This window comes from Hordeum vulgare, chromosome 1H, assembly GCF_904849725.1.
Source record: "Hordeum vulgare subsp. vulgare chromosome 1H, MorexV3_pseudomolecules_assembly, whole genome shotgun sequence".
In the NCBI taxonomy this organism is placed as follows: Eukaryota; Viridiplantae; Streptophyta; class Magnoliopsida; order Poales; family Poaceae; genus Hordeum; species Hordeum vulgare.
In genome coordinates, this window is record NC_058518.1 from 143,606,251 (window position 1) to 143,678,339 (window position 72,089).

A 72,089-nucleotide genomic window follows, 5' to 3' on the forward strand; every position below is an offset into this window, starting at 1 on the left:
GACATCAACTTGTGGATTCCGGTGACCCTGGGGATCTATGCATAGGGGTTGATCACATGTTTTCATACTATGTTCTCCTACTGAAATCTTTGGGTGCTCCTTGAAGTTCTTTGTGTTGGATTGAATATGATAGATCTGAAATTATTTGATGCATGTCGCATAACTTACCCATGAATACCTGAGGTGACATTGGAGTATCTAGGTGACATTAGGGTTATTGATATGTATCATTGGTGTTATTCTAGTATGAACACTAGGGCTGTTTGTGACACTTATAGGAATAGCTCAAAAGATTGATCAGAAAGAATAACTTTCAGGTAGTTCTACTACGTACACCGATTTCATACTAGTGTTCTCCGCTAGATAGGAACTTTGGAGTGATTCTTTGTTGCACATTGAGCGATGATCATATGATTCTACTATGTTAGCATTGTTGAGAGATTGCACTAGTGAAAGTATGAACTCTAGGCCTTATTACTAGGCATTTAAAAAATGTTTTGCTCACTGGTCTGCACTTTATATGTTGAATTTTTTATGTTATAAGATTACAAAAACCTATATCTACTATCCATACTACACTTATATCACCATCTCTTCGCCGAACTAGTGCACCTATACTATTTGTCATTGTATTGGGTGTGTTGGGGACACAAGTGATTTTTTTTATTTGATTGCAGGGTTGTTTGAGAGAGACCATCTCCATCCTACACCTCCCACAAATTGATAAACCTTAGGTCATCCACTTGAGGGAAAATTGCTACTGGCTTGCAAAACTTTGCACTTGGAGGCCCAACATAGTCTATAAGAATAAAGTTGTGTAGTAGACATCAAGCTCTTTTGTAGTGTCGTTGCCGGGGAGGTGAGTGCTTGCAGATATATCTTTAGATATATTAGTTAAATATTTTAGTTTCTTGTTTATCACAAGTTTGATTTTATAAAACAAAACTACAAAAAAATAAAATTTAGGTTGGCTCATTTGCTTCTTCTCTATAATGTCTTTCGTGAAAACGATTGGTCACAAAATTGTGCTCAATTGCTAGAGGAAGAATTTATGAAAATTCTTAATGAGAAATCCTTGAATGAGGAGCATCATAGAGATATTGTTGGTATGAATTTTCTGAATATACATGATGCTAAGGATATGCAAAGCCACAAGCTTGGGGAAGCTATCTTTGATGAAGATGCTATTTTTAGTCCCCCAAGTTTTTATGTGCAAATTTATTATGATGAATTCATGCCTACTATCTATGATGATTATTGTGATAACATTTATGCAATGAAGAATAAGGATAACCATGAAAATTGATATCATGATTTTAATTTTTACATGGATTATATCAATCAAGTATCTCATGATAGTTATTTTTTTGAGTTTGCTCCCACTACTATGAATGATAAGAATTTAGCTTGTGCGGGTAGTAATAAAAATTAATGCTTGTGTATCATGAAAAGAATGATTTATGTGATTGTTATATTGTTGAATTGCTTCATGATTGTATCGAAAATTATTACGAGATATGAACATATGCTTGTAGGAATTGCAATAATATCAAATTTCCTCGCTATGTGTTCAAAGTTTTGAAGTTATTCTTATTTTGCCTTCCTATGCAAGATGATTCTTGCTACAATAAATTGTTTGCTTGCAAAATACCTATGCATAGGAAGTGGTTTAGACTTAAATGTGCTTTTCATGTGAGTCATGATGCTCTTTTGCATGTTTCAATTACTATTGTTTATGTGAGCATCATTGAAATCATCATGCCTTGCTAAAAGGCACTAAAGAAAAGCGCTTGTTCGGAGAAAACCCAACAGTTTTACCTACAGTTTGTGTGTGTTCACATGATTAAGTTACTATACTAAGCATGTTTTGTGTCTTTTATTTCAATAATGTGCCAAGTAAAGCCTTTGGGATAGTGTGGATACTTGTTTGTTTGACTGTGTGCAAAAGCAGAAACTTTTACGTCCACTAAAGAATTTCTCTGACTTTACTAGAGAGACAAAAAATTCTGAAATTTGTACACCATTTTGGAATGAAAATTCCCCGAGTATCCTAATTTTTCAGATTTTTTAGAGTCATGGAAGTAGGGTGTTCATTCAGATCATCACAGTCTGTTCTGTTTTTCACAGATTGTGCTTTGCATGCAGAGTTAGCTCGTTTAGTGCTTCCATGCTTATATTCAGTGATATAAACTATTAAAATGTTATAATACAACAGGTATCATGTGAGAACAATTATTAATCTTTTCTTGATATTACCTAAGTGAATGATCAATCTTTATTACACTAACCCAACTCACGAAGTTCCGTTAAGCTTTGTGTGATTGAAGTTTTCAAGTTTTGGGTAAGATACCAATATGAGGAGAAGAAGGAGCAGCAAGAACCTAATCTTGGGGATTACCAAGTGATAACCCACAAGTGTAGGGTATCCCAACAGTCTTCAAGGGTAAGTTAACCCAATTTATTGATTTGACACAAGGGGAGCCAAAGAATATTTAAAAGCTTTAACAGTTGAGTTGTCAATTCAACCGCACCTGAAAGATACTTGCTTGACAACCAAATATTAGTAGCAACGGTGATATCGAAGTGATGGTGGCAAGGGTAATAATAGTGGCAAAGCAACAAAATTAAAACGGCGAAAGTAAAGTAACTTGTGACCAACAAGATTAAAACACTGTAGGCTAAGGAGATGGATGGTTGGTCATGGATGAGAGATATCATGTATTTAACTTGGGGCAAGGCACATAGAAAAGTAATGATCATCTAGGCATATATCAAATATTAGGCATGTATCACGAGGTAATCGTGCGTGCTTGCAATAAGAACTTGCACAACATCTTTTGTACAACCATCCTGCTATCAACGAGGCCAAAAGGAATTTATGGAGATTAAGGTGCTCCTGTCAAAGAGCACCGAACAAAGCATTAACAATTAATGGATACATGGAATCCTCAAACTATAGTCTGTCCCCTTTGATGTCCCAAGCTGTCACCATTGGGATCGCTGGTTTCGGACTATAATAGGTGCATACTACTCATAGGTATGGTCTAGAACACAAATATATTCATGAAAACATAAGGTATTCAGATATGAAATTATGGCCCTCAGTCCCAAAGTGACAAGCATTAAGAGTAACAACTAGTAGAAATGATGATAAACACCATAGTAGATGATAGGCAACATGCCCCAACAATCCGACAAACTATTACATGATCTAACTCATCCAATCTCTCGCATCCCCTTCACCTACAGCTGGGAATTACTCACACATGATGGGAGAAGCCATGGAAGGATGATGGAGTGGTGATGGTGATGACGATGGCGACGATTTCCCCTCTCCGGAGGCCGAATCAGCCTCCAAACTAGCTCTCCTGAAGAAGAACCGAGGGTGGCGGCGGCTCCGCGTCGAGAACTTGCAAAACGACTTCTCTTCTGGAATTTCCTCATCATGGGTAAAAATAGGAGCCAATGTAGGGCACTAGAGGGGGTGGGCCCCACCCAGGCGACCTCCTGGTGTGGCCAGGGGGCAGGTCGCCTGGGGGCCGTGTGGCTCCCATCTGGCCCATCTTATGTCCCATGGTTCCTTCAGGTGCATGGATTTTCTCTATTTTTATGGGAATTTTCGGGGACGTCTAAATATCCATTTTCCTTCACACAAGAAAACCATACAGGCAGCTGTGCTGAAAACAGTGTCAGTCCGGGTTAGTCTCGTTCAAATCATGCAAGAATGAGGCTAAAACAATAGCAAAAGTGTTTTGAAAATTCGATACTTTTGAGACGTATCAACTCCCCCAAGCTTAGCATATTGCTTGTGCTCAAGCAATTCAGTTCAACGAACTGAACGCGACAAAGAAAACTTTGATAAACTCTTTTGCTTCATGAAATGTATATAAGCATGCACTACGAACAAGTCCAACAAGTATTGAAGTAATGCTACAAAGACAATGCACAGAGCAATCCTTCGATCATGTGAAGAGTTTCAAGCAACTAAGAATGAATAATATGTAACTGAAAATCATAACGAGATCACAATGCACATGACTTGGATATACTAGAGTGGTATCTCACTAGCCCCCATGAGCGAAGCAAAACATAAATGCAGACGCTCCTTCGGAGTATTAAAGGAGACTAGAAATAAATATTTTAGAATAAGCAATATCACAATCATGCAGAAGGCAATGCTTTGCTTTGGGACAATGCACAATACACTTAGAATGACAATTATGCTCTATATAGTTGGTGATTTTTATAAGAAGAGGACGACTCAATAGAAAAGTAAAATAGACAGGCCCTTCATAGAGGGAAGCATTGATTTGCAGAGGTGCCAGAGCTTGAGCTTTAAAACAAAGATAAATCAAAATTTTGAGTGGTATGTTTTCACTGTCAATGTAACAACTAAGAGATCTCAATATCTTCCATGCTAAATACATTATAGGCAGTTCCCAAGCAGAAAAGTAAAGTTTTAACCCCCCCTCCACCAATCGATCACACTCCACGGCGAGCCGAATACACAGGTACCGTCCATACAAACAACAATACTGAGGGAGTTTTGTTTCATTAAATTTGATTTGACTCTGAGCATGGAACTGGGCATCCCGGTTACCATCCCCTTTCTCGTGAATTATAGTGAATCAACACATGTCTTGAGAATAACCTACTTAGCATGGAAGATACTGATAGCCCCTAGTCGCTACATGAGCGATTCAGGCATACGAAACAAAATATTCATTTGAAAATTTAAAATACGGCACATGCATATTTACTTAGGACGGCACATAAATACCACATGTAGGTAGGTATGGTGGACTCATATGGCGCAACTGGTTTTAAGGATTTTGGATGCACAAGCAGTCAGTCCGCTTAGTACAGGCGAAGGCTAGCAAAAGACGGGGAAGCGACCAACTAGAGAGCAATAACGGTCATAATCATGCAGAGCGACAAAGCAACATTGAATCGGGCATGAAAGCGATATAACTATTCTGAAATAAAAAGTTCATCAAGGCTTCATAGACTTCTAGTCAGAAACATGTGTAAGCATGGGCCAAGTCAATCCAAAAACTCTCCGAAGGGAAATACCACTATAATATGCCAAACCATGAACAATGCAATGCATGCTAAACATTTAAATAACACATTATGCACTCCAGCTATTTGAGACTAGTCACAAAAAAAGCATGAACTACTGGGAGAGCATTGTAATCATAGAACTATGTCGCTACAAGCTAGTCTCTAGATCAAAAGTACATGCATATGTACAAAAGTAGAAACAAATAGAGTTCATACCGGCTTTCCTTGTTACATTCCTTCCGTCGATCTTCGTCATTATTGCATCGTCACTTGCATGATCGAACGTAGAAATATATAATCAAGTGCAATTGCAACCATGGGCGTGAGCTAAACTCTGAAAACAAAGCAAACTAAAGAGAGAAAAGAAATCTTTTTAGGTTTACCAAAGGTTAAACGAAAGCAAAAGAAAAGAGAAATCTTTTTGTTGTTTTTGCAAAGAAGGAACAAAGAAGAACATGCAAAAACTCTGAAAAGACTTACAAAGGATACTACGGATGATACAATTAAAGGGGAGAAGGATACGTACTCCCCCAAGCTTAGGCTTTTGGCCTAAGTTGAGCTCGGCTACTCTGGGCTCCAGGAGCTTCCTCCGGCTCCGAAGTGGTACTGGTGGCTCCAAGAATCATTCGAGGCATCGGGCGCGTACACTGATGCTCGGCTGGCCTCCCAAGGAGAAGGCTCTTCTTCCTCAGGAACAACCTCCTCCATGGGGTTGTGGAACTGCTGTTGGATCACGAACTCGTCCAGCTCAGTTAGGTGAAAGACCACCCGTTCCTGCTAGTGTAATCAAACAAAAGTGGTGCAGGTAGACGGATCTCGCGAGTAGTAAGCTCGCCAAATCTCATAATATAAACAATGTTACTAAACTCGGAAGTCCTAGTAACAAACTCATGCCTCTTCATAGCAGTAAGACCAAAGCTTATGAATGAAAAAAGAGTATCATCCGTGTGCACTGTGCGCCCGAGGTGCTCGAGGATAAGCGTGGCTTAAATGCCACCAAAGTGAGGCCCTTTGCCACTGTTAGCGACGAGGCGACAAGCAATCAAAGCACCAATATTATACGTGTTATTTCCTAAGAGGGCGGCTGCCAAGATAGTGAGATCCGGATCCGAAATGTTGCTCATGTTGTCACGAGCTAACACCCCTCGAGCAATATAATATGTGAAATACCTGATGTGGGGAACAAGATGCTGGAGATCTTCCCCGTGTGAATTTCTCGCGGGTCCTTACTGCAAAGGGAAGCAAATAGGGATTTCAGCTCGCATGGCTGAACGTTCATTTTTGCCGTCTTCCCGACATTCCGCACACCTATAATATCACAAGATTCTGCCAAAGACATGGTAAAGATATCCTCATATAATTTGAATTCAATCATGGAAGTTTTATCATTATATCTAAACTAGTTGAAAAAATAATAGGTGAGTTTTGGATATTGTTGGACACGTCGTGTTACGAGATGTGTCAAACCTGCAGCTACTCACAGGTTATCAAACTCATCCTTAATACCTGCCGCCATAAGGAAATCTGAACATGGGTATGCCATGGCACGTGCCATGTCCGTCCCGTGGAACAACTCCGGTGGCACGATATCATCATTGTAACTTGTCCTCACAGTAGAGGATGAAGCTGCAGCTCTAGTTAGTCTATCAGTAGGCCCGGGTCTCTTCTTCCCAAGACATCATTTTTCTTTTCCAAACAAGCTCATTTCTGAAATTTTTGGTTCAACACAAAAATGGAGGTTTAAGGAAAAATGAGTTGGAGCAAACTATTCTACTCACTCCCCTTATGCATAAGTTTGCATCAAAACTTCACAAATAAATTTCTAAACATGCATGCAAGCTCATATGAACAGCACCAAGAGATCCTAAATACTCACAAATAAGACCACCCATCAAAATTTTAATTGGAGGAGTGGAGGAGTCACATACCAGGGAGCAAATGCTCAAATTCTCAATGCAAATGATGGGCTGTAGAGAGAGATCGAAATTTGCCACCAAGAACAGCAAGAACTCGAGCTTTTGAAGAAAAATTGGGATTAATGGAGTGAGAGAGAGAGAAGGGAGGAAGAAGTACCTGGAAAGGGGCCCAGGTGGGCCGGGGTGACTTGTGGGCTCGGCTAGGGGGCAGGCCGCGTCAGCTCGCCGCCTGGACAAAGGGTGCCCCCCTGGCTGGCTCTAGGTGCCCCTCTGTCTCTTTTTCGATGGAAATTTTTATTTTATTATTTTTGGAATTTTTGTGACAACTTCACTTTTGAAAAAAAATTGAAATACCGAAAGCTGCAAAACTTCCGAAAAGCTCGGAACAATGGTTAAACATATGAAGTTTCAAAAACATTAAATATTGGTACATCAAGGAGGAAGAAAGATAAAGGAAATGAAAACATAACAAGCTTCTCTTTTTACTCATATAAAACATATTTGTTAGCAAGGTTGATCAAGTCTTACTACCAAACAGTTGTTATATTGAGCAAAAAGTTTCACTTCTTATAAAGCAATCATGGTACCTTTATTTCAATGGATATTGTCCCGACCATAAAGGTTTTGTATTTGTGTTGCACATGTAGAGGACAATCCCACTCTGCAACCTTCACAGTCTCAATATTCTCAATAGAATTAAGGCCATGCCTTTTATCAATCTTCTTCGAAAAATATACCGTGTGCTCCTTCTCATTAACATTGAAGGTCACCTTTCATTTATTGCAATCAATAATAGCACCTGCGGTGTTAATAAAAGGTCTACCAAGAATAATTGACATGCTCCCATCCTCAGGGCATGTCAAGCACAACAAAGTCGGTAAGGATCAAGCAATTAGCAACTTCAATGGGAACATCCTCACAAATACCTACAGGAACGACTGTTGACTTATCAGCCATTTGAAGAGAGATATCTGTAGGCATTAGTTTATCTAGACAAAGCCTTTTATAAAGAGAGAAAGGCATAACACTCACTGATGCACAAAGATCACATAAAGCAGTTCTGACATAATTATTTTTTATGGAACAAGGAATGGTGGGAATACCTAGATCACCAAGCTTCTCAGGAATCTTGCCACTGAAAGAGTAATTAGCAAGCATAGTAGATATTTCCTCATTCGAAAATTTTCTTTTATTAGTAACAATATATTTCATATACCTTGAGTACGGAGGCAACTTAATAGCATTAGTCAAAGGAATTTGAAGGTTTCATCCATTCACAAAATTTATTGTAATGCTCTTCTTCTTTGGTTTTGAAAGACTTACCTGGAAAGGGCATTGATTTTTGTACCCATGGTTCTCTCTCCTTCCCATGTTTTCTTGCAACAAAATATTCCCTAGTATATCTTTTGCGCTTGTCTCGTGCTTCTTCTTCTCATATCTCAGGAGGATCAATCTTCTCATTATCTCTATCAGGTTCAACACCATCTTCAGTTTGAGCATCGGAAATAGATATACTATTAGGATCAACAATATGTTCTTCATCAATTATGGGATCATTGGAGTTGTCAGCCTCCTTGTGTTTCTTCTTCTTCTTCACGGAGCTGACAATGTCTTCTTCCTGCAATTGAGAATCTTCCTCGACCCTCTTTGGATGCCCCTCCGGATAAAGGGGGTCCTGGGTATGTGTACCTCCTCGGGTCTTTATACCACATGCCTACGTATCAACTTGTTTGGCATTGTTAGCAAGGAAATATTTTTGTACATTAGAAATTTGTTCAAGCTGAGTTTGAACCATATGGAAATGCTTAACAAGACCTTTAACATCATTGACAGTTCTACTTAAAACATCAAGCAAACTTTTGATAGCAAGGGAATTATCATGCAATTGGTTTTGAATCCGCTCATTAAAGTGATTTTGCTTGACAATGAAATTATCAAGATCATCTAAGCATTGACCAGGAGGCTTACCATGAGGGACGTCACTTGCATTGAATTCTAAAAGAGAGTGTACCTCTACCATAAGTGGGCTCACATAATTCCTCAATAGGAGGTAGATTCTTCACATCTTCAGTTTTAATACCTCTCTCTTTCATAGACTTCTTGGCTTCTTGCATAACTTTTGGGCTCAAGAAAAGCATACCTCTTTTCTTGGGTGATGGAGGTGATTCAGGAACGGACCAATCATCATGATTCTTAGCTATCTTGCCCATTAATTCTTCGGCAGAGTCCGGTGTTCTTTCCCTAAAAACACAACTAGCACAACTATCCAGATAGGTTCTAGATTCATCGGTTAGACCAACATAAAATATATCAAGTAATTCATTCTTAGGGATTCCATGTACCGGTCTAGCCTTAAGCAAAGTGCAATACCTCCCCCAAGCTTTAGGGAGGTGCTCATCCTGCAACTGTTTAAAGTTATAAATTCTTTGTAAAGCAACATGTTGCTTATGAGTGGGAAAATATTTAGCAACAAAAGATTGAGCTAAATCTTGAGGACTCTTAATAGAACCACATGGTAGTGCATTATTCCATGCTTTAGCATCTTCCTTCAAAGAGAAAGGAAGTAGCTTAGTAACATAATAATTTCTCTTCTTGTCCTCTGTAGTGAATAAGCCACCCAACTCAGTGAGTTTGGTAAGGTGTGCAATAGCATCGTCATCTTCTCTGCCATAAAAAGGGCCAGCTTCTACTGTGGATATAAGTGAATGATCAACAGAGAAATCAAAATCAGCATCTTCAATGCAAATAGGAGATGAAGCAAATTTAGGATCAGGAGTAAATGTGTTCTTCTTAGAATGCTTTTCAAGCAGCTTGTTTACAGAACCAAGGTCAGAGTCAACACACTATGTAAGTTCCCTGCATAAATCATCATCAAGTTCAATGTAATCATCATCAAGAATTCTTTCCTTGAGACCACTCAAATCTGGGTAACCAAAAGATCTACCAATGGGGTAGCGTGTAACAGGAAGTTGAATTCCAGTCTGCTTAGCAGCCTTAGAAATCTGAGACTCAATAAAATAACCAAGTAAACCAGGCTAATTAATAGTAGTGGAAGCATCATAAAAAGTATCAGGCACAGTGACAAACTTGGTAGAAGCAGCATGTGATGGTGGTGAAGCAAACTTACTCATAACGGAAGGTGAATAAAGCGTAGCACTAGTGCTAAGAACTGTACCTTTTCTCGTAGAGGATGGTAAAATTGGAACCTTGGAGTCTCCTTTCTTACCCATAGTGAGTAAATCACAGCAAGCAAAATAACTCCAAGTAGACTTGTAAATAAAGCTATGCTCCCCGACAACGGCGCCAGAAAAAGGTCTTGATAACCCACAAGTGTAGGGGATCGCAACAGTCTTCGCGGGTAAGTTAACCCAATTTATTGATTTGACACAAGGGGAGCCAAAGAATATTTAAAAGCTTTAACAGTTGAGTTGTCAATTCAACCGCCCCTGAAAGATACTTGCTTGACAACCAAATATTAGTAGCAACGGTGATATGGAAGTGATGGTGGCAAGGGTAATAATAGTGGCAAAGCAACGAAATTAAAACGGCGAAAGTAAAGTAACTTGTGACCAGCAGGATTAAAACACTGTAGGCTAAGGAGATGGATGGTTGGTCATGGATGAGAGATATCATGTATTTAACTTGGGGCAAGGCACATAGAAAAGTAATGATCATCTAGGCATATATCAAACATTAGGCATGTATCACGAGGTAATCGTGCGTGCTTGCAATAAGAACTTGCACAACATCTTTTGTACAACCATCCTGCTATCAACGAGGCCAAAAGGAATTTCTGGAGATTAAGGTGGTCCTGTCAAAGAGCACCGAACAAAGCATTAACAATTAATGGATACATGGAATCCTCAAACTATAGCCTATCCCCTTTGGTGTCCCAAGTTGTCACCATTGGGATAGCCGGTTCCGGACTATAATAGGTGCATACTACTCATAGGTATGATCTAGAACACAAATATATTCATGCAAACATAAGGTATTCAGATCTGAAATCATGGCACTCGGGCCCAAAGTGACAAGCATTAAGAGTAACAAGTAGTAGAAAAGATGATAAACACCATAGTAGATGATAGACAACATGCCCCCAACAATCCGACGAACTATTACATGATCTAACTCTTCCAATCTCTCCCATCCCCTTCAGCTACAACAAGTAATTACTCACACATGACGTGAGAAGCCATGGAAGGATGATGGAGTGGTAATGGTGATGACGATGGCGATGATTTCCCCTCTTCGGAGGCCAAAACAGCCTCCAGATTAGCTCTCCCGAAGAAGAACCGAGGGTGGCTGCGGCTCCGTGTCGAGAACTTGCAGAACAACTTCTCTTCTGGAGTTTCTTCATGAGGGTAAAAATAGGAGCCAAAGTAGGGCACTAGAGGGAGTGGGTCCTACCCAGGCGACCTCCTGGCGCGACCAGGGGGCAGGCCGCTCCAGCAGGTCGCCTGGGGGCCATGTGGCTCCCCTCTGGCCCATCTTCTGGCCCATGGTTCCTTCCAATGTGTGGATTTTCTCTATTTTTAAGGGAATTTTCCGGGATGTCTAAATATCCATTTTCCCGCACACAAGAAAACCATACAGGCAGGTGTGCTGAAAACAGCGTCAATCCGGGTTAGTTTCTTTCAAATCATGCAAGAATGAGGCCAAAAAAATAGCAAAAGTGTTTGGAAAAGTCAATACGTTTGAGACGTATCACCAAGGCACCACAAGGTAATATCCAAGGAAGACTCAAGCATCTAAGGTTCGGGATGCCCTGGAAGGCACCCCCTCTTTCGTCTCCCACACTATCGGTATATCTCACTTGGAGCTACATATTTATTCATCACATGATATATGTTTTGTTTGGAGAATCATTTTATTTTATTTTTCTCTGTTATATGTTATTTATAGTCTTGTTTTTTCAATAAAAAGTTCCAAGAATTGCCCTTAGAATGCTTGAATTGCATGTCTGATGTGTGCGGTACAAAAACAGAAACTTTTTCTGTAGTATTTCAATTATCAGATTACTGAAATGTGGAACGTTTCTGAAATTTTTACGCAGTAATTTCATATAAATTATTTATCTTTTCCTAACCATTCAGATTTTTTAAAGTTACAGAAGTTCACTTTTTAAATAGATTGCTACAGATTGTTCTATTTGGACGGATCGCTGCCGTATTTTTGTCATCTACTTATCCTAGAGTTTTCATGGCTTATATTGGTAGATACAAATTGTGGAAATAATAGTATACAATAGCTAATGTTTGAAAATTATTATGCAACTTGTCTTGGAAGTACATTAAGTGTTTATTTACTTTTATGTGTACTAACCTATCTCACGAGTTGTTTTCAAGTTTTGTGTAGATGAAGTTTCTGAGACTTAGGTGAAACCGGGATATGTGAGGATTGACAGAGATACAAAAGCTCAAGGTTGGGGATACCGAAGGCACACAAAGTAAATATTACAAGAAGTTTGAAGCATCTAAGCTTGGTTATGCTACGCATCCCACCTCTCTTCGTCAACAAGTATCGGTTAGCCTATGGGTGACATTCTTATACGTTTTGCTACACTTTTATATCATTTTACACATATTTGGACTAACCTACTAACTCAGTGCACCTAGTGCTTGTTTCTGTCTGCTGATGTCTATTTTATAGGGGCTTTTACCCAATTTTCCAAAGCCCGTAAAAATCCAGAAAAAATATATAAAAAATCAGCGAAACAGAAGGTTTCAGATCCAGAAAAAATGGCCAAAGGGGGGCCAGGGGCCTCCCAGGCGGCCTGCTGGCGCGGCCAGGCCCTAGGTCGCGCGAGGAGGTCGCCTGGGTGTGTCCCACCTCCTCCGATGTCCTCCTTTGGCCTATATTTAAAGTCCCGAGAGGAAACCGTCATAGACTTTCTGGAATCGCGAATTTCTCCATCGTTCCACCGCCGCAGCGCTTCCGAGATCGGGAGCGTTAGGAGACCTCTTCCGAGAACCATGCTGGAGGGAGGATTAACCTCCGGGAGCTTCTCCACCGCCATGGATGCTTCCCGGACGTGCCGTGAGTAGTCCTCCTTGGACCATGAGTCCATGACCAGTAGATATGTGATGTCTTCTCTCCAATCTTGTGCTTCAATGGTTAGTGCTTGTGAGCTGCCCTACATGATCAAGGCATCTATGTAATTCTCTTGCTATTGTATGCTCGGTTTGTTGGGATCCCATGGATTATGAGATTATGTTCAGATTGTTATGAGTTATATATTTGATTTTCCTTTTATATTATGTTACTTAGTGATTCATGCATGCTCTCCGTTGCTTTTTCTTGCTTTGTCCAAGTACTAGATCGTAACTCCAAGAGGGAGCGTTATGCATGATTGTGGGTTCATGCCCCTCGATGTCTAGCTTGAGTGACAGAAACATGAGACTAGGGGATGTGCTTGTTGCCACCAGGGAGAAAACAACAGTGCTTGTGACCACGGTTGCAAGGATTGTTTACCTTACGCATAGTTCGTTAATGCAGTTGTCCGTAGCTTTGAGTTTACAATTTGGGTGGGGCTCGCAACTAAATACCGGAGAGATGTTCTGGATAGATATCTCAAGGTGGATGATTAGTAAGTAGATGCTGATGAATAAATGATCTACTTGTCTTGGCGTACTGCCCATTACTATTGAACCTCTAACTATCAAGGAGCATAATTGGCATTGCGGTGCGATCATAATTCTGTCAGTTACCCAACTGTGATTTGTTTACCCAAGCATAGTTCTTTATCGTCTTTTGGGAGAGAGACATCTCTAGTGAATGTCATGTGAATCCGGTCCATATCACCATCATTGTTTACACCTCCATCATTTACCGTTTTCATTTACTTTTCCGTTGCAATCACTATTACTTTCCCCCTTGTGTTTTTATCCTTTGCAAACTACAAGTCCGGAGAGATTGACAACCTCTCTTACTCGTTGGGAGCAAAGTTATTTGTTGTGTGTGCAGGTCCACGTCTTCTGCTAGCGCCAGGGTGGAAGACACCTACTTGTTGAGCCTAGGAGTCCTTCTGGTTCGATAAACCTTACAGTCTCCGTGTAAGGGACATCTGTTGTTGACTACATCTCCACCTTCCACTTGGGGTATCCAACGAGGGGCGAGAAGTATATCCATCAACTCGTCATCAAGCGAATTTCTGGCGCCGTTGCCGGGGACTCCAGTCTTCAAGATAGGGGAGTTGCACGCTATACTTTACCTTTTCTTTTTAGTCTTGTTAGTTTGCTTTCTACTTTTTGCTTTAGAGTCTTATACCAAAAAACACAAAAAAATTAGTTCCTTTGTTCTTTCTTATTGCTGCTGCTATGGGTTCCACTGAAAACACCAAGTTGTGTGACTTCACTAGTTAGGCTTATGGAAAATTGCACTCTTAGTTCGCTGCTTGGGGAAGGCCGCTTTACCACACCCGTGGTAGAGAAGTCTCCTCCACCTACTGAATTTATTCGATTCAAAATACCACTTGGGATAATTGAAATAACTAGGAATGACTGTTATGCAGGAGATGTAACAGTAAATCCTAGTATTCATTTGTTGAAACTTACAGAACTTTGTGAGTTGTTTAAGATTTCAGGTTTGACAAGAGATGGAGTCATGTGGAAATTATTTGCCTTGTTACTAAAAGGAAAAGCATTGGAATGGTATAGGCTACTAGATGATTCTCACCTACGGGATTGGGAAGAGACTCAGTCTCTCTATTACTCCAAGTTTTATCCTCTTCATGAAGTCCTTGTCGATCATGGTAACAATGCTATATGTGATACTTATATTGTTGAGTTCATTCATTATGCCACTGAAAATTATTATTAGAAGGGAACATATGCTTACAGATATTTCAATAATATCAAATTCCCTCTCTTTATGTTGAAGGTTATGAAGCTGCACTTGTTTTGCCTTCCTATGCTTATTGCTTTGTGCTTCAATGAATTATTCTATTGCAATATTCCTATGCATAGGAAGCATGTTAGACTTAAATGTGTTTTGTATTTTCTTCTTGATGCTCTCTTTTTTCTACAACTCTTATTCCTACGAGAGCATCATTGAAGTCTTAAGCCTATCTTTATGGCTATAAAGAAAGAGCTCTAGGGAGCCAACCCTTGTTACCTTGACTTTGAGTTTTTACTTTCAGTTTTAGTGGTCTTGATGCTTGCTACTACTGTAGCAAGATCATTGTATCTTTATTTTTAAGCTTTGTGCCAAGTTATAGCCTCCGATTGCAAGAAAGTTCGAAAATTATGACATGTTGTCCAGAAACAGATTCTGTCTGCTTGACGAAAAATTCGCCAAAAATCACCAGATCATCTTTTTGATCTAAATGTTTTTGACAACATTCTCTATATAATTTCTTTTCTGGCATATGTTCTGAGTTTTTTAATTTGATTTGCATAAGTGCCCCCGAATAAATTATTTACTACATGTTGTTCTGTTTTCACAAATTCTGCCATGTTTTGTGTTTCCATTGTTTTGCGAATCCCAAGATTGCTTTTTTATTTGCAAAAATATTTTGGCATTCATGAGAAGAAGTAGATTTTCATGAATTTTTTTATTTCTAGCATGTAATGAATTATTTTATTAAGGGTACTAACCACTCTAATTAGTTTATGATGAGTTTCGTATGAAGGGAGTTTTCAAGTATGCGATGGGAGAGATGATGAAAGAAGATACAGGAGTGCCAATCGCTCAAGCTTGGGGATGCCCCCATGCATCCCAAGAAATATTAAAGGAGACTCAAGAATCTAAGCTTGGGGATGCCCGTGTGCATCACCTTCTTTATCAACAATCATCAGGTCGTCCATCTCCATGCCATATTTTTATCACTTCATATGATATGTGCTATGCTTGGAGCGTCCCTCCATTTTCTCTTTAGTTTGTTTTAGGTTTTCTTGCTATTCATAACAAGCCAGAACCTAGCCTACCTTGTTTGGGAGAAAGACACGCTCCATTCCACTCTAGAACACAACATAGGTATTCATGCTTATTCTTTTTGTGTGTTCTTCATCTTTTCGTAGCTACTGTCATGCTTAGCTCTTAGTTTTCATGCTTATCTTTTTAAGAGCTATTATTTAGGTTGCTTCTAGAACTCTCTTGAGTTTTCATGCTTACCTGTTTTTAGAGAGTTGGCTCGTTGCACTGAGTAGTGCAATTGTTTTGAGGTATTGATTTGAGTAATGTTTGGACTATTGGTGCCAACAACTTGAAGCTATTAGTGATAGGTGTCGCATTTTGGGAAATCTGTGTGTTCTTAAAAAATTAAAAATTAGTTGAGAACTCTAGCTACTAAATTGCTCGCTAACCTTTGGAGGGGTTGGAATATATAGAGTACCCCACGTTACCATGAGTCGAGGATGCGCAAGGATAACCAAACCCCCAAACAGTCCTCCTCGGGGTACTTGTCTCTTTGTGAATTTCCTAACTAGATAGAGAGTTACCGATAATAAGTGTATGAGTTCTTCGGACTAATGTAAGTATTCGATTGTTGGCACTTCCACCATCCATATTTTGCTAGACTCTTTGGTACCCTGCATTGCCCTTTCTCACATTGAGAGTTGGTGCAAACTCCGTCGGTGCATCCAAATCCATGACATGATACGCTGTGTCATACATAAGCCTCATTGTATCTTTCCTCAAAATAGCCACCATACCTACCTATGAAGGCATTTCCATAGCCTTTCTGAGATACATTGCCATGCAACATCCACCATCTCATGACTTGATCTTCATGTCATACATGCTTTTGCTTGATCATAGAGCCACATGCTAGTTGGGCCTTGCCCTTATTACTGCTACATGTCGCGCTAGTATCATTGCATATCCTGCTACACTGGTAGAGGCATACATTTGCATACATCATGATAATTTTCACTTGTCTTTATGTTGAGTACTTCTTATAAGGTGTGATGATTTTTCTTTTTATTCATGTAAAACATAGAGTGTTGCCCTTAAGTGAGGAAAAGATCCCAAAGAGGACAAATGGGAGATAAAAAGAAAGAGCCAAAGAGGCCACAAAATAAAAAAAAGAGAAAAAGAAAAAGAAAAAAAAGAAAAAAAAAGAGAGAAGGGGGCAACACTACTATTCCTTTTGAAAGATCCACACTCGCACTCCATTACTATATTGGTACTACATAGACATAATCGTTCATGCATAACTATGTGGGGATCCTTACACTATAGAACTTGGTTTGCATATTCCAATGATGAGCCTCCACAAATGAGCTCTAGGTCTTCACGAGGAAACAAGTTGGATGCACTGTTGGGGAACGTCGCATGGGAAACAAAAATTTTCCTACGCGCACGAAGACCTATCATGGTGATGTCCATCTACGAGAGGGGATTTGGATCTATGTACCCTTGTAGATCGCACAGCAGGAAGCGTTAAGAAATGCGGTTGATGTAGTGGAACGTCCTCATGTCCCTTGATCCGCCCCGTGAACCGTCCCACGAACCGTCCCGTGATCCGTCCCACGATCCGCTCCGATCTTGTGCCGAATGGACGGCACCTCCGCGTTCAGCACACGTACAGCTCGACGATGATCTCGGCCTTCTTGATCCAGCGAGAGAGACGGAGAGGTAGATGAGTTCTCCGGCAGCATGACGACCCTCCGGAGGTTGGTGGTGATCTATCTCAGCAGGGCTCCGCCCGAGCTCCGCAGAAATACGATCTAGAGGAAAAACCGTGGAGGTATGTGGTCGGGCTGCCGTGGCAAAGTTGTCTCAAATCAGTCCTAATACCTCAGTATATATAGGAGGGAGGGGGTGGTCCTTGCCTTGAGGCTCAAGGGAGCCCCAAGGGGTTGTCCTAAGGGGGGGGGGAGGAGGAGTCCTCCTCCAATCCTAGTCCAACTAGGATTGGAAGGTGGAGTCCTTCCCTTTCTTCCCACTTCCCCCTTTTTTTCCTTTGATTTTTTTCTTCTCCTACGCATGGGGCCTCTTGGGCTGTCCCACCAGCCCATTAAGGGCTGTTTTGGCACCCCTAAGGCCTATGGGCTTCCCCCGGGTGGGCTGCCCCCCCGGTGAACATCCAGAACCCATTCGTCACTCCCGGTACATTCCCTGTAATGCCAAAAACTTTCCGGTAATCAAATGAGGTCATCCTATATATCAGTCTTCATTTCTGGACCATTCCGGAAACCCTCGTGATGTCTGTGATATCATCCGGGACTCCGAACAACATTCAGTAACCAACCATATAACTCAAATACGCATAAAACATCGCCGAACCTTAAGCATGCAGACCCTGCGGGTTCGAGAACTATGTAGACATGACCCGAGGGACTCCTCGGTCAATATCCAATAGCGGGACCTGGATGCCCATATTGGATCCTACATATTCTACGAAGATCTTACCAATTGAACCTCAGTGCAAGGATTCATATAATCCCGTATGTCATTCCCTTTGTCCTTCGGTATGTTACTTGCCCGAGATTCGATCGTCAGTATCCGTATACCTATTTCAATCTCGTTTTCTAGCATGTCTCTTTACTTGTTCCGTAATACAAGATCCCGTGACTTACACTAAGTCACATTGTTTGCAAGGCTTGTGTGTGATGTTGTATTACCGAGTGGGCCCCGAGATACCTCTCCGTCACACGGAGTGACAAATCCCAGTCTTGATCCATACTAAATCAATGGGCACCTTCGGAGATACCTGTAGAGAATCTTTATAGTCACCCAGTTACGTTGTGACGTTTGATACACACAAGGCATTCCTCCGGTGCCAGTGAGTTATATGATTTCATGGTCATAGGAATAAATACTTGACACGCAGAAAACAGTAGCAACAAAATGACACGATCAACATGCTATGTTCATTAGTTTGGGTCTAGTCCATCACATGATTCACCCAATGATGTGATCCAGTTATCAAGCAACAACACCTTGTACATAGTCAGAAGACCTTGACTATCCTTGATCAACTCGCTAGCCAACTAGAGGATTTCTAGGGACAGTGTTTTGTCTATGTATCCACACATGTATCTAAGACTTCATTCAATACAATTATAGCATGGATAATAAACGATTATCTTGATACAGGAATTATAATAATAACTTATTTATCATTGGCTCTAGGGCATAATTCCAACAGTCTCCCACTTGCACTAGAGTCAATAATCTAGTCCTCACATCGTCATGCGAATTACATTGTAATAAATCTAACACCCATACAATTGTGGTGTTGATCATGCTTTGCCCGTGGAAGAGGTTTAGTCAGTGGGTCTGCCACATTCAGATCCATGTGTACTTTGCAGATATTCACGTCGTCCTCCTCGACGTAGTCGCGGATAAGGTTGAACCATCGTTTGATGTGTCTAGTCTTCTTGTGAAACCGTGGTTCCTTTGCTAAGGCAATGGCACCCGTGTTGTCACAAAACAGGGTTATTGGATTCAGTGCACTCGGCACCACTCCAAGATCCGTCATGAACTGCTTCATCCAGACACCCTCCTTAGCTGCCTCCGAGGTAGCCACGTACTCCGCATCACATGTAGAATAAGCTACGACGCTTTTCTTGGAACTGCACCAGCTTATCGTACCCCCATTAAGAATAAATACATATCCGGTATGCGAGTTAGAGTCGTCCGGATCTGTGTCAAAGCTTGCATCGACGTAACCTTTTATGGCGAGCTCTTTGTCACCTCCATATACGAGAAACATCTCCTTAGTCCTTTTCAGGTACTTTAGGATATTCTTGACCGTTGTCCAGTGATCTACTCCTAGATTACTCTGGAACCTGCCTGCCATACTTATGGCCAGGCTAACGTCCGGTCTAGTGCACAACATTGCATACATGATAGAACCTACGGCTGAAGCATAGGGGACGGAACTCATTGTCTTTCTATCTTCCTCAGTTGATGGGCACTGAGTCTTACTGAATTTTATACCTTGTAATACTGGCAAGAACCCTTTCTTGGACTGATCCATTTTGAACTTCTTCAAAACTTTATCAAGGTATGTGCTTTGTTAAAGCCCTATCAGGCGTTTTAATCTATCCCTATAGATCTTAATGCCTAGAATGTAAGCAGCTTCTCCTGGGTCTTTCATAGAGAAACTTCTATTCAAGTAACCTTTTATGCTCTCCAAATGCTCCACATTGTTTCCAATCAGCAATATGTCATCCACATATAATATTAGAAACGCCACAGAGCTCCCACTCACTTTCTTGTAAATACATGATTCTCCAACCACCTGTATAAACCCAAATGCTTTGATCACCTCATCAAAGCGTTTATTCCAACTACGAGATGCTTGCACCAGTCCATAAATGGATCGCTGGAGCTTGCACACTTTGTTAGCATTTTTGGGATCGACAAAACCTTCGGGTTGCATCATATACAACTCTTCCTTAAGGAAACCGTTAAGGAACGCCGTTTTGACATCCATCTGCCAGATTTCACAATCGAAAAATGCAGCTATTGCTAACATGATTCTAACGGACTTAAGCATCGCTACAGGTGAGAATGTCTCATCGTAGTCAATTCCTTGAACTTGTGAAAAACCCTTTGCCACAAGTCGAGCTTTATAAACGGTCACATTACCGTCAGCGTCCGTCTTCTTCTTAAAGATCCATTTGTTCTGAATAGCCTTGCAGCCTTCAGGTAGTACTTCCAAAGTCCACACTTTGTTTTCATACATAGATCCTATCTCGGACATCATGGCCTCCAGCCATTTGTTGGAATCCGGGCCCACCATTGCTTCTTCATAATTCGCAGGCTCATTGCTGTCCAACAACATAATTGATAAGACGGGATTACCGTACCACTCTGGAGCAGTACGCGGTCTCGTTGACCTACCAGGTCCGACAGGAACTTGATCCGGAGTTTCATGATCATCATCATTAACTTCCTCCTCAACCGGCGTGGCAACGACAGGGGTTTCCCCTTGCCTTGCGCCACCATCCAGAGGGATGAGAGGTTCAACAACCTCATCAAGTTCTATCTTCCTCCCACTCAATTCTCTCTAGAGAAACTCCTACTCGAGAAAAGCTCCGTTCTTAGCAACAAACACTTTGCCCTCGGATTTGAGATACACTACAAGAAATTTGTCAACTAACGACCTTCAATATTGGTCACTGAATGGTCATTGATTTCGATTTGTGACCTTTTTATGACCAAAAACAGAAGGTCTAAAGCTGAGGGTCTTTAGTGAACTATAACGACCTTTTTTCTGGATTGGTCGTAGGATGTTATGACCAAACAAAAGGTCGTAGATTTAATGACCAAATGATTTGGTCACTAGCAATCTCCCCGCACCACGTCAGATCCACCGTGGCAGCCTGATGTGGAAGAATTATGACCAAATGAAAAGGTCGTAAATAAGATTCAACCCGGTCCATTCCGATCGTCTACATGGGCCGGGCCCAATAATTTGGCCTTTTATTTTCTGGGATAGAATCTTTTACTGAGTAGGTTTTTTATTAGTCCACTTTTATTTTGGGCCTTGGCCTACTCTTTTTTAGGCCCAAGCCTTCTTAGTCTATGTCTTGTTTGGGCCTCGGCCTTTTCACTATCCAAACTAACTTTAGTGCCCAAACAAAATGGTCCAAACAAAACTTAAATAATTGACAACTTCACAGGTGCACAACTTCACAAAATAGAGCGAGACATTGTTTCATCACCAGAATGACCAATCAAGTGTGCTAACTTCATCAGGTTCTTGAGAAGTTAGCCCACTTCACTGTTTCTAGGACAGGTTCTATGACAGGTTCAACTTCTATAATGCTTTAGCACCGAAGAGAGCCGTCAAGTGGGCTAACTTATATTCCTGTTCCTGAGACTTCTTGCGCAGCAGCTCAAGTTCCTTGTCGCGTGCAGCTTCATATTCTTCCGCCTTTAGCTTGATTGCTGCCATTTCTTCTTGCATCACTTCAGCTTGAAGCTCCGACCTCTCCAGCTTCTGCTGAAGATCACGAACATGAGCAGCAACAACAGCAGTTCCTATGCCAGAGTTGTTACTAGATGACTTGAGCCCAACATTCCTGAGGAATTTTCTTTGGTTGACTTCGGTCTTGAGCACTTCTTCAACAATCTCGGCATCAGACTTTGGTTCTTCACCTTCTGGTATCGACGCGTCCTTCATTTTTTCCATCTCAAGCTAGCATATGGAGGAAAATGATAGACGTTAGTAGCCGATCTATTTCACATTCTGCAAGAGAAACCAAACAAGAATGCCACCAAACCAGACCAAGAAATGGATTATTTGAAGTAATCGAACCAGCACACAAAATCTATATGTAGATATTTTACTCAAACTCAAACAGAAGTAGATGATAACTACTAAACTTAAAGCATTATTTGAATCTGGCGACAGCAAGTGTACACACTTATGTGATCTAGAGACATGCAATCAGAACAATATGGTGGTTCTATATAATATGGCTTCTTTGTTGAGAACTAACATTCAGATCAATTTTCATCATATCATAAAAATTCAAAAAATAGCTACAGGAAATTCTGATATCTTTGTTGAGAACTGTACAACAAATTCTGATATCTTTGTTGAGATACCAAACCTATCTTAGGCTCTAGCAAACAACATCAAATCATGGAACATAGTGTGTGTTCTTGCTGGCTATGAATCAAACATGGCTGAGGTCTATAGACAAAAGTTTGAACTAGCTGGACAAAAGCATGGAGTGACTTACTATACCAATCTTGACTGGCTCCGAAAACCCGTGCTTCTTGCTATTGTGGGTGGCCTTGAACAACTCAATCGCACACAGTTCCTAACCCTTACGCTCTTCTTTCTGAAATGTTTTTCAATAAAAATTGAAATGTTATTCAACAAGAATAAGAAATGATATTCAACGAGGATCAAACGGTAATGTCTTTAGAAAAAGGTACTCACAGTGGCAAAAATGTGTGCGGTGTAGTGCCTGGAACCAGTTCTCTGTTGGTACACGACCTTTTCTCGATTAATCTTGTTGGACACACAGGTTTCCTACAAAAACGCATGATGTTATTTGCCAAGTTGAAATAAAGTGGAATAGGCAGTAGTATAGTAGGACAATACGAGTCTGAGCATATTTGATTTGGAAATATTTCAGTTATCCTGCACTAGCACAAGTACATGAACAACTAGTACTATATAAGAGTCAGTGTATTACATATGGTGTTGATTTTGAAAGTTGATGCTCTCTATTGTTCCTACTCTGATTAGAAACATGGAAGAGGAAGAAGGCGACCATGGCCCATTCCCATCCTGATGTGCAGAAAATAAATCAGCAAACAGAGCATATACATACCTTGTGTCTTGGGGTAGACCACATCTACACCAGAGCTTGCCATTCACCGTCCGTCAAATCTGGCACCGGAGACTTGGTGCTCACTTTGTTTGCTGCTACGGTATCAAAATACTTCTTGATATTATGGCGTCGATTCTTTGAACTTTTTTGCAGAACACCTTTGCACGAGTACTTGATGGTCTCCGAGTCTGTGTTTATCTCAAAATTTGCCTACCAAGACAGCAAACAAGGAAGGAACAACATTAGTGATCATTAACTACATAATAGAAATTAGAGTAGCACATTAACTATAAAACAAGTAGCTTACAACAATTTTCCCAATGTAGTCCTCCACTAGAGTAGCATTATTTTTGTATTCCTTGAAGTGAGGAAGAACCGGCAGATGGCTTCTTGCAATGAGTCCACACTCAGAAGCAAACTTTGCTGCCTGTAGAGGCTTCTCTGGACGCTTCATCCCTTGGGCAATTTGGATAGTCACCTTTGTGCCAAGCGCCTTGGTGATTCTCTCTAGCACTTTGCCCTTTCTAAGTCCATGCTTGTTAGTCATTGCATCTGAAAATGAAATTGAACTCATAAATTAGAAGAGAAATCGACAAATGCAGGAATGGTTCTGCTAAACGGTAAGCATACATCATCACTTCCATTTGCAAAATGCACTAGTAAAAGAGAAGGAGAACTTGCCTGGTTGAAGCACAAGCTGATGTTCTTCTTCACTGACGACATCATTCCTGTCAATAGAAGGTGCACCACGCGTGAGGGGTACGCACACAGTGCCGCTTTCATCCATGAAGAGAGTGGTTTCTTCGTCCATCGGCGAAAACTCATCATGCATTTCCACCGAGCTCTCAAAGTCCATGCCCAGCGGACTTTCCTGATGGTCCGTCGCAGCCGCCATAGTTGCTTTCTGCCTTTTGACTCTATCAGGTTCATTAGGTTCCAGGATCCTCTTTGTTTGTCCTGGAGGTGGGGCCATCACCCTTCCTGGAGGCATTGCAACAAATGCTTTTGAGCTCTTCCTATTCTTGTTGGCTGTCTTCTTAACACCAGGCGTCTTCGTTCTAGATTCCTTCAGTGCCTTGTATAAATAGCACAGAAAAAAATTAGATCACAAGATAAATATGTGAGCACAACGAAACACAGAGCATACAAGAACCCGAACCCTCCAAGCAAGACAGAGTTTGCACCTTAGCAGTCTTGTGAACTATAACTTCATCCTCCTTAGGATTGTACTCTGGGTCATCACTGATAACTCTACTACCTTCTTGAACCCCATTAGTTGTACCTTGTTGTACATCATTTGTTTTCCTAATCATTGACGCTATTACATCAATGCCAAGGGATTGGAATATCCGATTGTTCCTCATCATATTTCTAGCCCTAACCTTCTCGTACTCGGTGAGAGGAGGCTCATCTTTGCAAGGTAAAGGAAACATAATTATTAGGTTAATTGTTGGAATGCATGGACGGACAGCCAAACATCTCTTATGATATTTTATTATCATTTAATCCTACTTATTCAGCTAAGGAAGAGTAACAGCACACAGGCACATCTAATTCAGATTACAGCAATACATTTGCATAATAAAATCTGACAGTATTTTACATCACCAGCCTCCAAGATATTTTACTTAGCATAGTACATTTCACTTAGCATATTAAGACACATTTTATAAATTTGATAGTATAACCACAAGGAGCAACTTGCATACCACTGGTTGGCCTCGGGTTTGACCTTGTCATCCTTGACATGGATGATCTTGAGGTGGTGCTTGCAAAATAGAATAAACAAGAATTAGATACAACAGGGATAAAGTAACATGATGCACATACACGTGTAGCAATGCACATACATTTAATGCATCAGTACTAAACTGACAGTTGAAGCAAGCAACTAAATTGAAGCACTTGGACTAGTATGCACATACAAGTGTAGCAATGCATGGAAACTCTAATTAACCATGTATGCTAGCAAGCAAGCAAGCCATAGTAGTCAAGCAACATGAACCCTAACCCTACGAACCACGTCAGCGGACATATTTACCCCATGAACCCTAACCCTAAGCCCATGAATGTACCGAACTATCCCCATTGATCCAGCCACATGAACCCTAGAAGAACACATGAGGGGGATCTATCAAACCCTAGAAGATCTATGAGAAGAACACACGAGGGGATCTATCAACGGGAGATGGGTCGAGGGGAGAGGTACTGTCGTCGATGTAGTCATAGCCGTCGACGTCGATGTAGATGTAGCCATCATCATCCTTGTAGATGTAGCCGTCGACGTTGTCGATGTAGTCGTCGTCGATGTAGATGTAGCCGTCGACGTCGTCGATGTAGTCGTCGTCGGGGAGAGGGGAGAGGGGCGGAGGGGTGGCGCGGAGCACGGGAGGGGCGGCACGGAGCAGGGGAGGGGCGGCAGAGTGGGGAGTGGGGAGTGGAATGGAGAGGGGAGTCGGAGAGGGAGTGGTGGGTCCCGCGTGGTAGTGGGAGAGGGAGTGAAGGGAAATTTTGGTGGGGTGGGAGGGAAAATTTGGTGGGGTGGGAGGGAAAATTTTCACTAGTTTTTTCGTGTTTGGAGGCAGACTTTTTCTTTTTCTTTTTTATAAACATTGTAGAAATAATGGTTAAAATCATACGACATCGATACTCAAATTTATATATCTTTTCTAGTTGGCAGGTCACATGTGATGATGCGACACGAAGGTTTCCCATTTTTTTGATTTTTCTTGAATTTTTCATGGCCATTTCAAAATGCGGTCGAAACGGCGGGCATGACCATTCCTACCTAGTGGTTGAATCTTGGAAACCTTTTGGTGTTTCTATGATTAAATAGATACTTGTGTACCTAGAAATGATTTTTGGAAAAAATAAAGAGCAAACTATAAGGCAGACGCAGTTCAAATTTGACCCGCTTCTAGCTGATTTGACATAGATTTGTCTTTTTCACGAGAGATCGATAAAAGCTTTTGACACCCAACCATTTTGTCAATTGTACATTAAATATGGCCTAGTATGTTAGAAAAATGACTTGGACCAATTTTGAAACAAATATATGGTAGGTCCTTCACAAAAAAACTCATTTCGGGCACTTGAAAAATGAAAAATGAATTTTTCATACAAGGAAGATGAAAACTTCCTTAATCAACATTGTTTGTCATTCCAACATGCACCATTATGCAAAATATGAGACCATTTCAACAAACTATGCCATGAATATGGCCATGAGATTGATCATGTAGCTTGAAAGCCATGAATCTTCACACATGATAGCTCATTTGTGTGAACACTTTTTAAAAATAATTGTCGTATTACAAGTTTATTATTTTACATGGTAACTTTATCACATATGATGACATAATGCAAAGGTTTCCCATTTTTTTGATTGTTTTTGAATTTTCCATGGCCGTTTCAAAATGCGGTCGAAACGGCGGGCATGACCGTTCCTACCTAGTGGTTGAATCTTGGATTCCTTTTGGTGTTTCTATGATTAAGTAGATACTTGTGTACCTAGAAATGATTTTTGGAAAAATAAAGAGCAAACTATAAGGCAGTCGTAGTTCAAATTTGACCCGCTTCTTGCTGATTCGACATAGATTTGTCTTTTTCACGAGAGATGGAACAATGCTTTTGACACCCAACCATTTTGTCAATTGTACATTAAATATGGCCTAGTATGTTAGAAAAATGATTTGGACCAATTTTGAAACAAATATATGGCAGGTCCTTCACAAAAAAACTCATTTCGGGCACTTGAAAAATGAAAACTAAAATTTTCATACAAGGAAGATGAAAACTTCCTTAATCAACATTGTTTGTCATTCCAACATGCACCATTATGCAAAATATGAGACAATTTCAACAAACTATGCCATGAAAATGGCCATGAGATTGATCATGTGGCTTGAAAGCCATGAATCTTCACACATGATAGCTCATCTGTGTGAACACTTTTTAAAAATAATTGTTGTATTACAAGTTTATTATTTTACATGGTAACTTTATCACATATGATGACATAATGCAAAGGTTTCCCAGTTATGAAAAAAACAACAACATGCAACATCTCAATTCAGTTCTCTGATGTAGATAGCAACAACTCTCTGATGTAGTTCTGAAAATAGCTCTGAAAACAACATCTCAATTCAGTTCTAAAAACTTCAGGAACAACAACAGTTCTGAAAACAACAACAACATGCAACATCTCAATTCAATTCTCTGATGTAGATAGGAACAACTCTCTGATGTAGTTCTGAAAATAGCTCTGAAAACAACATCTCAATTCAGTTCAAAAAAAACTTCAGGAACATCACAACCAACAGTTTGCAATATTTTGCGTTACAACACAACGGTTTGAATCAGGATCACATCGCAACCAACAGTTCTCACCAAAACTAAGAAAATGGCACCAAAACTACATCATTTTGCCTCTCCACCCATTTCTGAATACAACATTTTGCCTCTCCAACCATCATGATCACCAAAACTACATCATTTTGCCTCTCCAACCATCATGATCATCACCACCTGCCTCTCCATCACTACAACCATCAGTATCATGCATTTTGCTACCTGGAGAGAATTGTAGTACAAAAACTACATCAGGATCACAACAACAAAAACTATAGAGAAGGTTGATCACCAATCAAAACAAGGAACATGCAGTAATAGTTTTAGATCACCAAGGAGACAATATTTACCTTCATGTTTATTCGCTACTCATCGTCGTCGATGCCAAAACTAGGAACTCTATGCCCACTTCTGTTTTCCTCATCGTCACTACAATATTGCAGCATAGTATGATCATACCTGTTTTCCTCATCCTCTCTCTCATGTCCATCCGCTACCACCTTTCTTCTTTTCTTGATGCCTTCAACTGTTGCAGAATCAATGAGCACACGTTCCCGGTCCCTACGCACTCTGCTTTGCACCGGAACTTCCATACAGTCATCACCAGCTTGCACCGGAACTTCCGTACAGTCATCATCCTGATATGTTAGGCCACTACCACTAGGGCCCTTTTCCACTTCAGTTCCAGTTTCATTCACACTCCACAAGTGTGTGTGCTCAAAGTTTTGCACAACTCACCATTTTCCGTGCAAAAGAGTGTCTGGCAGGTAAAACACCATTGTTACTTGTGCTGTTAGAATAAAGGGATCACTCTTATACCAACACCTTGAAGTGTTGATGCTTTTGAAGTGGCCATCATACTTGACACAAGAGCGTCTCTTCTTCTTGTTACCAAGATCAAACCAGTCACAGCGAAATAAGACAACCGAGCGATGGATGCCTCTACTAGAGTTGTACTGCAACTCTATGATGCTTCTCAGCTCACCATAGAAGTCAATGTTCTCACTATCATGTGACCCCTCAGTGACGATTCCACTATTTTGTGTCTTCCTTTTTTCCTCGCAATCAACGGTGTGGTACCAGACACCATCAACAATGCATGCTGAATACACTCGCACTCGCTTATCCGGTAAGCATGCCAAAGCAAATAGATCATCATTGACTTTCTTCTCCTCATGCAAGTTTCCAACATGATTCTTAAACCATTTAGCAAATCCCTTGGCAACCCTTGTATCAACATTGATCTGGCTTTCTTCTTGATTTAACTCTTCCTTGCATTTCCTGCAATGCCAACAAAACATGTGAATTAAAATATTAGGCTGGTGCCAACAACCCAAGCAAAAGTAAATAAATAACGAGTGCACAAGATATAACGTACTCGATATATGGTATAACCTCGGCGCAATTGCTGAGCACATACCAAACCATCTTGTCATACTCATCACCAGCCTCCAAGTATCGCGAGGCTCCAAGAAAGTTCACACCATGGTTGAAAACCGAGACATCACCAATATGTGAATCATACCGCTCTCTATTTCTGCCCGGCCGGTTCCATCTTGTTTCCACATCGCCAAAGTATCTAGAGCAAAAAGTCAAGCACTCGTCAACGACATATGCTTCAGCAATCGAACCTTCAGGTCTTGCCGTGTTTCGCACATAACGCTTACAAGTAAGCAGCCTTCTTTCGATTGGGTACATCCAACCGTATTGCACAGGGCCTCTAAGCATTGCCTCTTTTGGTAAGTGCACCGTCAAATGGACCATCACGGTGAAGAAAGCTGGAGGGAAAATCTTCTCAAGCTTGCAAAGAATATTTGGGATTTCTTTTTCAAGTCTTTCCAGAACAGTTAACTTGAGTGTTTTGCGGCACAGTTCTCTAAAGAAATTTCCCAGCTCAGCAACCGCTTCATATATATCATTGTCCATGATTCCACGGAGGCCAGCCGGTAAAATCCTTTGGAGGAGGATGTGATAATCATGGGTTTTCAGTACTGAAAGCTTGAATCCATCAGAAGTAACACACTTTGCTAGGTTAGAAGCATAACCATCTGGAAATCTCACCGCTCTTATGAATTCACAGAATGCTAGCTTTTGTTCTTTACTCATTGTATACCATGCTCGTGGCATTTCAAACGGATCTTCAGCTTCATCATGTTGTAGATGCAAATCTTCTCTTATGCCCATGTCCTCCAAATCAAGCCTAGAACTAACCATGTCCTTTGTCTTCCCTTCAATGTTCAGAAACGTCCCTAGCAGATTCTCAGATATGTTTTTCTCAATGTGCATTACATCGAGATTATGCCTTAATTTCAGACCAGCCCAGCATGGCAGGTCCAACAAACAAGACCTCCGGTCCCAACATTGACCTTCCGCGCGCTTTCTTTTCTTTGCAAGCTTTCCTGGTCTCACATCCTTCACCTTCTCAAGTTGCTGCTCCAGCTCTTCCTTAGTGAATTTAGCTGGCTTATCACGGGTTTCATTCTCACCATTAAAATCTTTGCTTCTTCTCCAGCGCTGGTTTCGGGGAAGAAAGAGGCGGTGCCCAATATAGCAGATCTTGCTCCTTATTCTCTTTGAGCAAGGGTCTTTGTCACAATGGACACATGCCTGATAACCCGCTGTGATCCTCCCAGACAGAGTGTGCAGTGCCGGGAAATCATGGATGGACCATATGACTGCAACATGTAGATTGAACTTTTCTTCAGGACTAGAGGCATCGTATGTACATACACCAGTCCAGAGGTGGAGCAGTTCTTCTACGAGGGGCTCCATAAAGACATCAAAATCCTTTCCTAGAGACTCTGGACCCGGGATAAGCAGTGACATCATGAATTTGGACTGATCCATGCATGCCCATGGTGGCAGGTTGTACGGCACCACAAAAACGGGCCACATGCCATAAGACGTGTTCATGCTCCCAAACGGATGAAAGCCATCTGTGGCAATGCCGAGTTTTATATTCCTTGGATCTGCAGAAAAATCTCCATGTTCACTGTCAAATTCTTTCCATGCCTCTCCGTCCGCTGGATGGCTCAGCTCATTGTCCACAGGTTGCCGCAGAAGCTTGTGCCATTGTACCTCCAACGATGATTTCTTCGAGATAAACATCCGCTGCAGCCTTGGTATCAACGGAAAGTGCCTCAGTACCTTCTCTGGTATTGACTTCTTCCCATTAGCATCTTTCCACCTTGAGGCATTGCATTTTGGACAGTTGTCATGCTTCGCAAGATCCTTCCGAAACAAGACACAGTTATTTGGGCACACATGTATTGAAACATAACCTAGCCCCAGCCTGCGGATTATGCTCAATGCTTCATCATAAGACCTGGGAACATAGCTATCAGGGAATTGCAAGGTCAAAAGGCGGAGTATTGCGTTGAATGCAACATTGCTAATCCGGTAGAAAGACTTGATGTGGAGTAACTTCACGGTGAAGGTAAATCTTGAAAATTTACCCCCTTCATGAGCTGCGCGCTTCGCCTCCTCCAACACCTCAGCAAACATCGACTTCTGCCCATCAGCACGATCTTCAGCATCGTACAGCTCCTTCAATAGGTCAGGAATCCTAACATCTTCATGCCCATCCTCTTCATCCAAACGAGCATTCTCTCGCTAAATATTTTCCATAAAATTAATGCCACCATCACCACCATCCATCATATGAGGGGCCTGTGTATCAGCTTCAATATGTTGAGGTTGTCCGGCTAAAGGTTCTCCATGATATATCCATCTATCATATGTGCTGGCCATTCCATTAAGAAGAAGATGATCTTCCACTACTCCTCGAGCTTTTCTCGAACGGTTGAGGCAATTACAGCATGGGCAAACAATGACAGCATCCTTGGAAAATTTTGCCCGAACAAATTGCATGAATTCATCAACTCCTTTCATATGTTCTTTAAAAAACCTTCTAACTCCTTTTCTAATCCAGCTTCTGTCCAGCAGCAGCAGTGAGTCCCCCATGCTCGGCGGTGAGTCCCTCATGCTCGGCGGTGGCGAGTCCCCCATGTGTGGGCGAGGTCGCTGTCCGAGGCGAGCGGCACCACCACCACTACCAGTGGGCGAGGTGGCTGAGACGAGCGGCACCACCACTGGCCGGGCGAGGTCGTCGTGGCCGAGGCGTGGCCGTGGTGTCGACACCACCACCACTGCCGATGGGTGAGGTGGCCGTGGCGTCAGCACCACCACCGCTGGTTGCTACTGCAACAAAAGACCTTCCAACGGTGCCAGAAATAGGTGTGTTGATGGCACCAGGAATCCTTCTGCTATGGCTATGCCTTAAGGGACTTCCTAGGCAAATATGCAAAGGATTTTCCCTGTGGCCTTGGAGCCTTGCGTTGGTGTTCCCTCGAAGCGGAAAGGGTGATGTAGCACAGTGGTGGTAAGTATTTCCCTCAGTTTGAGAACCAAGGTATCGATCGAGTGAAGGAGTATCACAAGCGCCCGCACAAACACAAAAATCTTGCTCCCAAGCTATGAAGGGGTTGTCAATCCCTTATAGATTGTTTGCCAAGTGAGAACTGAAAGCAAAAAAGTAACAAAGCAAAGTAAAAGCGAAAGTGGAAACAATAGATGTGAATAGACCCGGGGGCCATAGTGTTTACTAGTGGCTTCTCTCATGAAAGCAAGTAGACGGTGGGTGAACAAATTACTGTCGAGCATTTGATAGAACCGCGCAAAGTCGTGACGTCATCTATGGCGATGATTATATCTATAGGCATCACGTCCAAAACAAGTAGACCGATACTTTCTGCATCTACTACTATTACTCCACACGTCGACCGCTATCCAACATGCATCTAGTGTATTATATCCAAAAGAACAGAGTAACGCCTTAAGCAAGATGACATGATGTAGATGGACAATCTCATATCTACGACAGAGCCCACCTTGTAACCCTTGATGGCAACTACACGATGTGTGCCTTGCTGCCCCTACTGTCACTGGGAAAGGTCACCACACGGTAAGAACCCAAAACCAAGCACTTCTCCCATTGCAAGAATCATAGATCTAGTTGGCCAGAAAAAACCCAAGACTCGGAGAGACTTACAAGGATATCAAATCATGCATATAAGAAATCAACAAAGACTCAAATATATATCATAGATAATCTGATCACAAATCGACAATTCATCGGATCTCAACAAACACACCGCAAAAGAAGATTACATCGGATAGATCTCCATGAAGATCATGGAGAACTTTGTATTGAAGTTCCAAGAGTGAGAAGAAGCCATCTAGCTACTAACTACGAACCTGTAGGTCTGAGGTGAACTACTCACGAGTCATTGGAGGGGCGATGATGATGATGAAGAAGCCCTCGAACTCCAAAGTCCCCTCCGGCAGGGCACCGGGAAGGGTCTCCAGATGAGATCTCACGGAAACGGAAGCTTGCGGCGGCGGAAAAGTATTTTCATGGGTCCCTGGATTTTTTTCTGATTTTTAGGGAATATATAGGCGCAAGATCTAGGTCAGGGGGGCCCCAGGGAGGCCACAAGCCTGCCCACCGCTGCCCCCTGGTGGCGGAGTGGGGGCTTGTGGGCTCCCTATAGCCCTCCTGGCTTGGCCCACAACCCCCTGATCTTCTTTCGTTCGGGTAAAAAACATTTGAGGGATTTTATTCTGTTTGGACTCTGTTCCAAAATCAGATCTGAAAAGAGCCAAAAACACAGAAAAATAGGAACTCACACTTGGCACTGAATTAATAAGTTAGTCCCAAAAAAGATATAAAAGGTACATAAAACATCCAAACATGACAAGATAACAACATGAAACCATAAAAAATTATAGATACGTTTGAGATGTATCACTGGTCACCGCCCCCGTCGATCGCCGCCGCCCCGTCCTCGTCGGTCGCCGCCGCCCCCGAGATCTAGATTTTCTCGTCGGAAATTGGCCAAGTGTCGGCCGTCCCCGTCGGTCCCACTTGTCAATGATACGAGAGACCCGCGATTTAATATAATATACCACCAAATACCGATACCTGAGCAACAGTCCCTCTCTAGCCCAGCGGTAGCAATCACTTAGCGAAAGCGCTCGGTCGTGGGTTCGAGTCCCACGGGAATTAAGCGAGGCTCGCGCATGTTTTTTTGCCCCCTCACCTGCCTGTCAAATGGGTCCTACCTCAATGACAAGTAAGCGAGGCTGCTGAGGTGGCTGCGTAACCAGCCTAGTGTATTCGAACTATTTAGTAACGAGCATTCATATTGGTCATTATCATCTAGAAATAAGGCAGTGCGAGGTGCTGTCCGCTTTATGACCTTTTCCAGTAAGCAAGTGATGATCTTTCTGATGAAAATGGTCGTTGGTTTTTGGGGCTAGGACCCCTCCAGACAGCTTACGACCAAATGATGTCAAATGGTCATAGATTTATGACCATTCCTTCCAGGATCATTAACAAAAGGTCGTTAGTTGACATATTTCTTGTAGTGATGGAAGGTATACCCAACTGTCTCTTTTGGGTAACCTATGAAGACGCACTTTTCCGCTTTAGGTTCCAGGTTTTCAGGCTGAAGCTTTTTGACATAAGCATCACATCCCCAAACTTTAAGAACCGAGAACTTTGGTCTTTTGCCATACCACAGCTGATATGGTGTCGTCTCAATGGATTTCGATGGTGCCCTATTTAAAGTGAATGAAGCTGTTTCTAATGCATAACCCCAAAACGATAACGACAAATCGGTAAGAGACATCATAGATTGCACCATCTCTAATAAAGTACGATTACGACGTTCGGACACACCATTACGGTGTGGTGTTCCAGGCGGTGTCAACTGTGAAACAATTCCACATTGTCTAAAGTGAGCAACAACTCGAAACTCAGATATTCACCCCCACGATCAGACCGTAGGAACTTCATCTTCTTGTTACGATGATTTTCAACTTCACTCTGAAATTGCTTGAACTTTTCAAATGTTTCAGACTTGTGCTTCATCAAGTAGACATAACCATATCTACTCAAATCGTCAGTGAAGGTGAGAAAATAACGATATCCGCCGCGTGCCTCCACACTCATCAGACCACACACATCGGTATGTATGATTTCCAACAAGTCACTTGCACGCTCCATTGTTTCGTAGAACGGAGTTTTAGTCATCTTGCCCATGAGGCATGGTTCGCACGTGTCAAGTGAATCAAAGTCAAGTGACTCCAGAAGTCCATCGGTATGGAGTTTCTTCATGCGCTTTACACCAATATGACCTAAGCGGCAGTGCCATAAAACATGACGCTATCATTGTTAACTCTAACTCTTTTGCTCTCAATGTTATGTATATGTGTATTATCACTATCAAGATTCAATATGAACAATCCTCTCACGTTGGGTGCATGACCATAAAAGATATTACTCATAGAAATAGAACAACCATTATTCTCTGACGTAAACGAGTAACCGTCTCGCAATAAACAAGATCCAGATATAATGTTCATGCTTAACGCAGGCACTAAATAACATTTATTTAAGTTCATAACTAATCCTCATGGTAACTGAAGTGAAACTGTGCCGACGGCTATTGCATCAACCTTGGAACCATTTCCCACGCGCATCGTCACTTCATCCTTCGCCAGCCTTTGCTTATTCCGCAGTTCCTTTTTTCGAGTTGCAAATATGAGCAACAGAAGTGGTATCGAATACCTAAGCACTACTAAGAGAGCTGGTTAACTACAGATCAATAACATGTATATCGAATATACCTGATTTTTCTTTGGTCGCCTTCTTATCAGCCAGATACTTGGGGCAGTTGTGCTTCTAGTGACCCATACGCTTGCAATAATAGCACTCCGTTTCAGGCTTAGGTCCAGCTTTGGGTTTCTTCGTCGGATTGGCAACAGGCTTGCCGCTTTTCTTTGAATTACCCTTCTTTCCTTTGCCGTTTCTCTTGAAACTAGTGGTCTTATTCACCATCAACACTTGATGCTCTTTACGGAGTTCTGACTCTGCGACTTTCAGCATCGCGAATAACTCGTCGGGTGACTTGTTCATCCCTTGCATGTTATAGTTCAACACAAAGCCCTTATAGCTTGGTGGCAGTGATTGAATAATTCTGTCTGTGATAGCCTCTTGCGGGAGTTCAATCCCTATCTCAGCTAGACGGTTTGAGTACCCAGACATTTTGAGTACATGTTCACTGACAAACGAATTCTCCTCCATCTTGCAAGCATAGAATTTATCGGAGGTCTCATACCTCTAGATCCGGGCGTTCTTCTGAAAGATAAAATTCAACTCCTCGAACATCTCATATGCTCCATGATGCTCAAAGCGACGTTGAAGTCCCGCTTCTAAGCCATAGAATACTGCATATTTAACTACTGAGTAGTCCTCCTTGCGTGCTAACCAAGCGTTCTTAGCAACTTGGTCAGCCGCGGCGGGTGGTTCATCTCCTAGCACAACATTAAGGACATAATCCTTCTTCCCAGCTTGCAGGAGCAACTTAAGATTACGAGTCCAGTCTAAAAGTTGCTTCCATCATCTTTCAACTTAGCTTTCTCTAGGAACGTATTAAAATTCAGGGTGACTCTCGCGTGAGCCACTGATCTACAACACAAATATTTTCAAAGTGGACTTAGACTATGTTCAAGATAATTAGAGTTTAACTAATCAAATTACTTGCTAAACTCCCACTCAAAAAGAACATCTCTCTAGTCATAAGAGTGGTTCATGATCCAATTCCACTAGCTTAATTCCGATCATCACGTGAGTTGAGGATAGTTTTAGTGGTAAGCATCCCTATGCTAATCATATCAACTATATGATTCATGATTGACCTTTTGGTCTCATGTGTTCCGAGGCCATGTCTGCACATGCTAGGCTCGTCAAGCTTAACCCGAGTGTTCCGCGTGTGCAACTGTTTTGCGCCCATTGTATGTGAACGTTGAGTCTATCACACCCGATCATCACGTGGTGTCTCGAAACGACGAACTGTAGCAACGGTGCACAGTCGGGGAGAACACAATTTCGTCTTGAAATTTTAGTGAGAGGTCACCTCATAATGCTAGCGTCGTTCTAAGAAAAATAAGGAGCATGAAAGGATTAACATCACATGCAATTCATAAGTGACATGATATGGCCATCACCAAGTGATCCTTGATCTCCATCACCAAAGCACCGGTATGATCTTCTTGTCACCGGCGCCACACCATGATCCCCATCATCATGATCTCCATCATCGTGCCGCCATCGGGGTTGTCGTGCATACTATGCTATTCCTACTAAAGTTACGTCCTAGCAATATAGTAAACACATCTAGAAACACAAACATTAGTTTAAAGACAACGCTATGGCTCCTGCCGGTTGCCGTACCATCGACGTGCAAGTCAATATTAACTATTACAACATGATCATCTCATACATCCAATATATCACATCACATCGTCGGCCATATCACATCACAAGCATACCCTGCAAAAACAAGTTAGACGTCCTCTAATTCTTGTTGCATGTTTTACGTGGTGACTATGGGTATCAAGTAGGATCGCATCTTACTTACGCAAACACCACAACGGAGATGTATGAATTTCTATTTAACCTCTCTCCAAGGACCTCCTCGGTCAAATCCGATTCAACTAAAGTTGGAGAAACCGACACTCGCCGGTCATCTTTGCACAACGGGGTTGCTCGTAGCGATGAAACCAGTCTCTCGTAAGCGTACGAGTAATGTCGGTCCGAGCCGCTTCGATCCAACAATACCGCGGAATCAAGAAAAGACTAAGGAGGGCAGCAAATCACACATCACCGCTGACAAAAACTTTTGTGTTCTACTCGAGATGACATCTACGTTTGAACCTAGCTCATGATGCCACTGTTGGGGAATGTCACATGGGAAACAAAAAATTTCCTACGCGCACGAAGACCTATCATGGTGATGTCCATCTACGAGAGGGGATTTGGATCTATGTACCCTTGTAGATCGCACAGCAGGAAGCGTTAAGAAACGCGGTTGATGTAGTGGAACGTCCTCACGTCCCTCGATCCGCCCCGCGAACCGTCCCATGAACCGTCCCGCGATCCGTCCCACGACCCGCTCCGATCTAGTGCCGAACGGACGGCACCTCCGCATTCAGCACACGTACAGCTCGACGATGATCTCGGCCTTCTTGATCTAGCGAGAGAGACGGAGAGGTAGATGAGTTCTCCAGCAGCGTGACGGTGCTCCAGAGGTTGGTGGTGATCTATCTCAGAAGGGCTCCGCCCGAGCTCCGTAGAAATACGATCTAGAGGGAAAACCGTGGAGGTATGTGGTCTGGCTGCCATGGCAAAGTTGTCTCAAATCAGCCCTAATACCTCAGTATATATAGGAGGGAGGGGGAGGGCCTTGCCTTGAGGCTCAAGGGAGCCCCAAGGGGTCGGCCGAAGGGGGGAGGAGGAGTCCTCCTCCAATCCTAGTCCAACTAGGATTGGAAGGTGGAGTCCTTCCCTTGCTTCCCACTTCCCCCCTTTTTTTCTTTTCCTTTGTTTTTTTCTTCTCCTGCGCATAGGGCCTCTTGGGCTGTCCCACCAGCCCACTAAGGGCTGGTATGGAACCCCTAAGGCCTATGGGCTTCCCCCAGGTGGGCTGCCCCCCCGGTGAACATCCGGAACCCATTCGTCACTCCTGGTACATTCCCGGTAATGCCAAAAACTTTCCAGTAATCAAATGAGGTCATTCTATATATCAATCTTCGTTTCTGGACCATTCCGGAAACCCTCGTGACATCCGTGATCTCATCCGGGACTCCGAACAACATTCTGTAACCAACCATATAACTCAAATACGCATAAAACATCGCCGAACCTTAAGCATGCAGACCCTGCGGGTTCGAGAACTTTGTAGACATGACCCGAGGGACTCCTCAGTCAATATCCAATAGCGGGACCTAGATGCCCATATTGGGTCCTACATATTCTACGAAGATCTTATCGATTGAACCTTAGTGGCAAGGATTCATATAATCCCATATGTCATTCCCTTTGTCCTTCGGTATGTTACTTGCCCGAGATTCGATCGTTAGTATCCGTATACCTATTTCAATATTGTTTTCCGGCAAGTCTCTTTACTTGTTCCGTAATACAAGATCCCTTGACTTTGACTAAGTCACATTGCTTGCAAGGCTTGTGTGTGATGTTGTATTACGGAGTGGGCCCCGAGATACCTCTCCGTCACACGGAGTGACAAATCCCAGTCTTGAGCCTTACTAACTCAACGGGCACCTTCGGAGATACCTGTAGAGCATCTTTATAGTCACCTAGTTACGTTGTGACGTTTGATACACAGAAGGCATTCCTCCGGTGCCAGTGAGTTATATGATCTCATGGTCATAGGAATAAATACTTGACACGTAGAAAACAGTAGCAACAAAATGACACGATCAACATGCTACGTTCATTAGTTTGGGTCTAGTCCATCACATGATTCACCAAATGATGTGATCCAGTTATCAAGCAACAACACCTTGTACATAGTCAGAAGACCTTGACTATCCTTGATCATCTGGCTAGCCAACTAGAGGCTTGCTAGGGATAGTGTTTTGTCTATGTATCCAGTTCATTCAATACAATTATAGCATGGATAATAAACGATTATCTTGATACAGGAATTATAATAATAACTTATTTATCATTGCCTCTAGGGCATAATTCCAACATGCACCCCCACTAGTTCCATTGGAGAGCTTACCTTAGCTCATTTGTGCGTCCGTTACATGGCAATCCCTACTCCTCACATGATATCTATCATTTGGCTTTCTCTCGCCTATGGTTGTGCTCATTGATGTGAGCCTTTCACACCTTTTTTTCTTCCTTCCCCATCATTATTCTATTTGCCATCCTAAGTGCCAACATATCTTGCTTACGCTCATCCATTGCATGACTGCTCAAAGTTGAAAGGGAGAGGACCATTTTGACTTGTGCCTCACTAGTGGTCTAGGGTTGAGTCAAAATAAGATTCCGAAAGAGACCAAGTGTGAAATTTTAGTGGCTTGAGTTCTCAATTAAAAAAATTATGATCTCAACCCATATCCCACTTTTTGCACATAAACACCATTTGGATACATTCGAGTCATGGACAGCAAGAGCTCTTGCACCTTTATGTTCTTACTTTGCTAAACTCAATACTAAATATAGACTCTTGCTTCTTATTGTCTTGACTTGAATTGCATATTTCACTTGCTTTTCTTTGAAGTTCTTATATGTGTGTTAGCATGTCAACACAGAAATTATTGTGTTATCATTTTTCTACTCGAGGACGAGCATAAATTAAGCTTGGGGATGTTGATACATCCCAAACGTATCTATAATTTATGCTTGTTCCATGATATTTTGGGTGACATTGTTATATGTTTTGCTACAATTTTATATCATTTTACACATATTTGGACTAACCTAGAAACTCTATGCACCCAGTGCCAGTTTCTGTCTGTTGATGTCTATTTTGCAGGGGCTTTTACCCAATTTTCCAAAGCCCGAAAAATTCCAGAAAAAAATTATAAAAAATCAGTGAAACAGAAGCTTCCGGATCACCGAAGGAGGGCCAGAGGGGGGCAAGGGGCCTCCTAGGCGGACTGCTGGCACGGTCAGGCCCTAGGCCGTGCCAAGAGCTCGCCTGGGTGGGTCCCACCTCCTCGGGTGCCCTCCTTTGGCATATATATAGAGTCTCAAGAGGAAACCCTTGCTGACTTTCTGGAATCGCAAATTTCTCCATCGTTCCACCGCCGCAGCGCTTCCGAGATCGGGAGCGTCAGGAGACCTCTTCCCGGCACCCTACTAGAGGGAGTATTGACCTCCGGGAGCTTCTCCACCGCCATGGACGCTTCCCGGACATGTCGTGAGGAGTCCTCCTTGGACCATGAGTCCATGACCAGTAGCTATGTGATGTCTTCTCTCCAATCTTGTCCTTCAATGGTTAGTCCTTGTGAGCTGCCCTACATGATCAAGGCATCTATGTAATTCTCTTGTTGTTGCTATGCTCGGTTTGTTGGGATCCGATGGATTGTGAGATTATGTTCAGATTGTTATGAGTTATATATTAGATTATCCTTTATAATATGTTCCTTAGTGATTCATGCATGTTCTCCGTTGATTTTTATTGCTTTGGCCAAGTAGTAGATCGTAACTCCAAGAGGGAGCATTATGCATGATTGTGGGTTCATGCCCCTCGATGTCTAGCTTGAGTGACAGAAACATGAGACTAGGGGATGTTCTTGTTGCCACCAGGGAGAAAACAACGGTGCTTGTGACCACGGTTGCAAGGATTGTTTACCTTACACATAGTTCTTTAATGCAGTTGTCCGTTGCTTTCAGTTTACACTTTGGGTGGGGCTCGCAAGTTAATACCGGAAAGATGTTATGGGAAGATATATCAAGGTGGATGATTAGTAAGTAGATGTTGATGAATAAACGGTCTACTTGTCTTGGCGTACTGCCCATTACTATTGAACCTCTAACTATCAAGGAGCATAATTAGCATTGCGGTGCGATCATAATTCTGTCAATTGCCTAACTGTGATTTGTTTACCCAAGCATAGTTGTTTATCGTCTTTTGGGAGAGAGACATCACTAGTGAACGTCATGTGACTCCGGTCCATATCACCATCACTGTTGACACCTCCATCATTTACCATTTTCATTTACTTTTCCATTGCAATCACTATTACTTTCTCGCTTGTGTTTTGATCCTTTGCAAACTACAAGGCCGGAGAGATTGACAACCTCTCTGTACTCATTGGGAGAAAAGTTATTTGTTGTGTGTGCAGGTCCACGTCTTCTGCTAGCGCTAGGGTGGAAGACACCTACTTGTTGAGCCTAGGAGCCCTTCTGGTTCGATAAACCTTACAGTCTCCGTGTAGGGGAAATCTGATGCTGACTACATCTCCACCTCCCATTTGGGGTAACCAACAAGGGGCGATAAGTATATCCATCAACTCGTCATCACCCATGCCAGCCCCGGAGCCCCTGTCGGCTCCGATGCCCCACCACCCCACAGCCCCTGCGAAGCCCCGGTGGCCCACCGCGCCCGTATTATTTTCCTTTTTTATGATGTTTAGTTGATTAATTAGTTTAGTTTAGTGTTCTAATAATTTGTTCATTTGTTTAGTTTAGTTTTCTATTATTTAGTTCATTGGTTTAGTTTAGTTTTCTATTATTGAGTTCATTAGTTCTGTTATTTAGTTAATTAGTTTATGAGAAGAGGAGAAGAAAGAGGAAAATGAAAAGAAGGAAGAAGAAGAAGAAGAAGAAGAAGAAGAAGAAGAAGAAAAGAAGGGAAGACGAGAAGAAGAAGAAGAGGAGGAGGAGAAGAGGAGAAGAGGAGGATAAGAAGAAGAAGAAGAAGAAGAAGAAGAAGAAGAAGAAGAAGAAGAAGAAGAAGAAGAAGAAGAAGAAGAAGAAGAAGAAGAGGAGAAGAAATAGGATAAATGAAAAGAAGGAAGAATAATAATAAGAAGAAGAACAACAAAAGAAGAAGAGAAGAAGAAGAAGAGGAGGAGGAGAAGATGAGAAGAAAGACGATAAATGAGAAGAATGAAGAATAATAAGAAGAAGAACGAGAAAAGAAGAATAGAATAAGAAAAGAATAAGGAGAAGGAGAAGGAGAAGAAGGAGAAGGAGGAGGAGGAGGAGAAGAAGCTGACATGATGCCCCGACACCCCGACACGATGCCCCGACACGATGCCCTGACACGATGCCCCGACACCGTTACACCCCGACACGATGCCCCGACACCCCGACATGACGCCTCGACACGACATCCCGACACTCCGACACGAGATTCAACGGAGCTGTTAATACGCCGCCCCCGATGCCACTGACCCCCAATCCCCGACCCCCGACACGTCTTCGGCCTCTTGTTGACCGAAAAGGTGATCTTCGGCCTTCCAGAGGCTGCGGGCCGTGGACCTCACCAAGATAATGCTCGGAGAGGAGAGGACAGGCAGAGAAGAGAGGTCTGCGAAACCAGAAGAGTTGGCATGCTGATCCTTCGACTGTCTGTCACCATACCTGAGGGCGCCGGGGATGAGTGAGTTAAGGGCTTCGTCGACGTCGATGGAACCCTAAATGACATCTATATAGGTCATATATTTGTGTTAGGTCATGTATTTTTCGATTTTATTAGTGAACACAGAATATTTGTGTTAATCTGGATCCAAGGGCCAGATCGTAGCTAGGACACCAACTACTCATCATCATCGACGTCTAGGTAGAACCCACCTAATGGCTCATGGGTGTCTTCTGCAACATTTATTAAGCAAACATGAGTACAAAAGTACTCAGCAAGGCTTTAAATCAGATCTATCTACTCATGCACAAGTATCAACAAAAGGGGTTGTGGGGTTTCATGCAGCAAGCCAGCTTTGACTCTTGGCTGATCTATACTACGTGTGCAATTATTTGAACAAGTTTTGATAAGTCGTACACGAGTCCACTACCACCACAACAATACACTATCATGGATTCTTTCTCGTGTCCCTACGAGAATGCCATTCATGATACTCACACTTATATTGATACTTTTACGAGTAGCCATTAAAGTTATCTGTGAACAATATATGTTTCCAAGTAGTCCATATCCGTGGACACGGCTATTCGAATAGATCATAACCCTGCAGGGGTGTACTTCTTCACACACGCTATCGCCACTTATTGCCTAGGGTGGGAGTGGGCCACGACCGTTAACCATGCTAATACCTAGTCCAGGTTTATCGCCTATTTGAGACAGAACCCGCACGGAAGTCCGGCCGAAGTTTCCGCTACGGCCGCAAACGATGTGCGTAAGGTTCCCAAGCCCACCATCCTGGTGCTACTTGGTACACTGTCCCACTGCCTACCGTTTCAAAGCCCACCTCTAAGGTTAGCACCGTGCACGGCCTCCAGCATGACTACAAACACGAGAAACTACTTGCAACTCCTGGACCCTATACTTGGCGATTAATAACTCGAGAGGGTCCATTCGTTTTGGGGCCAAGGTATGGTAGCAGCTAGTCTTGGATTACATACACGGAACTCAGTTCCTAAGAACGGTTCCAATGAGACAACCCGCCATGTACTCCTACATAGCCTCTCATCGATGCCTTTACCAAATCAGGTTCAACACTTAACCATTGTCACCATAACACATTTATTCTCTCCGATCCATCACTGAGATGGAACAGGCCTGACACAACTATAAGCATAGAAAACATAGCAGGTAAGCACTTCAAGGCTCAAGCATCTACCAAGTATTCTAGGTTGCAAGGTTTAGTTATTTATTGTGACAAGGACAGGTCATGCAAAGGAAATAGGTTCAACTACCGAGGCAAAATCATTTATCACGATGTGTCCTAATTCAATAAATGAGAGCAGGAGCGAGAACATGGGATTTTATCAGTATGATCAAAATGGGTGCTTGCCTTGTTGCTCAGCAGGGGAATATATCCCTTGAGTCGGGTAATCGAAGGTATCCGGTGGAGTAGGGCCTATCGAAGTAAACAACAACACTCAATACAATTCAAGTGCGGTAATATGATGCATGATCATGGCATGAAAATGAAATGTGACAAGGGCTAATGTAGCTACCATTTATTTAATTGAAGCTGATTTGAATCTTAGTTCAAATATTACTTCAAATAAGGTATTTTTCAAATACCCTTTTAATTGATTTGACCTGATGCTTAGGTATAACTTCTTTTATCATGCATGAAAGTAGCACCATTGATTCCTTGGATTTTTCGGATCAATTTTCCTATATAAATTAATTTGATCTGAGTTACAGATTAATTTCTACGAGTTTTTGAAGTTTTGAACTAATTTTGTAATTGTTTTAATTACAGAATTATACTTATTGCATCAACTTGACATCATCACTGCATCAGCTGGGCCGACTAGTCGTTGCAAGTCAAACCTGACGAGTGGGACTCACTGGTTAGTGTCTCTCACTTAATTCGAATTCAGAATTAAGTTAATTAACTAATTAGCAGTGGTTGGCCCACATGTGAGTGACTTTTTGAGGTTTAATAAATTAATAATTTTTATTTTTGTTAAACTTATTTATTTAGGGTTTGGCCCCACGTGTCACTGACTCATGGGGATTGATTCCACCGGCGATGAGGTCGATCTCACCGGCGGCGAGCCTTCGGCGACCACACGGACGACGGAGTGCATCGGAAACGCGTCTCCGGCGACCAAATGGACGGCGGAGTGACTCATTCGAACAACCACTCACTGGCGCGTCGAAAGGTACCAGCCCCACGGGCTGGGGTGGCCGGAATGGACACCAACGAAGAGCTCGACGTCTGCCAGTGCTCGGGCCTTGTCGAGGTCATCACTCGAGGGCTCAAAACGTGCGGGGGTTTGCTCCTAACACATCTACACGACGAGTCAGAGCTGTTGGTGGCCTCAGAAGGACCGTCTCTTCACCAGAGCGTCACCGGCGGCGAGCTCCCACGGTGGATCTCGCCGGGCTCTAATGGAAATAGGCCCTAGAGCATGGGAATGAAGGAAGAAAAGAGGGGAATGGAACCCTGAGCTCACAACGAGTGCAGTGGCGACGAGAGTGGGCTTGGGGACGGCCCGGAGGTGACGAAAGAACAGCTGCGACATTCTTGACCGGAGGTTTAAGACGATGGCTTGTCGGCGTTCCAGAGGCTCTTGACGGCTTCTCTTCGCTCGTACAACAGCATGACGTCGAGCCGGATCAGTTCCGAGGCTTAGCTGCAAGATTTCGTGGCCAGAGCAGGTTGTCGACGGCGAGCTCGCCTCGGCAGCAATGGTGGCAGAGGGGAGAGGGTGACGAAGCGAGTGAGAGGAGGAGGAGAGAATGGGAACGGCTCCCTGGAAGTCTATCTGCGGTGCCAGCACATTAGAGGAGGCGCACGAGCACACAACTGCGTGCTGCGACGAGGGAGGTGGCGGCACCTCCTCCTCTACCTACTTGTAGAGGTGGAAGACGACACAAGAAGGGAGTGGGTTGGGCCTGGCGTTAGGTAACACTTTCTTCCCCACTTTCCTTTTATTCTTTTCTGTTTTGTATTCCAACATTAGTTTTATTTAATTTTGGCTCCAAACTATTCCCTAAAATATTGAATACACTTGTGGGGGTTGATTTGGAATATTACCAAGCTACACAAAATAATTCAACATTTTATAATAACTTAAATAGTTATCGCTATTTATTTTAGCTATTTTCAGTGACTTTCATGAATTGGTTTAAATGCCAAAATTGTTTGGAAAATATTAATCATCCCTGAAATATTGTTTCCAATATTTATCAGAAAGGATGAGCTTTTATGAAGGCCGTTTTGGATTCATTGAAAACACACACTATTTGGATTGTTTTAATTAAGGTGAGGTGCTAGGGTTTCTTTAATTCCCTATTTCATTTTTAATGCAAGAAAACATGAAGCACAATCAACTAAACACCAAGTAATAATTTTGGGATGTGACAAATGACATCAGCAAAGCATGATAAAGTTTCGACCAGTGAGTCATGTTAATCGCGATATCGACACCTAGGGCGGGGGATGAAGAGAACCGCTTTCCTGCTCACTATAGTGAGGCGGACCAAATGGCGAGGTTCTCATTCACCAGTGGTGGTCGACAAAAACCTTGATGTTGACAGGGGCGCCCTATTAGCGATGCAAATCATGGTCTTGCACATATTATGTCCTGATCATCGTAGGTGAAGGTGTCATCACTCCGGAACAGTGTCGAGGGTGTCGCCATCTTCTGGACCTCGATGTACTTGTTCATTATGGAGGTACTTCTATTGGTGTTGTATGGTCGTAGCGTTGTCATCCTTGTCCTTCAAGTACATGGGTGGTCACTTGGAAAGGTAGCTGCCTTCCAAGTTACCCACGAGGATTTTAGGTAATCCCGTGGTCACGTATAAGGGTGCTAGCGACCATTTGCAAGTATTAAAAAACAGACGAGGGGTGTCAAGGGAATAAGTGTGGAAGTGCTAAGGCATAAACCTTGCTTGGTTTTGCAAGTACTTCTAAAAGGTCTAGAAAATAATTTTGTCCTAACTAATGTCCGTGATAACTAAGGGCTTCCTACAGTCAGTATGGCTCTAATACCAGCTCTGTGGGGACCCCGACTTATGAGTCGAGATCGCCGAATGAACGTGCTCAGTGATCCCAGAGATCAATGCTCACAGAACACAGAGAAACTGATTAACAAGACACTACTGGAATCCAAGAATTTCCATCTGCTGCTTCTTTGCCATCTGTTGGCTGATGGCAAAGACCCTCTTTGCCATCAGCTACCAAAAACCACATGGCAAAGAGCAGACTGATGGCAACGATACTATTTGCCATCAGTCTGTTTTTTGCTGTGAGCCAGCTAACGACAAAGATTCAAGTGGTAGACAGTAAAGAACTCACCGCTCTTTGTCGTCTGCCAACTGACGGCAAAGAACATGCACACTGACGGCAAAGAGCATGGGGCGGCCCACCCCACACCCCCTCTCTCCCCATAACGGATCAATCCCTTGTTGTCTGCCTTATACCTCTTTGCCATCGGGGGGCAGACGACAAAGAGGATGGTACCCTAATGGCCGTCGCCCCCACCCCCACACGCTCTCTCCCCTAATGGTCGACACCCCCACCCCCACACCCCCTCTCTCCCCTAACGGATCTCTCTCTCACCCCCGAAACCCCCACCGCCGCCGGACCTCGCCCTCCCTTCCTCCCCATGTGCGAACCGCTCTTGGAGCTCGCCCCTTCTCCACCACTGCGCCCTCCTGCTCACCAGGACCTCCTCCTCCCTGCGCCCCTCCTCCACCACAACGCCCTCCTCCTCCTCCGGACCTCCTCCTCCCTATGACCCCCTCCTCCTCTACCACCACCTCCTCCCCGCGAACCCCTCCTCCACCACCGTGCCCCACTGCTCCACCACCGCCCTCCTCCACCATCACCCTGGTCCCCTCATCCCCACGCCCCCTCCTCCCCATGACCCCTCCTTCACCAACGCGTAGCCCCTCCTCCAACACTACCCCTTCCTCCCAGCGCAAAGCCTCCTCCCCGCGCCCCTACACCTCTACGATCGTCCTCCCTGCGCCGTCCTCATCGCCCGGCCGCCCCCTCCCGCGAGTCCCTATTTTTTCGCCTTTTTCATTTAATTTGTTAATTAGGTTAGTTAGTTATTTTTGAATTACCTACTGTTAATTAGGTTAGTTAGGTTAGTTGTTAGTGGTAATGCCCATTTAAATTTTGGAAGTTGTTCATGTTAGTTGTTAGTTGGTAGGTTAGTTAATTAGTAGATTTAGTGGTAGTTTAGTTAGTTGGTAGATTCTGTTTAGTTAGTTGGTAGTTTAGTTAGTTGGTAGATTTAGTTAGTTAATTAGTAGATTTAGTAGGTAGTTTAATGGTAGATTCTGTTTTGTTAATTAGTGGTAGCTAGATTCTTTTTAGTTACTTAGTGGTAGATTCTATTTTTGTTATTTTTTTGGCTGTTTAGTGCTTTATAATTTAGCGATAAGTTTAGTGCTAGGTTAAGTAGATAAGGGAAGAAGAATAAGAAGGAGAGGAGGAGGAGGAGGAGGAGGAGAAAAAGAAATGGCAGAATAAAAAGAGGAGAGAGGTGAAGAATAAAGAAGAGGAAAAAGGAAAAGAAGGAAGAAGAAGAAGAAGAAGAAGAGGAAAAAGGAAAAGAAGGAAGAAGAAGAAGAAGAAGAAGAAGAAGACCAGAAGAAGAAGAAGAAGAAGAAGAAGAAGAAGAAGAAGAAGAATAAGTAGAAGAAGAAGAAGAAAAGGAAGGAAGGAAGAAGAAGAAGAAGAAAAGGAAAAAGAGGGAAAAAGAAGATGATGATGAAGAAAACGAAACCCTCACACCACGACACCCGACACGATGCCCCGAAACCCCGACACGACACCCCGACACGACATCTTGACGACACCCCGGCACGAAATATTTTTTTATGGAACCCTAGATGACATCTATATAGGTAATATATTTGTGTTAGGTCATATATTTTTCGATTTTATTAATGAACACAAAATATTTGTGTTGATCGGGTGGATTTACATGTGACAGTTGTCTCGTCGTTGTGAGGTCTGCTATTCGAAGACCTCCCCATGCGTTCTACGAGCTCCGCCCCTGCATTTGTGGGTGAGTAGAAATGTCATCTCCTCCTCACCTCTTCATTTGCTATGTGTCGATCTTCGGATGAAACTCACTAGATATAGGTAATTAAATTAATTTATCAGTATGCGTAGCCAGTATGCGTCTCCCGTTCGAAAGGGTTACAGTTATAAATATGCATGCATTTGCATATATTTATAACCGTGATTCTTCCGAATTGTCGAACGTTATCCAGGGACAGCCCGAGTATGGGTAGATTGGGTCTGTTTTCCCATATGCTTTGTTCCGGATCTGATGCATACTTTCGTCAGTGCCTCCCTGTTATTCTCCTGATACACATCCTCTATGTTTCTTGCGGAGACGTGTATCGGGAGAACAGCGGGGAGGCATAGCCGAAATTTTGCGTTTGATCCGGAGCAGAGCATGGGAAAATAAACCCAATCCACACATACTCGGGTGAGATTAGGACCTATCTTTACCTATTAGCGTGTAGGTTGCATGGACATAATAAAACTGGCGAACTTGATTAACTGATGAATATATATGTTGAATTATATATAAATATATTTCTTGTGTGTTTAGTAGCTAGGCAAGATGAGTGATCGTGCATGGATGTACACCGGTCACCCTAGTCAGAAAGAGGTGACGAAAGAATGGTTTCTAAAAACCAAGGAGTCTGTGAACGCCACATTTGCAAATGGCCAGGAAACAAACTGGTGACCTTGTCCTGGATGCGACAACTATAAAAAGAGGACAAAGGCTGTAATGATTAAACACCTGCAGAGGAGGGGTTTTAAGACTAATAATACGGTGTGGACATTTCATGGTGAGTCTATACAACGCACCAGAGCTGAGTTGGTTCGTCGTCGCACCGACGAGCATGGTACCGGGATCGAAGACGTGGTGCAAGACTTTGATGATGCTCGGGATTCGGAAGATGAGATGGAGGAATCTGCAAAGGCCTTCCATGAAATGTTGGAGTCTTCAAAATATCCTTTCCACGAGCACACTGAGCTTTGTCAGCTGGATGCCATTGCACAAGTAATTGCTCTGAAGGCTCAGTTCAACTTGGGAAGAGAATGCTACGACGCGATGATGACACTATTTGGACGCTTTCTACCCAAAGGCCAAGTCATGCGTGCAAACCTGTACCAGTAAAATACTTCGTGTACTTAAGATGCCCTATGAGAAGATATATGCCTATGAGAATGGATGTGCCTTATTTAGGAAGGAGTATGCACACTTGGACCATTGTCCCATTTGCAAGTCTTGCACGTATCATTTGGTAGACAACGGTATGGGTGAGAAGAGGCAGACCAAAATTGTAGTTAATGTTCTTCGGTATATGCCAATCATACCAAGGCTTCAACTTTTTTCATGGTCGAAGAGACAGCGAGACAAATGACATGGCACAAATTGGGCAAAAGAACCGAACTAGATGCGGATGGGAATAAGATGGCGGTACACACATCAGATGGGGAAGCGTGGAACTAGATCCGGGGAAGAATATGAATGTGTACATGCAGCCACTTAAGGATGTATTGTAAGAAGCTTGGGATAATGGGGTCAAGACATACGATGCCACTAGAAAAGAAAACTTCAAAATGCATGTGTTGTACATGTACTCTATGCATGACTTACCGGCGTATGCACTATTCCCTGGATGGTGTGTGCATGGAAGGTTCCCGTGCCCCACATGCAAGGCAACTCTTCAGTTGCATTGGTTGCAGGAGGGTCAGAAGTATTCTTGCTTTTACTTGATAGAAAGTTCCTAGATCGTGACCATCAGTTCAGAAAAGACAAGAAGAACTTTACCAAAGGTAAAGTTGTCAAAAACTGGGCACCACCTGTGTTGACAGGCCAACAGATCCTGAATCAGTTAAACACCCTCAAGCGTGATCCAGAGTGTCCAGGGTATTTCAAGTGGTGTAAGTCAAAACCTGCCTGAACTCACAAGCCATGCTTGTGGGATCTGCCTTACTTCAAAGACCTCCTTCCACACAATATCGACATGATGCACACTGAAAATAATATAGGAGAGGCTATTTTTGGTACATTGTTCGACATAGATGGGAAGACAAAGGATAATACTAAGGCTAGAGTCAATCAAGAGACACTATGTCATACACCATTACAAAACATGCGAGAAGGCAAAGGAAAGCAGAAGTGGTCGAAGCCAAAGGCCTGGTTCAATCTTGGAAGGCCAGCTATGAGGGAAATTATCTTGTGGGTCAAAATGCACTTGTTGTTCTCCGACGGGTATGCAAAGAATCTAAAAAGGGGAGCGAGTCTTGAAAAATTAAAAATCTTTGGTCTCAAGAGTCATGATTGGCACATATGGCTTGAGCGGATAATGTCAGTGATGTTACGTGGCTTTATTCGTGAGGATGAGTGGCTAGTACTGGCGGAGCTGAGCTATTTCTTTAGTGTTCTTTGGGTGAAAGAATTGTCGCCTGGCGTGGTAGATGACATGGAGGAGTTTGCACCGGAGTTTCTCTGCAAGGTAGAGAAGATCTTTCCGCTAGGCTTCTTTAATCCAATGCAACATTTGATTTTACATCTACCGACCAAGGCAAGATTGGGTGGGCCATGCAAAATCGTTGGTGCTATGCAACTAAGAGAATGCAGAAGATGCTTCGAGCTAAATGAAAAAATAAGCATAGAATTGAAGCATCGATGGCTGCGGCATTCATTACTAAGGAGGTCGCAAACTTTGTGACAACACACTACGAAGCCAAAAATCATCATTTGCATAATCGGAAGCCTCGGTACAATGATGCAGACCCTAAAAAGGGTGGATCCAACCTCAGCCTATTCAAAGGGAAGCTCGCAATAGCCGGTGCTTCGAAACCAATAACGTTGGATGTCGAAGAATGGCGGAACTTTTCGTTGTATATCTTCAACAACCTAAAAAAAGTGCGGCCGTACATTGAGTAAGTTCTCGGCACATTTTTCCGAACTTCTAATTCTTTTGTACTGCTCTTATTCCGGATATTTCATACAGCCGATACGTCGCCAAACTCTTGGATGGAGCGGTGATCCAAAATGATTACGTCAAAGAGTATAAGCTTCTGGCAAAGCATGGAGGCGGCTATCCCGGTTTCATCTCTTGGTTCAAACAAACGGTAATTATCAATAATGGACCATTTCATTTCTTGGTCTAACTTGAGGCTAATGCAACAATCGTTCCGTATTAAACTTGTAGGCTAATTTAGAGCCTATGGACGCCGAATTGAGACAAGACGCTAATGGTTTTGACTATATGGTCCATTCATTTGAGAAATACAACATCAACAGGTATCTCTTTCGTACCTTTGGCAAAGAGCTATGTATGGCCGACCAGAAATCTACAAATTGTTGTGTCTCTGCTATCGACGAAGGTGGTATCGAGTATTATGGAAGAGTTGAAGCAATTTATGAACTTCAGTTCTATGGTGAAAACCCACCGAACTTTGTAGTCTTCAAATGTTATTGGTTCCAGCCAAAGGATACTAGAAGGACTCCTGAACATATAGGATTAGTCGAAATCAATCCAAACACCCATTTAGATGTTCCCGATGTCTATATTATGGCTCAATAGGTGACCCAAGTTTTCTATCTACCATGGGCATGCCAAACTGATAAGAATCTGGAAGGTTGGTATGTTGTTTACGAAGTGCTGCCACGTGTTATACCACCTCCCCCAAATGAACAGGATATGAACCTCACATTAACCGAGACACATATGATGCAGAATTCTTCCAAGAAACACGTCTTTCCAAGAAATGTTTCAAGAACCGCCATGCTTCACCCCAAAACATGGAAGTAGACAACGACAATGAATCCGACTTCACCCCTGAGCCGGAACCAGCAGAGCTGGAACTAGAAGAGGTTACTGATGCAGATGACATGTCAATGCTTGATGAATTACTGAAAGGCCTTCCACAAAATCATGACATTGAACCCTTTGAGCACCTCATTCATGAGGACATGCGTGATAGTGATGATGATGATGCATTTATTGATGATGATTATTAGTTTGTATGCATCCCAACATAAATTATATATGTACATATTATTATTCATGTCAGTTATTCAATTTTTTTATGTTGTACTAATTTATTTTAATCTTTATCATGGCAGGTCAGCAGGTGTTGAAAGATGGTGAGCGCGGTTCCAGATCGCTCGACAGGTTCTTCTTTGGTGGCCCGCACGAGGGGTGGTACTTCCATTCCACCCCTATATCTCTGTAGAGCCTTGGCAGATAGTCTAACGACACCACCCGCGAGTGCTTCTTCGTCAGCGGCATTGCCCACTTGGAGAGGTGCTCGTCAGGTAGGGAAGAAGGGGAAGGGTATAGGGAGAGGTGGTGGCCGCGGAAGATGTAGGCTGACTGCTGCGTCGTCCTCGCCACCACCACCAGCTCATTCACCTAAGCACAAGACGACTATGGTGGATTCATTTGCGGAGGAGGCTATGGGGACTCTTGTCCAGGAGCCTCGGGTGGACGGGCATTTGGCCCATGAGACTCCGGTCCAAGATCAGCCTCGGGTCGAGGTACTTTTGGCCCACGAGACTCCGGTTCCTGAGGCTACATCCCAGGAAACTCCTTCCACAGAGGCTTCGACCGACGTGGAGATGTCCATATGGGGTGCCTGGCCGGATCAGACCGAGGTGCCAGATTGGACCGAGGTTTTGGGTGGCTATTCTGTTGATGGCGGGGATGAGTCTACGGATAGTAAGGGCGGCATGCAGGTGGACGGTGCCACCGTGTACAAGCGTGGCAGTACACATTTCCCGGTCGTGTCGGCTACCCGCGAGTAGAGGATAGTGATTAAGCCTGAAGGGGATAGGTAAGTACATTTACTCTTTTTTTAACTTTTGCCTTCAAGTTTCTTCAAATATCTAATGCGTTGACCTTATCATACTGCAGGGGATAGAAACACCTTGTTGGAGTCCGCAAACCGAACACCGTTCTTGGTGTGCTTTGCCGGACAAATTTCCCGGGGTCTGGCACGTTGCCTAGTGAGGGTCAGGTTCCTACACTAGGATATACCTAGGAGCACTACGAGGCTGCGCAGGCCCCGCCGGAGGAGATTATAGGTGGTGTCTTGTGCCACACGAGGGCCGAGATGGTGATCAATAGCTTTTGGGTAAATTATCCTTTTACACAATCTAAAATTAACAATATAGCTCATTATTGTACTAATCGGTTTTTTCTCGTTTGATTGCAGACCTTCTATAGGTGTGAGGAGGGATATGAGGAGGCGGCGGCCAAGGTTCTCGAGGCTGAGTGTAGGCGGTTATTAGAGAACTTACGCCACGAGGCTCGGCTGCAGGCTATTCGAGACTACTACGCCATGCGTGGTATTAAGAAGCAGAAGGAGTGCCGCGGAAAGTATCTGAAGAAGGAGCAGTACATGAAGGTAATTACCTATTCTTAAGGCCTTGTACGCAGTTTTCTTGATTTGATTCATAGGCGTAGCACTCAAAATTCTTTCTAATAACTTATAGGTGCCCCTGAGATGGTGTGAGGATAAGATGGATTTTTGGGAGGCGTTGGTGGATGAGTGGTGCACAGGCAACTGGAGAGCCGTCCACGACACTGCGAAGGATCGGCGTAGCCAAATGGTTGGTGTGCCACACCATCCAGGAAGCGCCAACTTACTTCTGTACGAAGGAAACTAGGTATGTGGATTTCTTCATGATTCATGCAATTCATTGTTCATGCTAGCTTGAGCCCCTTACTAATACTTTGTTCCTCTCTTTTAGGCGCATCACAATAAGACGGAGATGCCAGAGTTGTACGAGCCTTATGGCATGGCCCATACTGCATCCTACAAGAAGGCGAAGGCATTCTCTGAGTCTGGCCTGGATTATCCAAAGAACTTCACGAACATCTCATCCCACACAAGCTCATGAAATACAGGGACGTTGGGAAGGCTTGGAAAAGGGGGGGACTTTAACCCGAGCCAAAAACCTTTGGATCCAGAGTTGGTGATGATATCTGGTGGCGGGAGGCCCCATGGCTCGATAGCCATTGTAGATGGGATAATACGTTGTCCACACACTCTCCCAGAGATCAAGGCGTGCCAGTCGAGCTCATGTCCTCAGATAACGCCTCGTACATTGCCAGTCGATCTTGCCATCGAGGTTAGTTGAACGGACTCAGAAAACTTTCATCCATTCCATTGCGTGTGTGGCCATCGATCATTACTGTGGTAACGAGGAATGGTGTTGCAGGTTGCTCTTCAAAAAGAGAGAGCGGCAAACAAGGCTACTCTTGGGAAAGACAGATTGGCAAACCAGGCTACTCTTGAGAAAGAGAGAGTGGCAAGCCAGGCTGCTCTTTAGGCTGCTCTTGAGGAGAGGGACCGGACCATGGCTCGGTTCATTAAGGAGGAGAGGGACCGGAATGAGGCGGGTCACCTGGCCATGTACGAGCTTTTTGTGCTAACTTTATTTTTCACATTAGCCAAATCATGTGTGTAATGTCTGTTTCATTACTAACTAATACGACCAACTCTTCAAAACCAAATGTGCAGTCTATGTGCGAGAAGACTAGTCAAGCCCCTCCGCCGATGCCCGTCTTCTCTGTGATTGGCATGGTGAGTTTCATTTCAATGGTCATTATAAATTATTATTAACAATTGAGTGTCATCATTCTAACTGAGAATTGCGAAATATCTTTTCTATAGAATAACTCCCGAGCGGCATCGCACGACCCTTCTCCGGGGCAACCGTCTCCAAACGAAGCCACCGCTAGGAACCATCGTGCTTCTCCTCCTTGATGACCACGACGGTAAGTTTTGTCTAGTTCATTTATGACATAATTAGCTAGTTTAGCTCGAAAAAGACATACTTAGCTAATTTAGCTCCAAAATGACATACTTAGCTTACTTAGGTAAAAACATCATAAGAACCTTGGTTAGCTCATAACTTAGCTAATTTAGCTCCAAAACGACATAATAAGCTCAAAATGGCATAAGAATCTTGGTTAGCTCATGAATATTTTATACTTAGCTTCTTTAGCTCCAAAATGACATAATTAGCCCATTTAGCTCCAAAAAGACTTACTTAGCTAATTTAGCTCCAAGAAGAGGAGAAGATGAGAAGAAATAGGAAAAATAAAAAGAAGGAATAAGAAGAAGAAGAGAAGAAGAAGAGAAGAAGAACAAGAAGAAGAAGGAGAAGAAGCACGACGAGGAGAAGGAGAAGGAGAAGGAGGAGAAGAAGGAGAAGGAGACCTACTTATACTCCTTCTCCTTATTCTCCTTCTTCTTCTCCTTCTTCTTTTCTTCTTCTTCTTCTCCTCCTCTTTCTTATCCTCTTTCATATTCTCCTTACCTTATTTTCCCCAACAATGACATAATTAACGCATTTAGATGCAAAAAGACATACTTAGGTAATTTAGCTCCAAGAAGAGGACAAGAGGAGAAGAAAGAGGAAAATGAAAAGAAGGAAGAAGAACAAGAAGAAGAAGAATAGAAGAAGAATAGAAGAAGAAGAATTATAAGGAGGATAAGAAGGACAAGGAACCCTCCTTCTTCTCCTTCTTCTTCTCCTTCTTCTGCTATCCTCCTTCTTCTCCTTCTTCTTCTCCTTCTTCTTCTCTTCTTCATTTCTTATTCTTCTCCTCCTCCTCCTCCTAATTTTTCTTTTTCTTTTTCTTCTCCTTATTCTTCTCTTCTTTCTTCTTCTCTTTCTTCTTCTACGTAGCTTATTTTCCCCAGCAAAGACATATTTAGCTAATTATCCTCCAAAATGACATAATTAGCTTAGTTAGGTTAAAACAACATAAGGACCTTGGTTAGCTCATAACTTAGCTAATTTAGATCCAAAATGACATAATAAGCTCAAAATGGAATAAGAACCTTGGTTAGCTCATGAATATTATATACTTAGCTTGTTTAGCTCCAAAATGACATAATTAGCCCATTTAGCTCCAAAAACACATACTTAGCTAATTTTGCTCCAAGAAGAGGATAAGAGGAGAAGAAATAGGAAAAATGAAAATAAGGAAAAAGAGAAGAAGAATAGAAGAAGAAGGAGAAGGAGAAGGAGAAGGAGGAGAAGGAGGAGTCCTACTTTTCCTCCGTCTCCTGCTTTTCCTTATTCTTGTGCTTCTTCTTCTTCTTTTCTTCTTCTTCTTCTCCTGCCACTCTTTCTTCTCCTCTTTCAAATTCTCCTTACGTTATTTTTCCCAAAAATGACGTAATTATCCCATTTAGCTCCAAAAAGACATACTTAGATAATTTAGCTCCAAGAAGAGGACAAGAGGAGAAGAAAGAGGGAAAATGAAAAGAAGCAAGAAGAAGAAGAAGAGAAGAAGAAGGAGAAGGAGTAGCAGAAGGAGAAGGAGCCCTGCTTCTTCTCCTTCTTCTTCTCCTTCTTCTTCTTTCCTCCTTCTTCTCCTTCTTCTTCTTTTATTCTTATTCTCCTCCTCATCCTTCCCCTTCTCCTTCTCCTCCTCCTCCTCCTCCACCTTCTTCTCTTCTTTCTTCTTCTCTTTCTTCTTCTACGTAGCTTGTTTTCCCCCAACAAAGACATACTTATCTAATTATTCTCCAAAATGACATAATTACCTTAGTTAGGTAAAAACATCATAAGAACCTTGGTTAGCTCATAACTTAGCTAATTTAGCTCCAAAATGACATAATAAGCTCAAAATGGCATAAGAACCTTGGTTAGCTCATGAATATTATATACTTAGCTTGTTTAGCTCCAAAATGATATAATTAGCCCATCTAGCTGCAAAAAGACATACTTAGCTAATTTATCTCCAAGAAGAGTATAAGAGGAGAAGAAATAGGAAAAATGAAAAGAAGGACGAAGAGAAGAAGAAGCGAAGAAGAAGGAGAAGAAGAAGGAAAAGAAGGCGAAGGAGGAGGAGTCCTCCTTCTCCTTCTTTTCCTTCTTCTTCTCCTTCTTCTTGTTTTCTTCTTCTTCTTCTCCTCCTCTTTCTTCTCCTCTTTCATATTCTCCTTACCTTATTTTCCCCAACAATGACATAATTATCTTATTTAGCTCCAAAAAGATATACTTAGCTAATTTAGCTCCAAGAAGAGGACAAGAGGAGAATAAAGAGGAAAAATGAAAAGAAGGAAGAAGAAGAAGAATAGAAGAAGAAGAGAAGAAGAGAAGAATAAGTAGAAGGAGGATAAGAAGGAGAAGGAGTCCTCCTTCTTCTCCTTCCTCTGCTCCTTCTTCTTCTCTCCTCCTTCTCCTTCTTCTTTGCTTCTTCTATTCTTATTCTTCTCCTCCACATCCTTCTCCTTCTCCTTATCCTCCTCCTCCTCCTTCTTCTTATTCTTCTCCTTCTTCTTCTCTTCTTTCCTCTTCTCTTTCTTCTTCTACGTAGCTTATTTCCCCAACAAATACATACTTAGCTAATTATCCTCCAAAATTACATAATTACCTTAGTTAGGTAAAAACATCATAAGAACCTTGGTTTGCTCATAACTTAGCTAATTTAGCTCCAAAATGATATAATAATCTAAAAATTGCGTAAGAACCTTGGTTAGCTCATGAATATTATGTACTTAGCTTGTTTAGCTCCAAAATGATATAATTAACCCATTTAGCTCCAAAAAGACATACTGAGCTAATTTAGCTCCAAGAAGAGGAGAAGAGGAGACGAAATAGGAAAAATGAAAAGAAGGAAGAAGAAGAGAAGAAGAATAGAAGAAGAAGGAGAACAAGAAGGAGAAGGAGGAGAAGAAGGAGAAGGAGACCTCCTTCTCCTTCTTCTCCTTCTTCTTCTCCTTATTCTTATTTTCTTCCTCTTCTTCTCCTCCTCTTTCTTCTCCTCTTTCATATTCTCCTTACCTTATTTTCCCCAAAAATGACATAATTAGCCCATTTAGCTCCAAAAATACATACTTAGCTAATTTAGCTCCAAGAAGAGGACAAGAGGAGAAGAAAGAGGAAAAGTGAAAAGAAGGAAGAAGAAGAAGAAGAGAAGAAGTAGAGAAGAAGAAGGAGAAAGAGGAGAAGAAGGAGAAGGAGCACTCCTTTTTCTCCTTCTTCTTCTCTCCTCCTTCTTCTCCTTCTTCTTCTCCTTATTCTTATCTTCTTCTTTTCTTCTTCTGCTCGTCCTCATCCTTCTCCCTCTTCTTCTCCTGCTCCTCCTCCTGCTCCTCCTCCTCCTTCTCCTTCTTCTTCTTCTTCTTCTTTTTCTTCTCTTTCTTCTTCTCTTCTTTCTTCTTCTCTTTCTTCTTCTACGTAGCTTATTTTCCCCAACAAAGACATACTTAGTTAATTATCCTCCAAAATAATATAATTAGCTTAGTTAGGTAAAAACATCATAAGAACCTTGGTTAGCTCATATCTTAGCTAATTTAGCTCCAAAATGACATAATAAGTTCAAAATGCTATAAGAACCTTGGTTAGCTCATGAATATTATAGACTTAGGTTGTTTTCCTCCAAAATGACATAATTAGCCCATTTAGCTCCAAAGAGACATACTTAGATAATATAGCTCCAAGAAGAGGAGAAGAGGAGAAGAAATAGGAAAAATGAAAAGTAGGAAGAAGAAGAAGAAGAGAAGAAGAGAAGAAGGAGCAGAAGGAGGAGGAGAAGAAGGAGAAGGAGTCCTACTTCTTCTCCTCCTCCTTCTTCTCCTTCTTCTTCTTTTCTTCTTCTTCTCCTCCTCTTTCTTCTCCTCTTTCATATTCTCCTTACCTTTTTTCCCAACAATGACATAATTAGCCCATTTAGCTCCAAAAAGTCATAATAAGCTCAAAATGGCTTAAGGACATTGGTTAGCTCATGAATATTATATACTTAGCTTGTTTTCCTCTAAAATGACATAATTAGCTTAGTTTAGTTAAAAATGGCATAAGAACATTTGTTACCTCATAAATGTCAGATAGTTAGCTTATTTCCATCCAAATTGACATAATTATCTTAGTTAGGTCTAAAATGGCATAGTAACATTGGTTAGCTCAAAAAGGTCATATACTTAGCTTATTTTCCTCCACAATGACATAATAAGCTCAAAACCTTAATATGTTGTTCTTGTTCTTCTTCTTGTGACTTTCTTATTCCCATTTTACAGATTGTATGTACTACAAGCATGGAAGGTGGCATTGATGGAGAGCTTTAATTCTAGTTTTCATTTGAGTTGATGAACAATGTGGAACTATATGTATATGTATATATGGATGAACAATATATGTGGAACTATATGTATATGTATATGTATATGGAGGAAACTTTGTATATGTCGGTTCTTTCGATATATGGGATGTACATTGATGAACAAATGGCATTGATGAACTTTATATGTATATCATATATGTGTTGTGACCTATATATCATATATGTGCTATGAATTATATATATATGTGTTGTGAAATAACATAAAATAAATACAACCGTGAGAATATGGGCTCTTTGCCGTCTATAAGCTGATGGCAATGGACTTTGCCATCACGCAGCAGACGACAAAGGTGCCACGTGGCACCCAGCTGTGCAACCTAGGGCACCAGCAGCTGCCCCGTATAGGCTCTCTACCCTGCACTTGCAGACGACACAGAGCCCGAGGGAGGCAGACGACAAAGAATATGAGATGCTGGCTGGGAAAACTGAGGGCTGGCCCATATAGGCAGACGACAAAGATGATGAGCGAGGCCGACGGAAAAGATGATGAGCGAGGTAGACGACAAAGAGGATCCGTTAGACCCTAACAGAGGAGTTGCCTGTCAGCTTCCGTGTAAAGATGTTTGCCGTATGATATGTATCATAGGCTGACAGCAAAGGCCTTTGTCGTCCGCTTAGGGCAGACAGACAGCAAAGAAGGCACTATGCCGTCGAAAGTAGTCATAGGAACTTTGCCGACACGGGGCAGACGACAAACACCTTTGCCAACGGTGGAACACCTATTTGCCGTGTGTTATGGCAGACGGCAAAGTGTCTGATTCCTGTAGTCAGGATGCCTCTAATACTAGCTCTGTGGGGACACTAACTTATGAGTTGAGATCGCTAAATGAACGTGCTCAATGATCCCAGAGATCAATCCTCACCGAACTCACAGAAATTGATTAACAATTGTCTTACATCCTTACATACCGTTTGATACAATAAATGACCTTTGCGGTCAAGTCTTACATATATTGGTCCATGAAGGCCAACACACCAGACTAGACCAATAGCGGAAATATTGATCGAAAGCGTGAACCCATGCCATCAGCCTTAACCTATAGGCATTCTGACAGGGAAGCGTCCTAGCTCGCAGGAACGTCACCAAGTTACTCTTCACCATATCATGTTCTCTCATACCTGGTCAATGAAATAACAAGTGGCAAGCCAATGAGTACATTGAATGTACTCGCAAACAGTCCATGATATGGATAATGCAGTTGGTATGGTAACAAGTAATACACAGTATTGGTGGATTGCAGCTTAATTGTAAATAAGCATGATCATAGATGGATGTGCAACATAAACTAGATGGTATTTATAAGAACAGGTTACAGATATCAACATATCCGTTGTGGGCTGAACACTTCGGGTTCACCCAATATGCGAAGTCACCAAACTTGGTCATATCAACTCTTACTCATATAGCACCTTTAAACACACACAGACTTGGTTTATGCGGAAACGACTGGACGTAGTTTAAGCAGCACCACCCAACTGTCCTTGACCGTGGACACGGCTATTCGAATAGTTTTACACTTTGCAGAGGTTTTACGATGTACCCACGAGATCCGGGAAACTTCCATGTGATCCACGACTTGCCGTATATAACATACCCGAGGTAACTACACGATCAATGCCTTTCCCCTGACGATACTAGACAAAGAGATCCACTCGATTGGTACCTAGCTCACATGATGTACGTCTTACGAGCATCGACTCTGGACAGTACCATCCATGCAGGGACCAATGGTGTGCCCGAAACACGTAAAAACGGCATAGTCGCCCTACCTGGCACGACCCTGTCATGTGAGTGAGACACATCACTCCCTCCACTAGTAATGTGGCTCTTTACTAGCACCGACGAGAGTAATCAACAAAGCTTCGTCCCATAAAGGGGTAACGTGGTTGCATATGTAAGGTTGGGACGGTCGACACATCATAAATCTAATCACATTTCCTAAACCACTCACACCAAAATATCCGATGCGCCAATTCTCCAAAAGTGGCCACCTAACTCATCATCACCCACGGGCATTAATGGCACCTGATGGGGTTTTCATAAGCCTTTGTTATTTATCATCATCTTGTTCATGCTTCTACTATGCTTATCTCTACTTGTCAACATGGTATTAGCGTGACCCTCATAGGTGGTAGGATCATGCTCAAATGCAAGTGCTCTGGAGGAGCCATCGGAAACATCGTATTAATGATTTACCGAATATTCATGATCATATGCAACGGGAATAATTTCTCTCCTTAGCACGCACATAATATTTTGCTCAAACATGGTCAAAGGGCTCCTTGACTTTGCTCACATAAGTCCTCGAGGTCTTCCGGTCCAAATCCGAGTACTTTGTCTACTCCGTCAACTAACATCGGAAACAACACAGTAAGCCATACAGCAAGCAGAAACAAAAGTGTTATATAAATAGGAGTTTTATTTTTCTTGGACCTCTCTGGTCATAAGAAAAATACCTGAAGCTTGCGATAGGAGATTTGGACCATCAAGGATTTTTGTATGGATTAAAGGAGGAATAGGTGGTCCTTTATGAAGCCCACAGAAAATGTTCTGCTAAGAATGAGTGGAGGAACTCGTTTGACAGAGCCTGAATTTAGAAATTTTATGAAGTTGTTTCACTGGATTTGGAGTTGGCATGAATATTCTAGGGATTTTATAATATTGGATCAATAGAAAAATGGAGCTATTTATATAGTGCAACAGAAATATTGCTACATAAAAATGTTGGCTATGGCTCAAAAAATAGGGCATGATATAATAAGTCTCTGGAAATTGGAATCACTCCATTTCGAGTTTATTTGAATGCTATAGGAATTTACAAAGTGGGGTTTAAAATATTCAAATGGGCATTTGAATATTAATCTCACAGAAAGTATTCTAGAAAAATGTGCAATGCACGTATATGGATATGTCTTGATTTTAGGGACCTGCAGAAATTTAAACCATCAATTTGGGAGCTCATATGAATTTACAAAGGATTTTTGAAGTTCTGCCAAAAAGAGAAAATGATTAAAAATGGCTCAACCCTAGGGGGCTATCCTGTGCCCATAGTGCTGGAGAGGGAGGTGGGTCGGCACAGCAGTGCTCAGGAGCCAGCAGAGGGCTACACCAAAAGCGGATTCCCTCGAGGGCGCTTCCGCCTGAGGAGGCGTAATACCACCAGGGGGCGACCACTTAACCCAGGGGACCGGGCCTTAGCCACTTACACACGGGGCCCACCTGTCTGGAGGAGGTGGGGAAGGCAAGACCAACGGTGCAGGCGCCCACCCCGCCGCTCCAGCCACCACCCCGGCGGTGCTCCGGCCACAGCAGGCTCGGGGGAAGCTGCCGCCGCCCTACGGACCCATTTTGAGAGGGAGACACTGGGGAGAAGGCCTCGGCGATGGCGGAGGCTAGCAACGGACACTATGGTGGGGGCGACGTCCCGACCTCCTAGAGGAAGAAAGGGGGGCACGGGGAAGCTACGGAGTGGAGGGAGGCCTCTCGGCGCATCCCCAGGGAGGGAAGACCTTGGAGGAGCCCGAGTTGAAGAAGTGGCCGCTGGTGGCTTCGGCAATTAGAGGAGGAGGAGAGCCTAGGGCTCGAAGGGAAAGGAGGGGAGGTCCAGGGGTTTCCATGAGGGAGGAAGAATTGAGGGAGAGCCAAAGAGGGCTCGGGGTGAGGAGATAAGAGTGGGAGGGTGAGAGGGAGAGCTCGGGAGCTCTCGGTGCTCTCTGGCATAGGGAAAGAGACGCGTCCCTGGGCCCCTTTGGATGCTAGCCAGTGTCGGGAAGGGCTTGGACCATTCAAGGGAGACCCCATGGCGCACTGAGATGAGCTGGGACAACCGGATACGACCTAGAAGATGAAGACAAGGTGCAGAGCATCGTTCTTGCACGCCAGGTTGGTGGCCACCATCCCACTTGGTGTCCTGGGCCACCCCTTGGCCAGGCCAAGGTGTCAAGCAATCAAGGCATGCATGCCATGAAGCACTGGTGGAGTTTGGACCCAAGTGGATAAGTTTAGACTGGGGTTTGACTGCTATTAAGTTTGTATCAGCAAACTTAAGGCTGGAAATGAGGGTGCTTACTGGATAATTATGGGAACGAAACTATGTATAGCAATGTTTGGTATGGAAGGACTACACTACCGCAAAGTTTTTGCTCAAGAGGAGGAGGGTTGCTGGTACTTGTTGTACAAGGCCACAATTCAGCTAGAAATCAACTTGTAGATGTGCTGCTCATTTTTCCTACATGAGCACACCATCTCTTTGTTTGAAATGATGCATTGACATATTATAGATGCCGTGGAATAATGTGTGTGCTTTGGGTTAAGAAGTATAGGACGAGAGGTAAAAAGGTGCTTCCACGGTGAAAATGGAGGGTAGCCACAAGAGGTCTCCCTCCAATAATTGACCAGAGGTAAAAGATAACTAGGGCAAGCTGTGGTAAAAGTGGAAGGGGTCAAAGGAGCCAATTTTGTGAGTGCACACAAGGTGTTTCATGAGTGTCAGGCTACCAGATGTACTTAAATTGGTATGAAACTTAACAGGATCAAATAATACATGAAAATAAGCTTGGGCACCAAATTTGGGATTTGGAGGAGAAGGTTTCCAATGTAGACTTGTAAAACCCATGAAATGGGCAGAAATGGTCTTCTGCTTACAAAACTATTCAAATCAATTCCCAAAAATCCAATATTTGGTGTGAGGTCATTATTTGAGCATTAAAGCATGCCCAAAAAATTTGGGGTCAATAGGAGAAACTTTATAATGTAAAGTTTCCCAAAGTCAGAAATCAACAGAGAGGGTTTTGAGGGTTTTGTGACAAGTTTTTCTATTCTCCTTGATGCACCACTTGGTGTGGATGTATTATTGGATTATGAGAACATGTCCACCAAATTTGAGCACAATTGGAGACACTTGGCAATGTAGAGTTGCTCAAATTTGGATCCGGACAGATAGGGTTTTAGAATAATTAGGCGAACCAAATCAACTTGGATTGATATGAAACTTGGCAAGATCATCACATATATCATATGTGACATGCTAGAATTTTACATGAATTAATTGAGAATATTTCATATAGAAATATTCCAAAAGCTTTAAATAGGCAGGGAGGGTGTTGAAGGGGTTTGCCCAATATTTTGAACATGACCATGTGTTGAAACTCATATATATGGAACATATATGTCTACTGAGTTTCCCTATATTTTCTCAAATATTTTATAAGCAATAAAAATAACTTTCCTTCATACGAGACTATTTCTGGCCTCACAGGAAGGCGTTTAAATAAAATAGTAAAATAACCATTAAAATAATGATATTGTGGTTTTGTGAAGTAATTTTGATAATGGGTTTTAAATAAAATATTTGGTGCAAAATAACTACCCTAATTTGAGGACTTGTAGTACAAATCCAAACTCAGGGGTTTTCGAAAGCTTAAATCAAGCAAATGCTCTTTGGTGAAAATTATATTTCGTAAAAATAGTTTCTGGTCCTAAACACATGGCATGATCATTAGGCAGTAGTTTTGGGCTAGGGAGGTGAGTCTGGAGAGTAACAATAATTATTGAGAATCAAACACAATCATACAAGGAAGCAAGCAAGCAATAGTAACTTCAAGCATCACAAGCATTCATAAAAAAATTAGTTGGCCCTAATTTTCCGGAAAAGTCAAATCAGTCACGAGAGTTAAAAACAGGATGTTATAGGGTTGGCCCATGCAAAGTCATTGGTGCTTTGCAACTGAGAGGATGCAGAAGACGCTTTGAGCTAAATGTAAAAATAAACATAGAAATGAAGCATCGTTGGCCGAGGCATTCATTACTGAGGAGGTTAATAAGTTTGTGACAGCACACTACGAAGCCAAAAATCGTCATTTGCATAATCCCAGGCCTCGGTGCAATGATGCCAATCCTAAAGAAGGTGCATCGAACCTCAGCCTACTCAAAGGGAAGCTCGCACGAGACGGTGCTTCGAAACCAATAACATTGGATGTCGAATAATGGCAGAGCATTTCATTGCATATCTTCAACAACCTAACAGAAGTGCGGCTGTACATCGAGTAAGTTCTCAGCACATTTTTCCATAACTTCTAATTCCTTTGAATTTCTCTTATTCCCGAATATTTCGTACAGCCGATATGTCGCCAAATTCTTGGATGGAGTGGTGATCCAAAATGATTACGTTGAAGAGTATGAGCTTCTGGCAAAGCATGGAGGCGGCTATCCCGGTTTCATCTCTTGGTTCAAACAAACGGTAATTATCAATAATGGACCATTTCATTTCTTGGTCTAACTTGCGGCTAATGCAACAATCGTTTCGTATTAAACTTGTAGGCTAATTCGGAGTCTATGGATGCCGAATTGAGACAAGCCGCTAATGGTTTTGACTATAAGGTCCATTCATTTGAGAAATACAACATCAACCGGTATCTCTTTCGTACCTTTGGCAAAGAGCTATCTATGCCCGCCCGGAAATCTACAAATTGTTGCGTCTCTACTATCAGCAAAGGTGGTATCGAGTATTAGGAAGAGCTGAAGCAAATTATGAACTTCAATTCTATGGTGAAAACCCACCGGACGTCGTAGTCTTCAAATGTTATTGGTTCCAGCCGAAGGAGACTAGAAGGACTCATGAACATATAGGGCTAGTCGAAATCAATCCAAGCACCCATTTATATGTTCCCGATGTGTACATTATGGCTGAACAGGCGATCCAAGTTTTCTATCTACTGTGGGCATGCCAAACTAATAAGAATCTGAATGGTTGGTATGTTGTTTATGAAGTGCCTCCACGTGTTAGACCACCTCCCCTAGATGAAGAGGATTATGAACCTCAGATTAACCCAGACACATATGACGGAGAATTCTTCCAAGAAACACGTCTTTCCAAGAAACGTTTCAAGAACTGTCATGCTTCACCCCAGAACATGGAAGTAGACAACGCCAATGAATCCGACTTCACCCTTGAGCCGGAACAAGCAGAGCCGGAACTAGAAGAAGTTACTGTTGCGAATGACCTATCAATGCTTGACCGATTAAAGTAGGCCTTCCACAAGTTCATGCCGTTGAACCCGATGAGCACGTCATTCATGACGACACACATGATAGTGGTGATGATTATGCATTTATTGATTCAAACTATTATTAATTTCTATTCATCCCAACTTAAATTATATATGCACATATTCTTATTCATGTCACGTATTCAATTTTTTATGTTGTACTAACTCCTTTTACTCTTTATCATGGCAGGTGTTGAAAGATGGTGGGCGCGGGTCCAGACCGCTCGGCGGGTTCTTCTTCGTCGGCGGCCCGTACGAGGGGTGGTACTACCATTCCACCCCTCTCTCTCTCCATACAACCATGGCGAACAGTGTGACGACACCACCTGCGGGTGCTTCTTCATCGGTGGCGTTGCCCACAGCGGGAGGAGGTCGGGCAGGGAAGAAGGGGAAAGGTACATGACGTGGCCGCAAGAGAGGTAGGCGGACTGCTACGCCGTCCTTGCCACCACCACCACCTCATTCACCCGAGCACAGGACTACTTTGGTGGACCCGTTGCGGTGGATGCTACGGGGACTCCGGTCCAGGAGCCTCGGGTCGACGGGCATTCCGCCCATGAGACTCCGGTCCAGGAGCCTCTGGTTGACGGGCATTCAGCCCATGATACTACGGTTCCTGAGACTACATCCCAGGAGACTCCCACCATAGAGGCTTCGGCTAACGTGGAGACGTTCGGATGGGGTGCCTGGCCGGATCGGACCGAGGGGCGGGGTGTCCATTCTAGTGGCGGGGATGAGTCTACGGATAGTGAGGGCGACGTGGTGGAGGGGGTCACCATGTACAAGCGAGGTAGTAAACGTCTCCCGGTCGTACAGGCGACCCGCGAGCAGAGGACGATCATTAAGCCTGAAGGGGAGAGGTAAGTGCATTTACTCTTTTTACATTCTTCCTTCAAGTTTCTTCAAATATGTAATGCGTTGACCTTGTCATGCTGTAGGGGTTGGATACAACCCCTTGGAGTCCACAAGACGAACACCGTCCTTGGTGTGCTTTGCCGAAAAAATTTCCCGGGGTTTGTCACGTTGCCCGGTGAGGGTCAGGTTCCTACACTAGGATTTACCTGGGAGCACTAACAGGCTGCGCAAGCCCCATCGGAGGAGATTATAGATGGTGTCTTGTGCCACACGAGGGCCAAGATGGTGAACAACACCTTCTGGGTAAATTGTCCTTTCACACAATCTAAAATTAACAATATAGCTAATTATTGTACTAATTGGTGTTGTCTCGTTTGATTGCAGACCTTCTATAGGTGTGAGGAGGGATATGAGAAGGCAGCAGCCAATGTTCTCGAGGCCGAGTGCACGCGGCTATTAATTACAGAACTTGCGCCACGAGGCTTGACCGCAGGCTATTCGAGACTACTACGCCACGCGTAGTGTTAAGAAGCAGAAAAAGGAGTGCTGCGGAAAGTATCTCAAGGAGCAGTACATGGAGGTAACTAGCCAAATCATGCGTGTAATGTCTGTTTTATTAGTAACTAATACGACCGACTCTTCAAAACCAAATGTGCAGTCTATGTGCGAGAAGATCGGTCAACCCCCTCCGCCGATGCGTGTCTTTTCTGCGATTGGCACGGTGAGTTTTATTTCAATGGTCATTATAAACTAGTATTAACATTTCAGCATCATCATGCTAATGAGACATTGCAAAATATCTTTTCTACCGAATAACTCCTGAGCGGCATCACACGAGCTTTCTCCAAGCCAACCATCTTCAAACGCAACGGCCCGAGCAACCCTGGTGCTTCTCCTAGATCACCACGACGGTAAGTTTTCTCTAGTTCACTTATGACATAATTAGCTAATTTAGCTCCAAAATGACATAATTAGCTAATTTAGCTCAAAAATGACGTAATTAGCTAATTTCTCCTGTTTCTTCTTGTCCTTAGCTTATTTTCCCAACAAAGACATACTTAGCTAATTATCCTCCAAAATGACATAATTAGCTAATTTAGCTCCAAAATGACATAATCAGCTACTTTAGCTCCAAAATGACTTAATTAGCTTAGTTAGGAAAAAAACATCACAAGAACCTTGGTTAGCTCATAACTTAGCGTATCTTCCTCCTAAATCACATAATAAGCTCAAAATGGCATAAGGGTTATAATCATCCTCTTCCTCTTCTTCTTCTCCTTCTTCTTCTTCTTCTTTTCCTCCTCCTTCTTCTCCTTCTTCTTCTCCTTCTTCTCCTCCTTATTCCTCCTCTTCTTCGTCTTCTTATTATTATTATTATTATTATTATTATTATTATTATTATTATTATTCTTTTTCTTCTTCTTCTTCTCCTTCTTCTTCTTCTCTTCTCCTCTTTCTTCTTCTCCTTAGCTTATTTTCCCAACAAAGACATACTTAGCTAATTATCCTCCAAAGTGACATAATTAGCTAATTTAGCTCCAAAATGACATAATTAGCTAATTTAGCTCCAAAATGACATAATTAGCTACTTTAGTTCCAAAATGACATAATTAGCTTAGTTAGGTAAAAACATCACAAGAACCTTGGTTAGCTCATAACTTGGCGTATCTTCGTACTAAATGACATAATAAGGTCAAAATGGTATAAGGGTTGTAATCATCCTCTTCCTCTTCTCCTTCTTCTTCTTCTCCTCCTCCTCCTCCTCCCCCTTCTTCTTCTCCTTCTTCTTCTCCTCCTCTTCCTCCTCCTCCTCCTCCTCCTTCTTTTCTTCTTCTTCTTCTTGTTCTTGTTCTTGTTCTTGTTCTTGTTGTTCTTCTTCTCCTTCTTCTCTTTCTTCTCCTCTTTCTTCCTCTCCTTAGCTTATTTTCCCAACAAAGAAATACTTAGGTAATTATCCCCCAAAATGACATAATGAGCTAATTTAGCTCCACAATGACATAATTTGCTACTTTTGCTCCAAAATGACATAATTAGCTTAGTTAGGTAAAAAATGGCACAATAACCTTGGTTAGTTCAAAAAGGTCATATAATCTGCGTATTTTCCGCCAAAATGACATAATAAGTTGAAAAGTGTCATATATTTTCTTCTTCTTCTAACTTTCTTATTCCCATTTTGCATATTAGATTTACTACATGGAAGCTCGCATTGATGGAGTGCTTTAGTTTTTGTTTTCATTTGAGTTGATGAACAATGTGGAACTGTATGTATATATGGACGAACAGTGTAAAACTTTGTATGTTGGTTCTTTCGATGTATGTGCCGTGATTGATGAACAAATTGCATTGATGAACTTTCTATGTATATCATATATGTGCAGTGAACTATATATATGTGCTGGGGAATGTCGCATGGGAAACAAAAATTTTCCTACGCGCACGAAGACCTATCATGGTGATGTCCATCTACGAGAGAGGATGAGTGATCTACGTACCCTTGTAGACCGTACAACAGAAGCGTTAGTGAACGTGGTTGATGTAGTGGAACGTCCTCACATCCCTCGATCCGCCCCGCGAACTATCCCGCGATCAGTCCCACGATCTAGTGCCGAACGGACGGCACCTCCGCGTTCAGCACACGTACAACTCGACGATGATCTCGGCCTTCTTGATCCAGCAAGAGAGACGGAGAGGTAGAAGAGTTCTCCGGCAGCGTGACGGCGCTCCGGAGGTTGGTGATGATCTTGTCTCAGCAGGGCTCCGCCCGAGCTGTGCAGAAACGCGATCTAGAGGAAAAACCGTGGAGGTGTGTGGTCGGGCTGCCGTGGAGAAGTCGTCTCAAATCAGCCCTAAAACCTCCGTATATATAGGTGGGAGAGGGGGAGCCTTGCCTTGGGGCTCAAGGAGCCCCAAGGTGGTCGGCCGAGCCAAGGGGGGAAGGTCTCCCCCCCAAACCGAGTCCTACTTGGTTTGGTGGGAGGAGTCCTTCTTTCCTTTCCCACCTCCTCCTTTTTTTTGTTTTCTCTTTGATTTTCTTCCTATGGAGCATAGGGCCTTCTTGATCTGTCCCAACAGCCCACTAAGGGCTGGTGTGCCACCCCCAAGGCCTATGGGCTTCCCCGGGGTGGGTTGCCCCCCCCCCGGTGAAGTCCCGGAACCCATTCGTCATTCCCGGTAACTCCGAAAACCTTCCGATAACCAAATGAGGTCATCCTATATATCAATCTTCGTTTCCGAACCATTCCGGAAACCCTCGTGACGTCCGTGATCTCATCCGGGACTCCGAACAACATTCGGTAACCAACCATATAACTCAAATACGCATAAAACAACGTCGAACCATAAGTGTGCAGACCCTGCGGGTTCGAGAACTATGTAGACATGACCCGAGAGACTCCTCGGTCGATATCCTATAGCGGGACCTGGATGCGCATATTGGATCCTACATATTCTACGAAGATCTTATCGTTTGAACCTCAGTGCCAAGGATTCATATAATCCCGTATGTCATTCCCTTTGTCCTTCGGTATGTTACTTGCCCGAGACTCGATCGTCAGTATCCGCATACCTACTTCAATCTCGTTTACCGGCAAGTCTCTTTACTCATTCCGTAATAGAAGATCCCGCAACTTATACTAAGTCACATTGCTTGCAAGGCTTGTGTGTGATGTTGTATTACCGAGTGGGCCCCGAGATACCTCTCCGTCACTCGGAGTGACAAATCCCAGTCTTGATCCATACTAACTTAACGAACACCTTCGGAGATACCTGTAGAGCATCTTTATAGTCACCCAGTTACATTGCGACATTTGATACACGCAAAGTATTCCTCCGGTGTTAGTGAGTTATATGATCTCATGGTCATAGGAACAAATACTTGACACGCAGAAAAACAGTAGCAACAAAATGACACGATCAACATGCTACGTCTATTAGTTTGGGTCTAGTCCATCACGTGATTCTCCTAATGACGTGATCCAGTTATCAAGTAACAACACCTTGTTCATAATCAGAAGACACTGACTATCTTTGATCAACTGGCTAGCCAACTAGAGGCTTGCTAGGGACAGTGTTTTGTCTATGTATCCACACATGTAAATGAGTCTTCATTCAATACAATTATAGCATGGATAATAAACGATTATCTTGATACAGGAATTATAATAATTATTATATTTATTATTGCCTCTAGGGCATAATTCCAACAGTCTCCCACTTGCACTAGAGTCAATAATCTAGCCCTCACATCATTATGCGAATTACATTGTAATAAATCTAACACCCATACAGTTCTGGTGTTGATCATGCTTTCCCCGTGGAGGAGGTTTAGTCAGCGGGTCTACTACATTCAGATCCGTGTGCACTTTGCATATATTTACGTCCTCCCCTTCGACGTAGTCGCGGATGAGGTTGAAGCGTCGTTTGATGTGTTTGGACTTCTTGTG